Here is a 72,089-nt window from a genome sequence, read left to right as displayed (position 1 = left end):
GCTGTTTCTTTGATCCTTTCTTCTCAGTACTGCAATCCTTCTGAAACACATACAACAAATTGAGTACAAAAAGCAACATCAAATGACAAGTCCCATCTAGGCATTCACTACAGGAAGCCAGCATCCATGGATGCAGCGATGCCTCTCTTCTTTATCTGTAATTTAGATAACAAAGTTTTCAAGACTTAGCGTCTTGATCTTAGCGTATAAAACAAAGGACAAATGACTCACACTTAAGGGATTTCCCATGGCTAACCAGGTGTGCTGCAGAAATGCATTGGAACAGACATTGCAGGTTGCTTACCTGCAATGTTTTTTAGGCATTTAACGCACCCCCCTCCCACTTTGCAATAAATGGGTTCGACTAAAATACCGGAAAAAGTCTGATCAATAACTGGAATCATAAACGTGGTAGCCAATCAGGTGCTATATTAAACTGATAATCTTAGCGTCTTGATCATTAGGAGTAAAAGGTCAATCAACTTTGTCTCCGTATAATAAGACAAAGGACAAATGACTCACACTTGAAGGATTTCCCATGGCTGCTAACCAGGTGTGCTGCAGAAATGCATTGGATCAGACCTTGCAGGTCAATGTTTTTTAGGCATTTTAACACCCCCATGCTATATTAAACTGATAATCTTAGCGTCTTGATCATTAGGAGTAAAAGGTCAATCAACTTTGTCTCCGTATAATAAGACAAAGGACAAATGACTCACACTAAAGGATTTCCCATGGCTACTAACCAGGTGTGCTGCAGAAATGCATTGGATCAGACCTTGCAGGTCAATGTTTTTTAGGCATTTTAACACCCCCCCACCCCCACCCACCCACTTTGCAATAAAAGTCTGATCAAAATTCATGGGTGTGTTTTTTGATCAGCAAGAAAATTGGATTATATTAAACTGATAATCTGGTTATTACAAGGACATGGTGTATCCACTTATAAGGATTCACTCCAGTCCCATTTCAGAAAAAGAAATTACAATGGTGCCCAAAACATCTGTTGCCTAACCCCTTGCTTTGCTAGGGTGTCATCCATCCCATTTGCTGTCCTTCTGACCTACTTAAAGGTTATGTTCAGCTCTTGTGTGATGCTCTCTATTTCCCTAAACTCATGCCTGGTCATAAATTACATTAAAGCAAAACTTGTAAACGCATCTAAAAGGATAAGAAGATGTCACATTTCTAATTTTCTTATTAATCATCTCGATTTCACTTATTCTGATGCAACAATTTCTACAACTCCTAGAACTTCTTCTAAAATACGTCAACCACTTCAAATGTGTGTCTCTGTGTTTTTTTCATTCTCAAGCTTTGTGAGGAAAGACTTGAGGCAAAGATAGCATAAAATATCAGATCATAGTCATTTTGGATCAACAAATGTTTGTTCATTATTAGATCATCATATTCTGTAAGAAAACATCGTTAGATGCATGAAAACATGTGTGCATTTACTTGTAATAACATAGTAATGTATGAATCCACTATTTTTTGTTAAATCTAGGCCTTTTTTGTGCTTATGTTAAGTTTTCTAGGATTTCCCCAAACTTTTGCGTATCAAAATATCAATACTTTGAACCTTGGCTTTAGCACAATGCAGGAGAAATAGGCTTGGATCCCAGACAAATAGGTTCAGGATGCTGCTGCTCTGTCAACTTAGTAACAGTAGGATAAATCCTTTTTAGTAGATTGCGATATGAAGTTATGAACTGCAGTTCTTACTTTGATACATCTGCGTTTGGAATCAATGTAAAACGTAATGGTGGGCGGAAGAATGTAAAGTTTTACATCGATAAAATCGATGTAGCTTTTATATTGATTGTTGATGTAAAACTTTAGAGTTGATGAGGTTTTACATCGATTAGCGACACAAAACTACACTCCATCCAAACGCACGCAAAACTGAACCAGAGGGTAGTTTTATGTCGATAATAATTACACCCTCCAAATGCATACAAAACCAAACCGATGTAAAATCTTGATTTACATCGCATCCAAATGCAGCCTTAAGTATTTTGCCATGTACTCCTGAGAAGACAAGTATTTTAAGAAAGAGGTCTAAGATTGGTGACTGAATAGAAATGAATTAAGAGTCTGGTAAACCAACTTTAGTTCTGACCACAAAATATAAAAAGCAATTCTCAAATAGTAAGCATGATCGTGGTGCTTATCTATATTTCTTTATATTAGTCACCAATAATGAAAAAGTACAGTGCATTACAATAAAGCTGAGGTTGCAACAAGAAAAAGAAAAAAGAACATAAAGTCAGGTATTTATCCATATCTGTAATCCTAACTCAACCCAAAAAAAAGAGATGATCTTACTGGGCATAGCACATGGAGGGAGAAGAGCCCCCAAAGTAATCATCTTCTGACATTTGATGTACGCATTGATGCATGAATTGTTGGCTATACAGATTCAACAACACTAGCTAACCCAATAACAGCACTAGCTAAGAATTGGTGCTTGGGGGTGAATTTTTCATCTAGACATCAAGGAAATTGCCGCCTGTTATATGTATCCTCGTGCACAAAGACTGGTTCTTGGGTTGTCTGAGTTGGGAACTGAGGATGTCCCATAGCAATGCCTCCTTGATTAGGATGGGGAGAGCCCGCCCATGCCTCAGTCCTGTTCTTTTCAGATATTATGGTGAGGTAATAAAGGATTCCAAGTGTAACACTTGCCAGTGACAAGATAGCTCCTCCTGCGAAGACCCCAGGCTTTACCACATAGCAGTAGCTGCCAAAGTACATTCCCTCTTCACCATGTTGATCATTCAATGCAGCCCCCGTTAGCAGTAATAGAAATGCTATGACGAATGTGAACCTGAACGATGATAACAAACTAAATGCATCAATTCATCTGAAAATGATCTATTTAAAATTGAGATCCATTAGTAATCTCCATCTCTGGAAACTGTAGGAAACAAAGCTCATTTCCACGATTTATTCTAATTAACAAATTCCATATTCTGTCATATATAAGTAATGAGATAGCCTGCAAGGCCTAAGACCTAAAGTCTTTTCTATACCAAAGCCAGAAAACACAAACAATTTTGTTGACTCTAACCTAGTAAGTGGATTTTAAAATAGATGATTGATATGAAACGGAGCTGCCATAAATTAATTCCTAAGTAGAAGCTTGAATTATCTAAATCCCAAAGAGAAGAAAGAGAATAGAAACACAACTAAGACTGGTTAAGGATGCATTTTAGTCAAAATAGTCAACATCGTATGGATGGTGGGTGTGCAAACAATCTAGGAATGATATTTGTTCAACCCCAAATTCAATTTGTAGGGATGATCTTTAGACATTAATTTCCTCTTAAAGACCTATGTACTTTTCAAATGTGCATTAATCTTTCCTTGCATAAATTATTAAGCTAAGGCTTGAGCTATTCCAGCAAAATACAATCCGACTCCACAAATTTGGAAAATATTCTTATCATTGTCAAACAAGGCAAAAAAAAAAGTTCCAAAGTTAATCTCTGGGCTACCTACAGGAAAATATACTGGATGAATCTTAAAGAAGAGAAGAAATATCCTTGGTGCAGGGGGAAACTAGTTGAATTTGGAAGTGGCAGTTCCAATGACCTTCAAGATGAGAACTTTCCATAAATTCACAATTGGAGTTTAACATGGCTTGCTGCAAGCCTTTCATGCCGTAAGTTAATTTGGATGTCATAATGACATACAGAACATATATGATGAAGAGTAAGACGGCTTTTTTCAAGGAACAACATCAAACGCAACCAAATTGGTAGTCAAAATAATTTACCAGGAAACAACAAAGCAGACTAAAGCCACAGTCCAATTGGATGTTGAAGCATGAGAAGTTCTGCAACAAATGCACCCAGCTACAACATTGATAATAAACTGTGCAGTCATAAGGGATACACATGCAATAAGTCCAAGGGCCATGGCTGGGCTCCTTGGATACACACACATATCAGGAGCAGTAACTTGAACTTGAGAACCCTGCAAGATTTAGAAGTAAAAGCTATCTCAGACCAGAATTTGAATTAGTATATAAAGATATATGACCCAGTTCACAACATGCACATCCATACACTGATTTGTGATAAACATGAAACCCGACATGCAATTAGATTTTGCATCTGATATGCCTACTTGGTTGTAGCCCCCAGGCTTTTCCTTGTGGATGTTTATTAGTGTTCTGTTACTTAGACTGACCTGACCTATGCCAGCCAGAGGACATTATGTTTGTCTATGGACTACAAAAACAGATGCAACAGGCCAACACTACAAGAGCTTTGTCTGAAGGGGTTTTTCTCTGTTTTTGGTATTTTTTCTCCATCCAACCACATTAATTTCTCAACTCATTTTTTGTATCTTTTGGGTTACACAAAGGTGAATGCAAGCAGGTAAACCCAAGGTGCATAACTTGAATTCACTGCCTCTAAAAGACATACTGGAAGAATAAAATCATAATGGTGGGACCCATAAAAAAACAACTCAAAATTGCCTTCTAGTGTGTCTTTTAGGCTGAAGTGAAGGATACACCAAATATAGGAGGAATGTTAGCAACCAATAATTAGGGTGCAATAAGTACTTTACTTTACTTCAGCCTAGGAGACACACAAGAAGGAAAATTTGAATTGCAATATATTTAAAATCATATAAGATTTTTTAAATAGCACCCAGGGGTTTCTGCTGCCAACCCTAATTATTTGGGGATAAAGCAGATAATGCCAAGGCTAGTTACTATTATTCCCTTGGATGTCCCTAGGCACCCCCATCATATGCTTTCTCTACTTTTTCTCCAAATCAATAAATACCAAGTCAAAGGTACAGTGCCATGGTTGATACCCATGTATACGTAAAATACCAGATTTTACTTGCTACATGCACAGCAATATATGTGGATAACAGAATCTGGTTCAGATATTTTTTTTATTGGTCTGGTGCAGAGAAACTTGTTATCATATCCAACTTTGAAGTTTGAACACACCAATAACACAAATAAATCACCATGTTATCCAGTGCAGCTTAGCAGAAATAACAATAGAGAGGTGGATTAAACTACCTCTAGAGGAACCAAGGTGGAAGACGAGGCATCAGGTGGCAGGGATAGTTTTGGTAGTTAAGTGCAAATAAAGGGTAATAGTGAAGAAGTTGGAGGTAAGAATTCTAAAGGTCAGTTAGCTGCGAGTAGCTTAGGGTTGAATAGAATAATTCCTAGAGAATACCAAGGGTCCTTGTGTGAAGAGGGGTAAAAGAAGACCAAAGTTTGAAGTTTATAGGTCTTGATGGGCTTTAGTGGGCCAACAATTCGGGGTATGTAGCTAGTGTGTTGATTGGATAGAGATACATGTAATATTATTATTATTTTTTTTGTAATGATAAAAAAAATTATCAAAGAAGAAAAGGTTACAAACAAGGTGACAAGCGATCACAAAACAAAAAAGAGAAAACTCAGCCCATAACAGCAGAACTCTCCAATAACCCCTTAGAATACGGTTTTTCATTCCCAATCCTTAAAATATTAAAACTTTTCTACCTAGACCCATAAACCTCAGAACCCAGAAAAAGCTCACCCCCTACACCTTTATATCATATTCAACACTAATAGCAACCTTCCACTACTCATATCTCCCCATTAGAACTTTCCTCGCTCAAAGGATACTTCTTTTCCAGCTCCTGAAACCTCTCTCTTCACCAATTCTGTGTCACTGCTGCTTATAATAAGGTTCTGTTTCAGTTTCTGTCCTTTACTCCGTTCCTCTTACATGTGCTCTTGTACTTACTACAAGGACCAACCCCATAAAGACCTTCCTTCAACTGATGGAATACTTTGGTAACATGGACTAAATGACCACTATTTGCACCCTTTGGTTTTTTCACAATTACCACATTACCATCATCTTTTTTAGATAATACAATAATAATTGTATCTCTTTTCATCCCTAGATCCATTCCCAAATTTCCATAAACACTTGGGAAAAAGAATCATGCTCCACCATCTCTGCCTCCCCACATGGACTCTCAAATTCCTTGGAGTTTTCAGCTCCTTTTTCCCCCTTCGTTTCATCCCCTACATTTTTCAGAACTAAAAAATTAGTCTCCAAGGCATGAGCATGAACAACGTCCTTCTGAATATGAGTAATTTCAGCTTTAACCTCCCTCTCCCTTGGAGCACCCATAGCATCTTCTTGCTTTTTCATCTCTGAAACAATTATCTTGACAGATGGAGACTCATCACAGGTACAGGCTGAAGAAGAATCCTTCTCCAGATCATCCTCATATGCTGTTTCTCTAAAGTTCAACCAAACCCAGTTGCAATTTCACACCACTACTAGATACACTGATATTGAGCATCAGCTTCTTTTGATACTACAATCAACAGTTGCAGCATCTTCCCTTACATTAGAAGACGCCAAACTTAATAATCCTCTGATGTCTGATCTTCTTCCACTCCCGAAGACCTATCTTGACCAGGATCTGCCACCTTTGATGCATTATCTGGAAACTTGAGCGGTTTCCCCTCTGAAGATAACTTTCCTTTCGATACAGGTAATATGGGCCTAAAGGTAATACAACTATCCTACCTATGCTTTGGGTCTGACAGGTCCTGACTCCTTAGGACTTTTATTGGTGCTTGTGCACTAGTAATGGTCTATCAACTTTTATACGAAACAACAAAAAGTAAAATGATACAGCTGATCTCTTACCCATAACCCTAAGAGCAATCAAGGGGCAGGACAAGCTAGGATATTACCTTAAGAGCAATATATGCCTACTTTTTTCCAATAGAAATCAGTTGGATTGAGAGGGAACTAAGCTCAATGGAAAATAGCCTTATAAAACAAAGTGTAGAAAAAGCTTTTCTGTATACTCAATACTCATATCCCTGCGCTTACATAATTTTGTTGTTCTTGAGGGATTGTGCTCTAGTGCATACTTTGTATATTTTGTAAATATCCTCTCATGTTCAGATTTCTTTTCATATATCAAATGAAAGTATAATCTTACCTTCTTAAAAGGAATTTAAAAAAGTTTAAAATCTATTCATGAACAAATTAAGCATCATCAACCATTATCTCGTTAATCTTGGAATAGTTTAGCAAAGCATCATTTTTTTGAATAAGTATTTGGCAAAGCATCAATTAAAAGATAATGTAAATTTAAATACTACACCATTTCATGACTGTACAAAATAAATCTATAAAACGACATGCAAGTACACACATAGGTATCGAATATCTGAAAAACACAAAGAATACTCTACTTTCTCTTATTTTCAACCTTTCCTTCGTATAAAAGCCATAAGAAACAAAACCCTGATTCACTGACTAATCGCCTCAGAAAATCTAAACCCTAAGTCAACTAGCTCCTAGGAGAGAAAACATTTATGATAGATCCATGCCAAGACCACATCTATTCCTACACCAACTAGGGAAAGAAATTTTCCAACCTATTTGACATTAGTGATGCCACCAAACTCAGAGCCAATGTTGTTTAGAATTCCTCTAAAAGTAAAAAGTGCAATATTCTAATTTATAGAAATTATATGTTGAAAATTTTTCAACGGTGAACGAGGTCAGCCAATCCAACTAACCCTAGGGAAGAATAAAATGGAACTTAAGGTCAGAGGCTTTAAGTCCTAAATGGAAGAAATGTCCTTGTTGGATGCACATCAGACGTCCACATTCCATGGATTCTTGAGGGGCATTTCTACATGACATTTTTCTTTCTCTCATTGTTTATTTGACATAAACAAATGGTTAATGTGATCAAGGTTCAAAGTATCAACACGTAGCGACCCGTATTGGCTGATACGTATCGTGCCGATGGCTTCCTGACACGCCCCTCCAGGGGTTGTATCAGGTCAGACCATGGTTCAGAGGGTAGCCGGGCCTTAAACCGACCCTTCTGAACCGGTTTTGAAAAAAATAAATAAAACTTAAAAAACAGTATCGATACAGGCCGATACACCCTACCGATACTGGCGTATTGGCCTGTGTTGATACTTTGAACCTTGAATGTAATATTGAATGTCATTTTTTTCCTACAAAATGTTATTAAGTGACCAAGACAACCTTTTAAAAGCATTTGTATAGGTTTATAATGTTAAGCTTCAATAAAATATGGACTATGGAGTACTTTTAATAGGTCATACTTGTTTATACACGAGTCCTTATTTTCTAGTTTTTCCGAGTCAGACTCCAGGAGATGCATCAGATTTTGGTTCTCGTCACTGTGTCGATACAACACACTTATGAAAAGCTTCAACAATAGTAACAGCACAGTATCATAAACTACTGGCATAAGATTCCAGCAAAAAGTACTACATAATTTCCACAAAACTCAGCCTAAGACCTGTTCATTTCAATTTTCATTTGGTAAGAATTTAACGGCATTCATCAATATATTTGATTTTTTAATGACACAAAAAACATAACGCTACTTGAACTTCGCGCATGGAATCAATAACCTTTTGCTGCCTAGAATGACCAAGCCAGAGTAGAACAAGAAGAGCAAAGAAACCATGAAACCAAATAGAAAAGAAAAAGCAAAAGAATAGAAGGCTCAGTTGCTCTAACTGAGTCTAGCAATCAATCAAACTGACCATAATAGATTGTTCCAAATATTAAATCAATCTCAGAAAACATTAGAAAGAAATGTTCGTCGAAGATGGCATCCAAGTAGAAAACCAACAGAAGCGCTTCTCCAAAATAAGATGTATATACCCTTCGGGAAGATCTGACAAATTAAACAGTTTGTATCATCAACAGGCTCAACTCAAATATTATTCATTTACCAGAATGACTAATACCCGAAAGAATTTCAAGGGAGAAACCAAACACGTAGAAAGCAAGCAATTTTGCTTCTTATTTCTTTAAATGCGAAAAAAGAAAAGTTCCAGCGGGATACAAGGGAGGAGAGAGAGATTCAGACACAGAACTATAATCACATAAGACATCTGCAAGCAAGTCATAAGAAATGGTAGAATCCAATGTTCATATTAACAAAATGGTACTGTAAAGGACATAAAAAATTCCCGTAATGAAACCCATTGAAGATGGGGTACTAACTTCACAGCAATCTACTAAAGCAGTTTATGGAAGGCTCATCTCTCCCTCATACCTTGATCCTCTTAGCCTCGGCAGCGAACCCCAAAGCAGCTGTTAAGAGCCCCAGAAAACCCACTGAAAGACAAACCAGTAAAACCTTCCTCTCCATCTCCTCTGCAACTGTCCCCTCTGTGCTCTCTCTATCTCTATCACCCTTCGCGGTGTCACTGTGTGCTTCTGGATTCAGGAGTTGCGTGGGGGAAGTCCAAAAGTAAAAAAAATGTAGCTGTTGAGACAGAGCTTCAAGTTCAAAGTTCGAACTCTGATAGAGTGATGGTAGGGCCAGGAGAAGGGCAAACCTGAAAATATGAAAAGAAAAAAGGCTAATACTCTTTTCTTTATTTAATTATTTCTTTTAAACTTATCAAGTTACCATATGTTCACGAAACCCATGTCAAAGACTTTTTGTTTTCCAAAAGTCACCGTCCGTTAGATTACCATTAATGATTATTGACAGAACTTATTCACATCATTATAAATACAATTTTAATGGCTACCTTATTAAACATATTTTTATGACAAAATGCCGTTAAGCGCTCAACTGCCTTATATATAAACATTTATATTCGAAAAACGTTTTCTTCTCATTGTGCTACTTAAAAATATTTCAAGAACTGATAATGGGTTTTGGGTCAAATAATAATAAAGATATTTTTGGAATATTAGAAAATGGGTCAAATAATAATTAAACAAACTAACATATGTTAATTTGTTTAATGTCAAGTTATTGAGATAGAGTCTCCTGAAAGTAGGGGTGTAAACGGACCAAGCAATATCCAAATTTGAATCCAATTAGAAAATTTGATATCTAAATTCGATTTGATATCCGATGAATATTAAAATTTAATATTTAAATTTGAATATGATTAAATATTCGAATATTCGATTTGATTCGAATTTGACTGAATAATTATTTTAGGTAATTAATAAATACATAAAATAAATATTTTATTTATATAAAGTATATAAATATATAAATTATTTATATAATTTAATTATTATATATATATATATATATATATATATTATATAAGACATTTAAATATTTTATATTTTATATATAAGAATTAATTAATCGGTCAAATTCGGATATTTATCAAATCGAATAAGGTCAAATCCAAATTTGAATCCGATTAACTATTCGGTATAAATAGGATATTCGAATTTGACCAATTGAATATTCAAATTATTTAAGTTCGATTCGATTATGTCGAATCTCGAATTCAAAATCGGATCAGAAAGTTTTGAAAAATTATGGTGAAATTAAGAGAAATGATGAAAAGCTTTTTTTTTTTGCTGAAAAGTCATGGTGACTTTTGGACAGTTTCCCCTTTTTTTAGAAGTATTTGAGCATAATACAATGAACACATCCATTTTTGTAAAATTTTCTAAAACCTCTCTTAATTACTGACAATGTGCAAAATTTCCTTTGACTTTTAAATATTTCAACAAGCCTTCCCATTTCACCTATTATTATTATTTTTTTTATTTCCAATTACTCTTGGACTATTTAATTTTGTGAAGTTAAATAATGAATTTCATTTGTTATTCAAAAACAAAATGGATTATCATAGTTAGGGTTGTCAATGGGTCGGGTTAGTGATGCAAATCCAACCCATTGACAGTTAGCATTGAAACATTTGTTCATGGAACTTTGGTTGAGTATAGGTGTATTATTTTGTAGGGCGAGTTTGAATTGGATTCAGTATTCCATTTCATTTAATCAGGTTATTTGAGTTGGGTTCGGGTTGAATCAAACCCATGATTAATGTTTAAACCTTTGCAACTACACAACTTAAATTTAATATTTATATTTCTTATTTTTAATTTTGTATAACAGATGGGTGTGACTTGAAAAAAATGATAAACAAAAAATATATCAAATAATACTAATTTTTTAGAAGGGCAGAAAATAAATTGAGGCCCTCCTTGCTTCATAGGAATAGGGCTCAAATCTCCTACCCACTACTTGTTCCAACATCTCAACCCACATCATATAATTGGGAATATCTCCTTTTTCATTCATAGGGAGATGTTCCCAACACACACACATGGCAGTGGTGTTCGGTGGGTGTAGATGAAGGAACAAGTAATGGGTAGCAGATCTGGAATGATAGGAACAAGAGTTTCATTCCAATTCCAACTGTTTGATTGGGTGGAGTCAGAATCCCATTCCCATTCTTAATGGAATACATTCTCTCGTTCCCCTCCCTTTTGATAGATTTAAATTCCTATTTCAACTGTAAATCAAATGGATCCTAATATATTGATGAGCAAATCTGGTTACCTACTAGTGGATAAATCTCCAATATGAACAGATCTTTAAACATTTAAAATACAAAATACTGCACAAAAACAATACACATGGGAGATCGGATTCAATCCTCACAAGACCATACTCACAGCCACTTACAACTGTGTCGTGAATACCTCCATGCTTGTATGTTTATATTATCTATGGTGAGATATTTTTAATAGATAATTGCAAGTGGATGTGAGGACGGTGTCAACATGGTCTTGTAAAAAGAATGAATCGAGCTCTATATTTAGACGCTTGAAGGAGAATTCTTATAATAATGGATCATAGTAGACAAATAAGTAGCGGGGAAATGTTGACACCATTAAAGGAGATCAGAAGTAATAAAAGCCAATTTTTGCAACCTGTCACTGGCCCACCTGCTTGTACCATTTAACTCGTCATTCCAGAACGATGGAAGAATCCTTTTCAGATCAAACCCAGTAAACTAAAAAGAAAACGGCGAACTGTATAAATGTGAGTTTTGCTTTTGCATGTAAAAGGTTTGTTTTGTAGGTTCAAGCTTGAAGGAGAATGACTGTTTTTGTTTTTAATATCTTTTGGAAGAGGAAAGAAAAAGCAGTTGAAAGAAAAGGGTACTCTTAAGAGCGGGTTCTTTTCTCTTATAAATCTTCACAGCCCAGGCTTTATCACTTACTAATAGAAATTGTTGAGGCCTAAGTTGTAGCGATTATTGGGCTTATTCTTGAGCCCGACCCCGACCCTAATATAAAACCTAAATACCGATGTATGTTATATAATATTTTAATTCCATATTCTAGTTTTATACTTTTTAATTTGTTCATGTTTAATCACACATTTTGCACATCAAAACCATTGTTGCTTAAAATTCGATTATACAACTAACTTTAACAACACACACACAAAATAGTAATACAAGTTATTACTTAATACCTATTACTTATATATATATTATTAGTTATCATATTATCAAGTTGGGCTTAAGCTTGAGCCAGGCTTGATGAAGGAGGATTTGGCTCAACCCCTCTATTACGTGACACGTGGCAGAAACAACAGCTTGGCAAAAGGGGCCAAGCCTAGGCGGGAATAAGGGGACACGAGCAGACTGAACTCCCTACCGGGGGCCCGAACTCACCCTTCGTAACAGCTCAGGATACACTTCGCCGAACTGACCCTTGTAACAGCTCGGGATACACTTCGTCGAACTGATACACCTTGTAACAGCTCGGGATACACTTCGCCGAACTGACCCACCTTGTAACAGCTCGGGATACACCTCGCCGAACTGACCTGCCCTATAGGTACCTCCGAGCTCAAGACCGCCTCGCTCAGCACTTCGCATCGCTTGGCACCAAAACCAAACAAGTCGTACCACGCCTGACACTAAGGAAGTTCGTGCCCAAGGACGCCGTGCCTGACTGACTTGGGATCTGACGTTTGGCGACAGCACCCTAAACGACCACCTGCCACCGCCACTGACACCCCCACCTCCAGTTAGATGACGGTTAGGCAGTGACGGTTCTGTCTCAGCAGAAAGGACGACGGCCAAATTGACAAGCACAAGGGTAATCATACCTGACCTGACAAGGGCCCCGGGACGAGTGCACAAAGAGATTATAAGAGCCCCTGCCCCCCGACAGCAGAGGTATGCAAACTTTGCGCTATCTGGTATTACCTTGCTTTTGAATGATTCTAACTTGAGCTTCGGAGCCTCTACACCGGGTTCCCCCCGGAGCTTCCCCATCTCCTCCGTTTCAGGTTCCCTGCTACCCCGTTCGGAAGCAAGGCAGCGGACAGCCAAGACCGGCCGGATCGCGCTCCATCAATTGGCGCCATCTGTGGGAAACGCTTCAAAAAGCCTCCCTCCAAACTTCGATAACCCCTTTTCTTCGAAAAAAAAGACCCAACACTCATGGCCTCCTCCAGCAACACCGGACGTGGCACGGAGACAAACGCCACCGGGGAGCAACTTCAAGTCCCCGTAGTGTGCGTTGGACAGTTCACCATCCCCCTTTCGGCAGATGGGATCCCCAGCTTGAATGCGCCACAAGCAGTGGCACCCGTAAACCCTCCTACCACAAGCATCCCCTTTCCTCTCCCCATTGAGACAACCTTCACTGAACCAACTGCCATCCCCCTGACAGCTAGCCAAAACCGGTTGGAGGACCTGATGCAGTGCATGCGGGCAATGCAAGCCCAAATGCTACAGTTCCAGCAACACCAGCTTCACCAGCACCAAGTGCTAACATCTCCCAGTATCACTATCAACAGCAGTTCCCCCAACTGCCACTGAACCAACCACTACTTCTGCCTCGTCACCCCGCTCCGAGGCCGATCAACGCCCCCCCGCAGGATGGGCGCCCCCACCAGGCGAAGGCCTCCCGGCCCCAGAACCACCCCAACAGCCAGGCCTCGTCCCAGGCCGAAGAGAGAAAAATGTCATCCCCGCCTCGCAACCCACGGGCGGGTCGGGAACCTCGCCCGCGAGGTCGGCACCACGGCGCTCTGAGCCCGAGCTCCCGCTCACCGAAAACCGATTCGGTGCCCTGGCGGCAGACTACCAGCATTCCGGGCCCATTGAGCTTGGTAACACGGAGGCCAGCAGCGCCAGTACAAGGCCCGCTCAACGGCGAAGGCGCCGGCGAAGTCGCCGAACCACCACCAGTGCCTTGTCGGAATTCAGAGGCAAAGACATGAGCTCGGACGAGGTAGGGGCTGCCCCGTCTCTCTTCGTTCCTTCCCCCCTCGCATCAGAACTCCTGGCGGTCCCCTTACCCAGAGACTTCAAGCTCCCACCTCTGGACAAGTACGACGGGTCCTTCGACCCCAACGACCACGTTGATGCCTTTCAGTCGCAAATGCACCTCGCCAGGGCCAGCGAATCATGCATGTGCATGGCCTTTACCACCACCCTCAGGGGGGTAGCCCGCACTTGTTACAGGAACCTGGCCCCCGGGTCGATAAAGTGCTGGGCCCAGTTCGTGCAAGTCTTCACCACACACTTCGTCACCAACCAACGGTGCCCCAGAACAAAGGAAAGCATCTTTGGAGTAGTCCAAAGAGAAGGAGAATCTATTCGGGGCTACATCAAGTGATTCAACGAAGCATGCTTACAGATACCGCGATTGGACCCTACAGTGCAGCTCGCGGCGGCCAAAAGAGGGGTGACGCACAAAGAATTCAAATGGCACATGGTGGCCAACCAGCCCGCAACCGTGGCCGAATTCCTCAAACTCGCAGATAAGTTCATGAGGACAGAGGAAGAAATCAACCAACGAACCGAAGGTGAGAACGAGAAAAGAAAGAGAGAAGGCGATTTCTCCAACCCGGTGAATAGAAAAAACCCGACCCGGGAGCCGAAGCCGAACCAGTCATTCCGGGCCCCCCTAGCAGTTCGGACGGACTACACGCCGTTAAACACGAGGCGGACAGAGATCTTAATGACGATCAAAGACGCCCCGTACGTTAAGTGGCCACATCGCCTAAAGGGAAATCCGAACGAGAGAAATAAGAATTTGTATTGTAGTTTCCATAGAGACCATGGTCATAGCACCGAACAGTGTAATAACCTCCGGGACGAAATAGAGGGGCTCATCCGTCGCGGATACTTGAGAAACTCTGTACAGCACAACAATAACAATAAAGCAGGTCAGCAAGGGGAGCACGAAAAGGATGCCCCCGAGTCTAGCAACAGACCTGCCGAACCGTTGCAGAAGCAACCTCCGGAAGAGAGGCCAGTTAGGGGAACCATCCATGTAATAGTGGGAGGTTCGGTGGTAGTGGGGTGTACCTCGGCAGTAGCCTGGACTTTAGTTCGCGAAGCGGCCCTTGAAGAACGAAACCCCCCAAAGAGACCAAAGACCGAAGAACCAATCTTTTTCACGGAGGACGACACGCGAGGAGTCCACTACCCCCATGATGACGCGCTTGTCATTAAACTAAGGATCAACGACTTCGAGGTCAGGCGCGTACTCGTAGATTCGGGCAGCTCAGCGGACATCCTCTTCAAATCAGCATTTGACCAGCTGCAGTTACAGAGGAGCGATCTGAAGTCCGCGAACACTCCCCTGGTGGGTTTCAACGGAGAGGAAGTCAGGCCCCTCGGAAAAGTAACTGTCCCTGTGGAAGTCGGCACATGGCCTTGTGCGGTCAGACTCAACCATGATTTCCTAGTAGTCGCGACCCCCTCCCCATACAATGCCATAATAGGGCGGCCGATCACGCATATCCTACGGGCGGCGGTCTCCACCTACTATTTGGCCATGAAGTTCCCTACGGACTTCGGTATAGGGGTAGTGCGGAGCGACCAGCTCGAGTCGCGCAAGTGCTATGTTGCCGCCTTGAAGGGAAAAACCAAGGCGGCCGACGACCTCGAACTAGAGCGGCCTGCGGAGCAAGGTGAGGAACGAGTTTCGCCCACGGAGGAAACTGTCGCAATCCCGACTTCAGCTACGGACCCAGCTCGCACACTAAGCATCGGAGCTTCCATCGAAGACCCCCTACGAGCTGAACTGGTGAGTTTTTTACTTCAAAATTTAGATATTTTTGCCTGGTCCACGGCCGACATGCCCGGCATTAGCCCCGGACTGATAACTCACAAACTTAATACTGACCCTGTAGTCAGACCCATTAGACAGAAGAAACGCAACTTAGCCCCAGAACGCTGGAGAGCGGTCAACGAGGAGGTCGAGAAGCTCCTCGCAGCAAACTTCATAAGGGAAGTCCATTACCCGAGCTGGGTGGCCAACCCGGTGTTGATAAAAAAGGCAAGCGACAAGTGGCGCATGTGCGTCGACTATAACGACCTGAACCGAGCTTGCCCGAAAGATTGCTTCCCCCTCCCCAGAATTGACTGCCTAGTGGGCGCGACCTCGGGAAACGAGTTGCTAAGCTTCCTGGACGCCTACTCGGGCTACAACCAAGTTAGGATGGACCCATCCGATGAGGAAAAAACCAGTTTCATAACCGAGTTTGGCCTGTATTGCTACAAAGTCATGCCCTTCGGACTAAAAAATGCCGGAGCGATTTTCCAAAGACTTGTAAATAGGCTATTTCGGCCCCTGATTGGTACGAAGATAGAGTGCTATGTAGACGACATGGTCGTCAAGACTCAGTTTTCACAAGAATTAATACAAGACTTAGATTCTGTTTTCCAAATCCTGCGTCGGTTTAGCATGAAGTTGAACCCCAACAAATGTGTCTTCGGTGTCACCTCGGGCAAGTTCCTAGGCTACATTGTCAATCGGCGCAGTATTGAGGCCACCCCGGACAAAATAAAAGCCATTCTAGATATGAAACCACATCGGAAAGTAAAAGAGGTTCAGAGGCTAAACGGCCGCATAGCCGCTCTAAGCCGCTTCTTGTCTAAGTCAGCAGACCGCTGCCTACCCTTCTTCAAGGCAATCAAAGGCAAAGGGTTCGAGTGGACCCAGGACTGCCAGTTCGCGTTCGACGAACTAAAAGGTTACCTCACTAGTGTGCCAACCTTAGCCCGGCCCGAGGTGGGCGAGGTCTTAGAACTGTACCTCTCGGCGAGCGACGAGGCGGTCAGTTCGGTACTGATAAAAGAAACAAACTGGGTCCAACGACCCATCTATTATGTTAGTAAAATTTTGCAGGGAGCAGAGGCAAGGTACCCGGAGATAGAAAAACTAGCATACGCCCTAGTAATAGCAGCTTGGAAACTCCGCCCATACTTCCAGGCTCACACCGTTATCGTCCTAACTGACAAACCTCTTAGACAAGTTTTACTCAAACCCAAGGTTTCCGGTCAACTGACGAAATGGGCCCTCGAACTCAGCGAGTACGACCTCCAGTACAAATCGAGAACCGCTATCAAGGCCCAAGCTTTGGTAGATTTTATCGCCGAGTGCACTTTCAGCCACGAAGCCCCACAGGTCGAGCCCGAGGTCCCCAGTTCGGGCGAACCCGGAGCTCCTGAGCCCATAGAGTCCGAACCCCGTGAAGTGGTAGCCAGTGTGGCATCTCTCCTGGTCAGGCGAAGCGCGAACTGGGATGAGGAGCCCTGGATCCTTCACGTGGACGGTTCCTCGACCCGGCAAGGCAGTGGAGCTGGAATAGTCTTGTGCGGCCCGGGCGGCATAAAATTAGAATACGCACTACGCTTTGAGTTTGCGGCATCCAACAATGAGGTAGAGTACGAAGCACTGATCGCCGGGCTAGACCTAGCGCGAAAGGTAAAGGCAAAACACTTGGTCATCTGCAGCGATTCTCAGCTCGTGGTGAACCAAGTTATCGACGAGTACGAAGCACGCGATCTCTCCATGATCGCATATTTGGCCAAAGTAAAAGAAGCCCTGCTCAACTTTTGGTCACACATCATCAGGCAAATCCCAAGGTCAGAAAACACTGAGGCCGACGCCCTGTCCCGGTTAGCCAGTACAAGTCACAACAATATGAGAACTGTGTACATAGAGGACTTACCTCGACCTAGTATTCTCGGGGGGACAGAGGAGGTCGCTCCCGTCTTAGAGGCAGAGCCGAGCTGGATCGATCCACTCGCGAGCTTCTTGATAGACGGAACCCTCCCTGCAGAACGCAATGCGACCAAGAGGGTGCAGCGCCAGGCGGCCAAATGCGTCATAATAGACGAACGGTTATACCGACGGTCGTACACGCTCCCCTATTTGCGTTGCCTGCGACCTGCCGAAGCTGAGTTCGTACTCCGCAACACTCATGAAAGCCTGTGCGGCGGACACTTGGGGGGCAGAGCACTCGCCCAAAAGGCACTTCGACAAGGATACTACTGGCCAACGATGAAGGCAGAAGTTGTCGAGCTCGTCAGAAAATGCGATAAGTGTCAGAAGCACGCTAATATCCACCATCAACCTACCTCTGACCTCAAATACCTCGCCAGCCCGTGCCCCTTTGCACAATGGGGCATCGACCTCCTAGGGCCATTCCCACCAGCAACAGGTGGAAGAAAATTCTTAGTTGTTGCAGTAGATTACTTTACGAAGTGGATAGAAGCCGAACCTCTGGCAACTGTTACAGCTCGAAACATACAGAACTTCTTTTGGAAGAACATAGTATGTCGGTTCGGGATACCTCGGGTACTAATCTCCGACAACGGCAAACAGTTCGAGGATATCAAGTTCCAAGAGTTGTGCCAGAACATGGGGATTCGACAAAATTTCACGTCAGTCGCGCACCCGCAGGCAAACGGTCAGACAGAAGTAATGAACAGAGCCACCTTGCGTGGACTGAAAGCACGTCTGGATCGAGCTAAGGGATTGTGGGCCGAAGAGCTACCAAGTGTCTTATGGGCTCACTGAACTACCGAAAAAGCAGCCACGGGAGAAACCCCCTTCAACCTCACCTACGACACTGAAGCAGTGATCCCGACGGAAATCGAAATACCAACATTGCGATTATTAACATACGACGATCGGACGAACGGAGACGAGTTACGTACCAACCTCGACCTACTGGACGAGGTAAGGGACCTCGCGCACATCCGAACAGCGGCATACCAGCAACAGGTAGCTCGCTACTACAACAGCAGAGTAAAGCAACGAAGCTTCCGAGTCGGCGACCTGGTCCTTCGTAAGATTATGGTGCCCGAACCTGGCATGGGCAAGCTTGGACCTAATTGGGAAGGGCCCTATAAAGTAAAAAGAGCGCTCGGGGCGCATACGAACTCAAAACCTTGGAAGGCAAACGAGTACCTCGAGCTTGGAACATCGTGAACTTAAGGCGATACTACCTATAAACCACCAAGCGAAGTGGACGAAATCAGTCCCTATGTGCCACGAGGCAAGCCAAGAGGAACTTCGACGTAGACAAACAAAGAAGAGCATATTATCAGCTCGGCAAAAAATCAGTTCGCGGCATAAAAGACCTGGAAATTTAATAACCCGGACAGTGGCAGACAAAGAAACAGTTCGAGGAAGATGAGCAAGGGGAAAAAGACACTCAATTGCAAGAAACAGTACATTGGCAAAAAAAAAATTTACATGCCCGGAGCCACTTCTTCACCATCGAAAGGCACTTCAACAACACCCGAAGGCCCTGCCTCTCCTTCAGAGTTCGGCTCGCCATCGGCAGCATTGGCCATCTCCTGAGTTATATGCGAAGTGGTTATGGCACTTACATCGAGGTCGGGGTACGTATTCCGGATCATCCCCCGGCTCAACTTGAACCCCCTCCGGTAAGAGTCCACCTTTAGATCGTCAAAACGCGGAGAGGCAATGTAGTCTTCAACTGCCTTCTTCTTGGCGTCTTCAATGCCTTGGGAAAAAATCTGTGTTCTCTCCCTGATGTCCTCCTGAAGATATTCGACTTGATGCTGCAAATCCAACTTCAAGTCTGCCATATGCTTGACAACTACTCCCGTGGCCTCGGCGTCACGTTGAGACCTCGCCTGCCTGGCCATTGCGACGCGAGCAGCCTCTTCAGCAGCGTAAGCTGCCGCCTCAGCCGCCCGGGTATTTGCCTCTGCAGCACGGAAAGCTTCTTCAGCAGCATGGGCGGCAGCCTTAGCAGCTCGCGCCTGTCGCGAGCTCCTCTCCACTTGGGCCGCCAAGGCATGAATTGAAGAATTCACCTACCAAAAGAAACAAGTGAGCAAATAACAGCAGAAGCAACAGAATAAAAAAGGAAGACAAAATCTAACTTACCACCATGGCATGTGTTACGGCGCGGCAAGCAACCTGATTCAAGGGAAGATCGGTCCACGCCGCGACCTCCTCAGGGAAAGTACCGTCCCTACTCTTCTGAAGAGTGTAGTTCGGCGACAACACGCTCCTAAACTCCCATTGAGCTCCCAAGCCCGAGGGCCCAGCCCGCGTATGAGCAGACCCAGAGTGATCAGGAGCACTTGAGTATGCAGGAGCGCCCGTATGAGTGGTCTCAACGTAAGGCGCCCCCACAGTTTCGTGCACCGGTGGAGTCACTTCGGGCTCCCTGGGCAGATCCTCCGACGTATGGTCTGGGGCTTGGGGCTCCTCATCCAGGGGCAGCTCGGTACGAGTTCGCTTGGCGACCCGCTTCCTCCTCTTCATACCTTGGAACAAACGCCCCCCACGAGTTCTCTCCGCGTCCATGACACCTGTAGAAGCGAATTCGACATCAGAAAAAACGAAAAGAACAGAGCAAGCAAGAACCGCATAGCTAGAAACCTACCCGAACTCAGGCCGACTGCAATAAGCTTGGCCTCCGTTAAGTAGTGGTGGCACTTTAAGCCTTGCCGCGCCCATTGCCGGAGGCCCTTAACCGTCTCTTTATCGAGAGTCACGCCTAAATCGGGAGCGGCCTCACCCCACCCGGTCTGAAAAGGCCATCATTGTGCACTTCGCACGCCGAAGTAGTCCCGCTTCCATGCCGGGACCTTGTTAGGAAGATCGTGCAGAAGCTTAAAACCCTAGCGAGGGGTAAGGTAATACGCCCGTCTCCACCCAGGAAGAGAACCCGCCTGTCTCTTGAGCATCAAGATAGAGGAGAATATCTCTAAGTCCAAGGGGAAGTTCTGCTCGCAAAAAAGGGAAACTGTCCCCACCAGGTTCCGAATAGAGTTCGGATGAAGCTGGCCAATGGTGACACCGAAGTGGTTTATGACTTCGACGAGAAGGGGATGGAAAGGAAGTCGCAACCCTGCAGCGAGATGCTCTCGAAAAATTACGATCTCGTCTGGACCGTGTTCCCAAGGAAAGCTACCCGAAGGAATAATATATGTGTACTCCCCAGGAAGATTGTAAGACAGAAGTATGGATTGAAGCCCCTCAGGCGTCATGGTCGAAGGACCAAACCTGTCTAGCATCCGACCTCGGCGGGAGGTAGACACCAAACTGCCCGAAGCAACTCGACCTACTGGTTCATAGTCCTCAAGCTCCACCTCAGGATCACTGAGGCAGTCTGGGGACATGACTCGGTTGGTGGAACCTACGTTGGCCCTACTCGAAGAATCATCTGAGCTATCAAAGCTAGATATTGGGGAAAAGATGGATTCAAGAAAGTACTCACCGGAAATTTTGAAGAACAAGCCAAAGAACCGTGAAGATTGTATAACCAGCCTTGACGCGAGCTGGAAAAGACTTGGACGCGAGCTGAAAGGTTGGACGCGAGCTCAGTAGACAAACCGCAGAAGTGACAAACCAACCGAGGTCCCCCACTATTTATAGCTACAGTAACCAAGAATCGACCGCGCAGACCGAAGACGATCCGACAACCCACATTCTTACTGACCGCACAAACCCTTAAGGTCGAGACGTGATTGGTGCACGTCTTTCTGTAAAAAGCAAAATGTCAGTGCACGTCTTTTTGAAACCGACGTCGCTTCGACACGCATCTTTCCGAAACTGACGCGCCGCACATCTCTCTGACAGTCGCCCGCGCACGTACAGCAGTGGCGCGCCTTTTTGAAATGACCCGCTGTCACGTCCCAGCGGCGCGAATCGGTTTGAAATTTAAAAGGCACGCTGTCACAATCACCGACGTTCTTGAGTAAGCACGTTTCCAGCCTTCTCGGAAACCAAAAGAACCCTGGCAAAATCATCTCGCGCAAAGAAGGTTTGAAGGATGGGACAAATCCACCTACTACCTCGCGAAAACTCCCCGCACCATGGCAAGACCCCTGGCGTAAGGAGTGGGGGGCAATTGATGAAGGAGGATTTGTCCCGACCCCTCTATTACGTGACACATCGCAGAAACAGCAGCTCGGCAAAAGGGGCCAAGCCTAGGCGGGAACAAGGGGACACGAGCGGACTGAACTCCCTACCGGGGGCCCGAACTCACCCTTCGTAACAGCTCAGGATACACTTTGCCGAACTGACCCTTGTAACAGCTCGGGATACACTTCGCCGAACTGATACACCTTGTAACAGCTCGGGATACACTTCGCCGAACTGACCCACCTTGTAACAGCTCGGGATACACCTCGCCGAACTGACCTGCCCTATAGGTACCTCCGAGCTCAAGACCGCCTTGCTCAGCACTTCGCATCGCTTGGCACCAAAACCAAACAAGTCGTACCAGGCCTGACACTAAGGAAGTTCGTGCCCAAGGACGCCGCGCCTGACTGACTTGGGATTTGACGTTTGGCGACAGCACCCTAAACGACCACCTGCCACCGCCACTGACATCCCCACCTCCAGTTAGATGACAGTTAGGCAGTGACGGTTCTGTCTCAGCAGAAAGGACGATGGCCAAATTGACAAGCACAAGGGTAATCATACCTGACCTGACAAGGGCCCCGGGATGAGTGCACAAAGAGATTATAAGAGCCCCCTGCCCCCCGACAGCAGAGGTATGCAAACTTTGCGCTATCTAGTATTACCTTGCTTTTGAAGGATTCTAACTTGAGCTTCGGAGCCTCTACACCGGGTTCCCCCGGAGCTTCCCCATCTCCTCCGTTTTAGGTTCCCTGCTACCCCGTTCGGAAGCAAGTTAGCAGACAGCTAAGACCGGCCGGATCGCGCTCCATCAAGGCTTATTCAAAAAGTCCAAGCCCAGCCTGAAAAGAACTGAACCTAATACCTACAACTCGAGCATGAGCCCACGGGCTTTAAAATAGGCCGATTTGAGCAAGCTTGCTAGGTTACTTGGCCCATGAATAGGTCTACTTGTAAGTGTTCTTCGGGTTGAAAGAGGAAGAGGGGAAAGGGAGCATAAGGGTTGTTTGGGGCTTCAAATCACAATGTATCATGTACTGTTTCTCCTTTTTCACAATGAAAAATAATTTCATCTCTCTCATGGGTGTATGCAGTAATGTTGAACCACATATTCTTTGTATTTTTTGTGGTACTTGTTTTCTTGTCTTTGTTTATATTTCATTTGGTGCAACAATATGGTTATGATTAAGGAGATGGACTGAGTTTGTTATGTTATGATAGAGTTTGAGTTTAAGTTTGAATAGGTTTAGTCTGTTTTAGTCTATAAATATGATGTAATTATTATATTCAAGCAATGCAATGTTTTATTGGTCTTCTCTGAGATCTAACATGGTATCAGAGCCAAAGGTCTAAACCTAGAGGCCTCTCACCATGCTTCCTATGTTTCTGACGTTGGGCCCGTTGCCTCTGTTTACATACTAGATTTCCCATTTAGTCACTTCGTTCTCTTCACCATTTTTGCCACTTGCCAGGTCTGCTCTCTCTGTTTACTTATTATGTTTCCTATTCAATCACTTTTTTTTTTAGTTTCCTTTGTTCCTATTTTCTAATATTGTTGCTATTTTTATTCTTCTAGTTCTATTTTTAGTTTTACTTTTAGTTTCTCCCATCTTTTCTATTTATTGACTTTTAGAGACAGGTTCACCTATCAAATTTCAAGCCCCTATACCAACATAACTTTGGTTTCTATTGTTTCGAACACCTTTTGCATCTGACGTTACCCTCATCGACTTCTTGCTACTGGGGTCTTCAATTATATCATCCTCAGAAATAGATTTACCCCTTCCTTGCCTTTTCTTACCCTCGTACTTCACTGATGATTCATCCTTGTGTATAGTCCTCTCATTTGCCCTCTTATTGGACTTCTTGCTACACAATTTACCTACTTTACCTCTCTCTTCTCTTTCTTCTACTTGTCTCCCTCTTTATTTCTATTCGTATATGGCCATTGTTGGCCCATTTCAGATAGGCTCCAAAAGCCAGCCCGTTAAGGCATCTTAGTTGACCCAATGAGGTCTATTGGTGGCTTGTTTTGGCCTAACTTCAATCTAGCCTGTGTTGGCCCAATTTCATTCCAGTACAAGCCCATAGAGGCGCTTTTCTTTTTGAAGAATCAACGGGTTCTTGTCATTATGATATGCGATTGTCATAGCCAGTCATCCATTACTTGCCACACCATCTTCATAATTGGACCGCTTGCTACATTGTTGTTACCACAACTTCAAGTTTTGGATATATGCACATTGTCACCTCCTTACCACATCATATCATAGTTGGGAGATGCAAACACATCACCATCACTGCAGTAAGGTTGAAGTAATGCTGTATTTTAAACATCCTTTGAATCACATCAGGACTTGAAGTGTTGGAAGCCATCATCATCAACTTACAATTGTTTTTGGTCAAACACATGATGGTCATTGATCCCCATGTGTTTGAGCGAGCATATTAAGGATATGGATTAAGTTTGTTATGTTATAATAGAGTTTGAGATGGATTTAGATAGACTACATAGAGTCCTAGATAGAGTCTAAGAATTTCACTATAGGTTGGTCTATTTTAGTCTATAAATATGATGTAATTACTATATTCAAGCAATGCAATGTTTTATTGGCCTTCTTTGAAATCTAACAGTTCTAATAAATGAAGAAAAATGTAGGAGATTGTATTATTTAGTTGGAAATACAATGATTATCAAGATATGAATAGATTATTGGAAACATGATGTGCAAAGTAGTGTGATCACATAGAGAATCTCTCCTACAATTGGGGTGGAGATAAATCCTATATGTTTCCAAGGTATAAATCATGGTGAAAGGAAAATTCCTGTTGAGAGGGAGGGAGGATTGGGGTCTTTCTCTAGAGTTAATTAGGATTGTTTACTCAAGTACAATACACAGGTGTATTGATTGCTTTCTTTGAACCAAGTGGTGTTAGGATTGGGTTGATTTGGGTTATATGTAGCTAGTATTGTTTTTCAAGGCTAATAGATGTTTTGTAATATTTGTAAACATGTGGAGGCACAAATGGAAAAACTTCAAGGTGGGTGAAAAATAAGCCAAGGTGGAGATTATTGGATTTGTCTTATTTTTTACTATTTGGGTTAGGTTGTAATCTAAATTTGGTGTGGTTACTCCTTTTAAGGTAAAGTGGGTTTGATGTCTAAAATATTACTTTTGTATGTAGATTTTATGAAAAATGGATTTTTTTTTTCTTTTTAGAGAGAATAGAAAAGAGGTTGTGAGGAAAAAGATGCTCTTAATATAAGAATAATTTTTCCTTCTTTGATAAATATTCTTCGAACTTAAAAAAAAAAGGGAGAAAGAGTGTACAATGGTTAAATATTGGTTTGACTTGCAAATGATAAAGGTACCGTAAATTGTTTTTCATTTTCTTTCATGGTGAAGCATGCTTTTCATTTCTCTCATGAATGTGAATAGTAAAATCGAATCATATAAATCCTTTATATTCTTAGTAGTGTTTTTTTTTGCTTGGATTTTATTTATTTTTTTGTTATTAAATTCTTTTAATTGGTATTTTATTTCAAATACTTTATGGTTGTGGTTTTATAATGTTAGTGATTATTATGAGCCCAAATAATATATAAATTTAAAAAATAATAAGAAGATAAGAAAATAAGAAAAATAAAATGAGATAAACTAATAACATAACAAGAAAAAGATTCAATCAACCGACATGGAAAGAGAAAGAGGAGAGAGAGAGGATTTGCTTACCTTCACCTCCTTTGCTTTTTTTTTTTTTTTTTTTTTTATTTGTGTGGTCACAAAACACAATTATCAAAATAACTATATACGATCCTTACTGTGTAGAAGCCAAGAGAAACTTCATGACAGGTGGCTCACGTGGATGGTGTTGGGGATAAAAGCAACAGCCAACAGGATCCACATACCGCCATCACGATCACGTGACTGTCTAGGTTGGAGGGGGAAGGCTCCTCCCTCCCTCCCCCTTGCATTATTGGAACTTGGGAGGAGATTAGGAGATCCCAAGTTCCCAACTCAATTATATATATAATCTATTCCTCAATAAACTGCCCCCCAAATTGACAGAAATTACTGACAAGGGGCCAAGGGCCCATCTTATGTGTAAAGGATCTTTGTATTGGTAAAGCGCATAACAGACAAAACATCTTCTTTATATGTCAGAACTCATGAGTCAGGAAGTCAGGACTGAGTCGACCTGCTTGGATTCTCTGAACAGTCCGGACTCTAGACTTTGGACTCCCTTAAGCAAATGGTGTCAAATGGATTCCAATCCTACGTCAAAAAGTGGCCACAGCAGAGTGCGAGAATGGTGCTAGAACTATAACGGCACCCGGCCTTCTCGGGTGTTTGATAAGGGTGGAAAAGGACCACATTTTTGGCTTTTTTGGGATGAGACAGTGGTCGTCACATTGCCAGCCTGTGATTTTACCATGTCAGCTCGTAGTGTACTCTAATACGAATGAGCATGGGTTGATTTGGTTCGGTTTCAGCACATCTCAACCCATGTATTAAAAACATTTCTTAATCACAAGTATGGAAGATATTCTTAATGCACGATGAGATTTGCATGTGAAGCATTTTTGGGGCACATTCTGTTGGGGCAGATGTGAACTCTAGTTTTGGGGTCGGTTTAAGGTCTATCATAGAATTTGTTCTTTGTTTACTCTCTCATTTCAAAAAAAAAAAAAGAAATATGTTCTTTTATTTTAAATTTTATAAATATTACATTTTACATTACTTATTATATACTTTCAAATATTACAATGAAAACAAATAGTCAAATCACTTACATAACTCAATGGTGAAGTGAGACTATGTTTTTTGTAATTATGAGTACTTGGGTTTAAATCTTCACATCCTCAAAAGTATTTTGGAATTTATTTCGAGGAAAGTTCAATTCGGAGACTACTAGTTCTACCAAGTTCAATCAAAGCCAATTCACCAGGTTGGTTTAGGTAGGGTAAATCCTTAGACCCTATAACCAGCTTGGGTGGGGATCAGTTTCAAGAATTTGCAATCAGACCCTACCTTATAACAAATTGAATACAGTTGATTCAAGGCCGATTTCATTTGATTCAGAAACTACCCATTTGCTTATCCCTAGTCCTACTAGAATCGGACAATTTGAGTGGGCTTGGATTGAGAAGTTGTCAAAATTTAAATGGGCCCAGCCCAAAAGCCTGGACTCAATACAATTTTATTGGGAGGATCTGGTACCTGCCCATAGATGGGTCCAATCTTTTAAAATTCGGATGATGGGTTGAACTGCTTTTCCCTCTGAGTCAATGGGTTAATCCGTGCTAACAACATATTATAAAATTTTCATAAAAAAGTAAAAATAATAAAACATCAACACCTTGTTAAATGGGCCAGACAGGTCAAGGTTTAACCATCTGGATTGGATTGATAGGTGATTAACCGAATCAACGATTTTTTATGGATTAGAGGTTGACCCGAACCGGGACTGTGACCGAGTCACCATCCAAATGTCCAATCAACCAGATCAACAATGGGTTGAAAACAGTGGATGGATCCAGGGCCCACATGATTTTCATGTTTAAAACATTTTGAGAACCACATAGAATGAGTCCCAGCCTCCATGATTTAAAAAATGGCCGGACTCAAAATAAATACAATTCGGAAATCACATCTACCCATTGATTATGACATTGTTTTTTTATAGAGTTGCTTGTACTTCAAATATATATATATATTTTTCCCAGTATCCAAACAATAAAAACAATACATGATACCAATCATCTCTGCCAGTTCAGATTTGCCAGTGATGGGCCCTTGAACATGATCCCTCGAATATGGACAGTTGGACACATTGCAAATTGGAAAACATGTTTGTCTATTGATCTTGTTTTTTCTTGACCTAAGATTTCACTATGGTTGCAGACAAAACAAAATATATAGATAAAGAATATATATTTTTTTAAATGAGTATTTAATGGGAAGATAGAATTATTTTCCAAATTACCTTCCTTTTTTTTGGTATTCTTCCAAATTACCTGATTGGGTGACTGGGTCTCGGGTTTGGTATGGGTTTGTCTTCACCCTAACCCGACCCCAGCTTTTCTGCTGAACCCGAACCAACTCGATAGTATGCAATTTCCGAACCCATTCCGACCCCATAGGGACCAGCCATACGGCCATACTAACCTGGCTTGACCCACACCCTTTCAATTATATTTTTTGTAACACATTCTCCAAACCCAAGAACCAGTAACTAAATGGAATTTGATTTATGTGTTATAAAGTGTCACTTCTTCCAAGGTGAAAGGAGAAAAATCAAAACAAATATGGAAAAAAAATATCCTAAACTTTAAGATTTTGGGGTTAAAGTCAAATAAAAATCTCTTTATGTATTCAGGGGTATCATGATCTGGCAAGTTGGGATAGTGAAACCCGAACCCAATTTAGGATGAGACATCAAAACCCTAACATGACCCTAATGACCCTACACCACAATAACCATGACCCTAACCCGACCCCATAGGGTCATATCAATTTGGGTTCATGGTTAGTTCAACCCATTGACATCCTTAGGTCCAGGCTGAGAATTTGTTAAATTTTGAATACACCTGGGCCGAGACATGGGCCTGGACTGGTCCTGAATTGTGGTGCTGTGTAAATTCTTTCAAGTTGGGTACTTGACTTGCACCTCTAGACTCTAACAAAGAAATAGAAGGTGATGACAACAATATATGGAGTACCTTGAATGCGCAAGTATGGTACCATATGAAAGACATGATATGGAAAAAAATTGTAACCAATCAACCGATATTATGAAAGAGGTGATCAATCAAGTGTTATTCATCAAATTCATGGGGTGATTTGACTGGTCAATTCTCTTATGATACCATGCCTTTCTGGTATTATAGATTTTCCCTTATATCTATACTGCCACTCTGCTAGAGAGACATGATACGGGAAAAGCTTTGACCAATCAAATCCTTTATGAATTTTGAAAGGGTGCAAGTCAGGGAGACTGGGCTGGGCTGGGCTTAAAATCAATTCAGGTCCAACCCTAAGAATTGAATAACTTGAAGCGCAAGCATGAGGTCAAACACAATCCGTCCAACTTCAGCTCAGTCCATAATGAAACTTGATATATTCAAGTTGGATTCGGGCTTTACTTGCAAAGTCTGAAGGCCAAAAAATCCAAATCCAGCCCCGGTGAAAATTTGAGTTGAGTCAAGTTGGGCCACTTGGGCCCCGTTTGGCATCATTCCTGGCCGTTTCTGTTCCAGAGGAAATTCCGTTCAGGAAGTCTAGTGTTTCTTTTTCCTAAATGAAACCAGGTGGCAACTTGTGCCACTTGAGTCTTGACCCAAGGTATCCAGAATGCAAACGATTAAGACACTTGAGGCATTGATGATGATTTCTTGAAAATCACTGCCATGTTGGATCCACATCAGTGTTTTAGGAATCAGCGTTGAAATTTCTATTTGGTTGACCAATTTTGGTGATTTTCAGGAACGGCCAAAAATCGATTCTTGAAATCAGACCTTTCAGAGATCACCTTTTTTGGTGGTTTCCTGATTTCTAACTGATTCCAATTTTTTTGAGGATGACATGACATCTAATATGTCACTGAATAATAATTCTAATACAAAAATAATTAGCCTTTCAGAATCAGTACCAAATAGACTCAAAACCGATTTCTCAAAAATTGATTTACATGGCAAAATTGATACCAAATAACAAAATTTATTGATTTTTGAAAAAACAATGATTTAAAAAATCACCAATTTTTATAAAATCGATAAAGTCGATGCCAAACATCACCTTAGATACGGTGTCCATGTGGATGAACCATCACATTCTCACTGAACAAACACTTATTTTCTCATACATATACAATAATGTTCAAAAGTTTGTGGACATTAGTGGAGAAGGAAATATGAACAAGAATATTCTTGAGCTCCCTCACCATAACTTGAACTGAAGACCAAAAGCAAACACTTGTTTTATCATCTCCTGAACAAACTAAAAAAGTGACAGTGTATTATATTCAGAGCAATAATCAGAATCTTTACTTAGTTTATAGAAAGCAAAATTTTGGAACCCATTTCTTGCAGATATAAAGGTGGATGTTTGGCATTACAGTTTTGTGTGATATGTCTTATTATTGACAATGGGACTACAGTTTTAGTTTAAATATTGATTATATTGGTTACAATAGACCAGGCCCAATCCAATCCAATGAATATTTTGGATTAGTCGAATTCAAAATCTGTTCAAATTTGTTTTAATCTAGATGAATTCTAACCTAAAGCAGGTTGATTGACACTTATATTCTATATTCTTATCTTCTATCAATGGGTCAGATATTGACTCAATCCAGCCCAATTCATCAATATAAATCCATTATAGATGGAACAGGTCCAATCCAATCCAATAAATACTTTCGACCATTAAATCTGAACTGGTCCAATTCAATATAACTTGTTGGTCCATCCATTCTAAAACTGGTGCATTGACACCCTATTAATAAGGATAGATACTGCAACTTATTCATATTGACTATCAAAGTAACAAATAGTCTCTCTTTCATGTCTTTGAAGAACCGGAAAATCTCTCCATGACCTACTAAACAGTAAAGGGGCACAAACTCTCCAAAACCCAACAATAAATCCGAGAACTGCACTTACATAAAACCAATGCTTTTCAGTCCTATTTCCATCTTTCTCATCTTCACGGCTACCATCCACAAGTGGGCTCTCAGTTGTTCCTTCTTCCGGGCACTTCTCTGTAAGAGGAGGCCCACAAAGTTTGGGATTCCCCATGTAAACAGATGCATTAAAACTCTGAAGTTGTGTGCTTAATGGGATTCTTCCTGACAAATCATTCTCTGAGAGGTCCAAGTGGTTCAAGAAAGATAAAGCCGATAAGCTCGTAGGAATGGAACCTGAAAGCCTGTTTCTTGAGAAGTCAAGAGATTGATTCCAACTTGCTCAAGTGACCAATATTTGTGGGGATGGCTCCCGTTAGGTGATTTCTCGATAGGTTTAGAGAAAGCAAATCCACAAGAGTGGTTGCTTCTGTAGGGATGTCCCCAGATAAGTTATTGCTTGAAAGATCGATGCTCTTCATTAGCCGAAGAGTCACTTGATAATCAAACTCTGCACCTTTCCACCACACCAATGCACCATCTTTGAAGCTACCACCAGCTGTAAAAAAGGAAAGATCAGTGAATTTCGACTTCTCATTATGAGCCATTGCCCAAAAATGGTCAATGCAACGAGGGATGGATCCTAATAATCTATTCTGTGCTAAGTCCAAGATTTGAAGAGATGTCAGCCAACATATTTGTGGTGGAATACTTCCGCTTAACTCATTTGCTCTTAAGAGTAGAATCGTCAAATTGCTCAGTTGTTCTATCCATGGTGGTATGCTACCAGATAACCTGTTTTGTCCAAGCTCAACTGTAGCAAGCTGCGTGCAATTTTTCAAGGCGGAAGGTAACTCCCCTGAAAAATTATTGCTGCGCAAATGCAATGATTTAAGCATTGTTAGTGAACCAACGGAGCCAGGTATTTCTCCAGATAAACTATTGTTGTTCAATATCAGAACTTCCAATTTTGGCCAGTACATCCAACAGTCAGGAAGTTTCCCAAATAAAAGATTTTCAGAGAGGTCAAGATATGACAAGGAATTTTCTGAACCGATCTCACATAAGATTGCCAAAGTTCCGGAAAATAAGTTCCCTGACATATCCAATATGATCAACTTCGCAGAAAATTTGGGTAATGGACCTTCAAACCGGTTACTACGCAAATCTATGTAAGCAAGACTAGCGAGTTGCAATGACAACTCCGGCAACTTCCCATGAAGCTGGTTGTTGGAGAGATTTAAATAAGAGACTCGGGAAATTTGGTTCCAAAACCATTGGGGTACGGTGTCTGAGATTCCAGAACTTGAGATATCAAGCTCGAAAAGACTCTTCTGGTTCTGTAGCCACATAGGAAATATAAATACTGCAAGCTATCTGCAGTGAAACCTGAAAGATTTTCAAAGATAGCAGATATCTCGACGCCAAGTTTGTTTGATGACAAGCCTAATTTTTTTAAGTTGCAAAGGCTTCCCAACGTTTTAGGTATTCCACCTTCAAGTTTATTGAAGTCAAGGTAAAGAGCAGTAAGTGAAGTCATGTTCCCAAATGCATCTGGAATTGAACCTTGAAACTGGTTCCCAGTCATATGGAGATCAGAGAGGCTACTAATGTTGGCCAACCAAAGAGGTATGAAAGAGTTGAAGTAATTAAACTCAAGCTTGAGGACTTCGAGAGAAGTAAAATTAACAAAGGGAAGAGACGGAGGAATCCAGAGAAGATCACATCGGTTTAATCCTAGGTATGACAAAGAAGGGAGCTTATTAGAGAGGCCTTGGATGAACTTGAGAAGCGCTCGTCTCTCTCTTTCTATGCACCTTATGCTCAGGCTTTCATTCCCAGAACTGCATTCGATGGTTATTACGTTTAGGAACCCAATCAGCAAAATGAGAAATCGACGTGATCCACCAGCACCAAGAAACATGATTAATTTAGATCGAGATAACCCAAGCACCAAGGGTTTTACACAAATGTGATCGATGCTTGTAGTCTTCCAGCAATAAGCCCGGCCGAGTCTCTCTTATAGATGATGGATCCCACTTTCTCAATGATTTTAAATCTCTAATGACGAACATCCCACTCTAGTTTTGATGACTCAGACAAATTCTTCTTTTATCTTCTTATGTATTTTATTCTATAACTAACTCTGCAAGAAACTTCACCTTCCCGTGCTGTCTTGACAAGGAAATTTGAGTTTTCCAATTGCATCATTCCTGTACCTGTTAATTTTTATATCTCTAATATTGACGATGGGATAAATAGTTAAATACATGATCAGAATTCCAACGTAGCAAACAACCTCGGTGGATTTGAGAAATTAGCATATAACATCAAGGCCATGTCGGAGATCAGTTTAATAATAAACCCCGATTCCAAGAAATTATCTACTGGATTTGAGAATCGCCTCTGAATACAAAAATAAGTATATGGCTGATTGGACCCGTATTATAAATTTTCCCATAAGATATATACTAATCAAATTAAGGGTCCGTTTGGTCCGCAGTCAGGACCGGAATCCGAATTGGAATCAAAATTCCCAGGAACCCGAATCGGAATCATCTATTCCTGATGTCTGTCGATCAGGAATCAGAATCGGATTCCGATTGTTGTTATTTGGTTCATTACAAATTGGAATCGGAATCAATTGAAAATTTTAATTTTGTATTAGGTTATTTATTATTTTATTATTACTTTACTAATATTTTATATTATATAATTATTGTTTTATTAGTATATTGTTATTATTATTATTTTAATAATATTTAATAATTAATATCTTAGTATTTATCATTAATTTATAAATATTTCATTAATATATTATTACATTACTAATATTTTTATTATTATAATTTATTATTATTTTCTTACTAGTTTATTAATTCTATTATTTTTGTTTATTATTTTAAAATTAATTTATTATTATTGTTGCTTTAATTATATTATATTAATATTTTATTTCTACTTCATTATTATTATTATTATTATTATTTAATAAATAATGCTTTTTATTTTTATTATTACTTTGTTATTATTATTTTATTAGTATTTATCATTAATTTATAAATATTTTATTAAAATATCATTATATTATTATTACTTTAATTGTATTTTTTTTACATTTTATTAATGATTTGTTATTTTATTAATATTCTTTTATTTTGTTATTATTTTAAAATTAAATTATTATTATTTGATAAATATTTTACTAATATTTTGTTATCATTTTAATTATTAATATACCCTTATTTTATTATTACTTTAATTATGTTGTATTAATATTTTATTTATACTTTATTATTATTATATTTACTAAATCTTTGTTTTTTATTATTTTAAATATTAGGGTTTGAGGGGCTAGAAAAAGTAGGAATCATTCCGATTCTGATTCCAAGTACCTATTCTTGGAAACCAAAGAGACCCTAAGAACATCTTCTTCTTATTCCCATGTTAGTAGGGGACTAGGGTGCATGTCGGGTGGGTTAGGATGTGTTTAAGGTTAGCAGGTTGAGCTAAGGGATGAGCCCAAGGTCAAATCAAATATTACCAACCCCAGCCCAGTTCACAATAAAATTTGATATACTTTGGTTGGATTCAAACTCAGATGGGGCTTCAAACTTAGGGGTGGCCACGAGTCGAGCTTCTCACGAGCTATTTGAGCTCGACTTGGTTTAAACCGAGCTTTGAGCTGAGCTTGAGCCTGATATATAGGATCGTTTGCTAATCGAGCCAAACTTGAGCCCATTGAAGGTCGGCTCGCGAGGTTCGTGAGCCTAATCGAGCCTATTATAATAAATAAATGTTTTTTATTATATACATACATACATACATACATACATATAAAAAAAAAAATATATATATATATATATATAATTTTTATTATATAATAATGTTTTATATATAATATTTTTATTTTTTATCTATAATAGTAAATAATTTTTATAATTCTTATTTTTTGTATGTAAAATAAAAAAAATTATATGTATAATAATAAATAATTTTTATAATTCTTAATTTCTTGTATGTAAAATAAAAAAAATATTTTATATGTATAATATTTACTTTTTAGAAAAAAAAACTTGGCTTGCAGTTGAGCTCGAGCTAAGTCGAGCTTGAACTTGCAAGCTTTGAGCTGAGCCAAGCTCGAGCCTAACACAATTTCAGTGAACCGAGCTTGAATAGCCAAGTATTCGACTATTGGGCCAGGAGCTGAGCTTTGACATACAATGTATGCATGTATGCATGGATTTTGATTGGGCTAGGGTTGGGCTAAGTTTGGTCAAATCCAAAAAATAAGAAAAACAAAAGTTTGGTCATCGAAAGGCCAAAAATCCAAATCCATAAAATTGTAAATTGGGTCGGGTCAAGTTGGGTCAAAAGTAGCAACCTTACATGTTAGGTTTATTAAGGAAATTGGTTATGAAAATCTGACTTAATGGTTTCCTTTAGGTTTGGAGAAATGAACCTCTTGCAAATTGTAATGATATGATTGAAGGTTGGGCCACTTGCAGTGGCGAAATAGGGTATCTAGTGGGGAGGATGGATACCCAAATTGTGGTTCAATTGAGCCAAGGTACAACCTCATCTCCACCCCCTAGTTTTGTAGTCGAGGAGTGTGATGCTCGGTAGCCATTAGGAGGATGAGCTCCTAGTGTGCTCAGTTACGGAGCTCAGTGGCTTCACGTAGCTAGGTCTTTGACCACATCAACATCCAAGTGGTTGTTCCATTGATCTAGGGTACAACCTTATCTCCAACCCCCCAATTCTATAGTCGAGGAGTGTGGTGCTTGGTAGCCATTAGACGTGCTCCTAGTGTGCTCAGTGGCTTCACCTGGCTTTGGTGGAACCATTTGACTCGTGATCAGGTCTGGTCCGAACCAATGATAATGGTCCTATGCGAGAAATTTAAATTTCAATATTTGATTTAAGGGCGATGGGTTGTGACGTTTCACCTTCTTGAGCTCATGAACATGCACAAAATGCATGACTTGATCTAGACCATTGATCGATCTTTGATAGATTATCGGCCACCTCTATATAAGGAGGGGATAAAGCCATTTTCCTTTGTCATTTGAACAAGAGTTCCTATCAGAATTCAACCGGTCTTCATCCTCATCCAGTGCTTTCTAGTCTAATGTAGAGCTCGTCTTAGGTAAGAACTCATGTCCTAAGTTTTATCTTTGTCTTCATCTTTAGGGTCTAGTGGATTGAGCTCAAGTAGCAAGCGGAGTTGTCCTAACAAGTAGAGGTGTCAATTGGACTGGATTTGGTCTAACCCAATCCAGTCCACTTACAAATTGACTGGACCCAATCTAGTCCAAATCCAATACAAACCAAATCCAATCCAATCCATTAAAATGTAAGTGGATTGGATCAGATCCAATCCAAACCGAATGAAATATCAAAAAATTATATAGAAGCACTTATAATAGCAAAGTCCAATCGTGATTTTTTTCGCAAGACCCATTATTATTACTAGGGGTGAGTGTGGGCCAGTTCAGTTCGATTCCATGGCAGAAACTGGAACCTACACTATAGGGGCCAGTTTCGGGTTTTTGGAACTAGAACCTACCCTGTGAAGGTTGGTTCCAAGGGTTGGTTCTAGCCTTGGTGGTTTCATGGTCTACCCGTGGAACATGTACTTTCTTTTAGGGGTGTTTGTTATACGGTTCAAATCACAAAACCAAATCGAGCCAAATCGAATTTACAATTTGGTTTGGTTTATACTTATAAACGGTTTGGTTCGATTTGAGAATTTTCTAAATTGTGGTTTGTAGTTTTGGTTCGGTTTATTGAATTTTATAAACCGAACCAAATCGTAAACCATAAAATTATAAATATATAATGAACTCTTTATTTTATAATGAAATAATAAATAAAAGTTTTAAGTATTAATTTTTAGGGGAGCTGTTTGGTTTTTCTAATTGGGTTAAGCCCAAAAGAATCATAGAATGGTCCGAAGTCCCCAAACCGTATTAGAAACCGTACTAAACCGTAATAAAACGATTTGGTTTGGTTAGGTTTCCATACCAAAATGTTTGGTTCGGTTTAAAAATTTATCAAACCGTAATCTACTAGGTTGGTATGAGATTTTCTCCAAACCGCACCAAATCGGACTATGAACATCCCTACTTTCTTTACTCTCTCCCTTCACAAAAAAATGCATGTTTTTAAAAACTTAATTTTTAATAAATATAATACATAGTTTAAAGCTTATATTATCTTTATTGATTAAATTGGATAACTTAATATGTGGATTATCACAATATGGTTAAAAACTTATAAATTAAATTTAAAATTTAGATTTAAATTTTGTAAATATTACCTTTTACACTACTTATTGTATACATTCAAATATTAAAACCAAAACAAATGATCAAATCACTTAATTAACTTAATGGTCAAGTTAGACCATGGCCTATGTGACCATAAATGCTTGGGTTCAAATCTTCACATCTCCAAAATATTATGGGGTTTACTTCAAGGCAAGTTTGGTTCCAAGGCAGGTTCCAACAAAGTCAATTCCACCAAGGCCAATTAAGGTCAGTTCATTGGGTTAATTCGGGTAGGGTAAACTTCTAGACCCTGAAACCAGCCTGGGTGGGAGTCAGTTCCAAGAATTTGGAACTAGACCCTACCCTATAACAAATTGGGTAGGGTCGGTTCAAGGCCGGTCGAGGTCAGTTCCATTTGGTTCCCAGTATAATTTACCCATTTGCTCACCCCTAATTATTACCCATAATGATTAGACCTGGCAATTGGGTTGGGTGGGTTAGGTTTGGGTTGACAAATGCTAGACCCTAACCCTGAATGTTTGGGTTAGGATTGACCCATGAGTCAATTCAGGTCATCCAAAATATAACTAAAATTAAAAAAATAAATAAATAAACAAGAAAATGCAAATATTAAAGGAATTAATCTTAAAATTCCAAAAATAAAATAAAAAAACTTGATCATTTAACAATTCAAAGAGTAAACAACAAAGAGTAGAAATTTCTAACAATACATAAATAATCTCAATTAGACCTAATAATTGAGTTAGCGGGTTGACCCACGACCCAACCCAACCCAATCCAATTTTTTCCAGATGAGTCAGGTCGGGTCATTCTCAAATACAAGTAGCTAAATATGTGACCCTAACCCTATTTTTTTTGGTTGGGTTGGGCCCGGTAAACTTTATGCCAGATTTAATAACAATTGATTATCTTGTCTGTTCCATTGGGAAATAATTACATATAATTGTTGTGTATTAGATTAGATACTACTTTATGCCACCATTACATTTACATGAGTTAATTTTGTCTCTTAAGACACTAACAATGTCGTCACATGAATAGTGTTGGTAGGTAGGGTTCAAAACATGGACATTGAGAGTATAGATATGGATATGTTTTATAGTAAAAAGATATGGATATGTCAAAATTGACGACGAAAAATTTACGTTTTATACATGTTTCTCGTCTTCTTCTTGGGATCAGTTGGTCATGTGTTGCCTCATTGGCTAAAACTATCGATTAGAGGTGTCAATTGGACTAGATTTGGCCCAACCCGATTTAGTTCAATGTGAGTCCACTTACAAAAGGATTGGACCCAATGTAGTCCAAATCCAATACAAATCCATTAAAATGTAAATAGATTGGATTGGATCCAATCCAAATTGAATGAAAAAAAAAAGAGTACTTTTGGCATTGAAAAAGCACTTTTATAAAAGTTCTTTTTTTAAAAGCACTTTTAGAAAAGTACTTCCATAGAAGTGCTTTTATAAAAGTACTTTTGTAGGTGTTTTTGTAAAATTTGTAAAAGTACTTTTATTCGTAGAAGTGTTTTTATAAAAGTGCTTTCATAAAATTACTTTTTTAGAAGTGCTTTTGTAAAAGTTCTTTCATAAAAGTGCTTTTATAAAAGCACTTATGTAAAAGTTCTTTCATAAAAGTATTTTTTATAAAAGTACTTCCGTAAAAGTGCTTTCGTGTAAAAATACTTTTATAAAAGTGCTTTCATAAAAGTGTTTTTGTAAAAGTGCTTTTGTAGAAGTGCTTTGATTAAAGTGCTTTTGTAAAACTACTTCTGTAAAAATGCTTTCATAAAACTTTTGTAAAAATATTTTCGTATAAGTACTTTTATAAGTGTTTTTGTAAAAATACTTTTCATAAAATTATTTTTATAAAAGTACTTTCGTAAAAGTGATGTTATGCTGGCTTTAGTTTTGATTGATTTCAATGGACAAGGGTTTGGCCTCATGATCGGATTATTGGAAATTTGGTTTAGGTCCAATTCAAATCAATAAGAATATGTACCAATTTATTTTGGATTGGCCCAACCCAATAATTATAATGGACCATTCGTTTCCAATTTGATAAGGTTTGGATCGGGTTGGATTCAAACTAAAACCGGTCGATTGACACCCCTACATGCAAGAGGCGACCAAGGTGGTGGTCCCCGAGACCAACGCCAACAAGGCTGAGGAGGTGCTCCCTGGGATCGATGCCAACGAGGCTAAAGTCGAGGAGGATGCATGCAGTTGAGGTGGAGTCTGAGATTTGAGAGGGGTTGGAGGAAGAATTCATTCCAACTATGGTTGAAGGACTAACTCTGGAGGATGAGGTCAATGTTGGTCAAGGAGGTCAATGTCTCAACCAGGGCCTCGGAGTCTAAAAGATAGGTGGCCTTTAGAGCTCGAACTGCCAATCCTGAGGACCAAGGTGAAGATGCCTAAACCGTAGATCTTGTTTGAGGAGGACAACGAGGCATTGGCACGGATAATCAAGATCGAGGTGGATATAAAGGAGTACACTGCCTCGACCATGTTATTTCTTGAAGTTTTCTCAATGGGATTAGATCCCAATTAAGCCTCCACTACAATCAACCAATTGAGCAACCATCAATTGGCTATTATTTTTCTATTTTTGCAGATTTCATATTGTCATCTTGCCACATCAGCTAGATCACCAAATCACCCTAAGGGAAATCACATTTTGTAAGTTGTTTGCACAAAAAAATAATACTAAACTAATCAATTAGGCACTCTTGTTTAAATTTTTGCACATAGCTCATATACGACTCTCAAGAACCTGGATTAGATGAATTTGATGGTTATGTAAGGGGCTGTGTAGCCAATAATAAAACTCACAGTGTCTAGTCACACATTGGGAGCATCTCCCTATGAATTTAACATTCATGCATGGGAGATATTCCTAATGTGTGACTGGCTAACATGTCCGCAGAGTTTTTGCTTGCAAGAAGTCTGAGTTCACATGAACCATCCACATGAACTGAGGGACTAAGTGATTGTGGGGCATATATACATTTTGTGGCTGATGTGGGGCATTATTATCAGTTAGATAGCTTCTAACACAGCCATAAGTGCAGTTAATCCCGAGTCAGAGTTAAAATCATTCTTTAATTTCGGTATCTTTCCCTAAATTTTGTGTGTATATATATTAGATTAAGGTTGTGTTTGGTATCATTGCCACTTCTACTTGCAACATTTTAGGTTGGTTAATATAAATTTTATGAGAATACATTTTTTTCTACCACATATGCTTTTAAGTTATCAGTACAACATTGGTTTAGAAAATGTCAAATTTGTTGTTTCCACCGTAAATGCAATACCTAATCCAATGACTATATTATTTAGTGGAAGTGGTTATATAATATAATGTGACAAGATAGTTTTTCAAAAATTTGTATTAACCCACACAAAATATTTGCAAAGTTGAAGTGGCAAAGATGCCAAACACATCCTAAATCTTTGATGTTAGGCTATACATTATATTAAAAAACATTTTACATGATTCTATACAATGTTCCGGCGACCTCATTCCATTTCATCATGGCCTTTTAAAAAAATTCCATTTTATCATCAGTCACATCGTCCAATAGCATTTTGTTCATCAAGCTTAGTTGGACTGCAATTTTCCATTCCTAGAGCATTGTTATCTATTATCTTTGAAGGAATTGAAAGGTTTGGACTGCTTTCAGACTCACTGATTGATGAAGACGTTTCAATATTTGTTTCTTCCAGACCTTGTTCGTGGGGTCCCATATCGATGTTATTTACAACTGGAGTATTGAAGCACTTCCTTTGAAGTACAGAGAATATAAAAGCACAAAGTCTGATGAATCCAGTGACAAGAAAGAGCACCCAGAAAACCTCAAGTGTGAGGGGGTTTGAAGAAGTAGTAGTTGTTGTATCTGTACAAGGGCTCCCAAGCCATGCCTTCTCGATTGCTGCCATTTTTTCTCCTTTCATGGATAGAATTTCCCTTGAAACATCAGCTACCAGAGGTGACCCTCTTGGGAATACCTGTATCATTCAAAAGCAATATATAAGAAGCAACTGCAAGTCTCCCACACAGTCATACTTACACAGACACATTCATGGTTGGACCCATGGGGGTGGAATCTTCTACACCCATGGTTTTAGCCTTGGGGGTAAAAACCGTAAAATCTTGCCTTTCGATGTACATACAATACTATATCATTCATGATTTTAGCCCAAGGCTAGGCCCATGGGTGTAGCATTTTTTTCTTTGTTGGTTGGATGGGTACACTTATTAGGATAGAAAAATTATGGAGAATTCTGAATTCCACTGCAACCCTAAAATATATATCATTCAAAAACAAGCACCCTCACCCTAAAATACCAAAAACCACTCGTGTATTGGCATTAATTCCGAGCTGACACCTACCCCAACTGTACCAAAAATTCTTAAGGTGTGCTGAACAGCTATTCTCCCTGGAAATTAAGAGTAGAAGAACATAAATTTTAGGGAAAGTTCTTAACAATTTCTACAAAAATCCTTAAGAAGTAAGAAATTCCCCTCAACTTTCTATTCTTCCCCAATTTTCTGTCAAACCAAACACAGCCTTAAGAATCTAATTATATATTATATATGGTGGCAAAGGTGGGATGCTTACATAAACAAATGAATCCATCCCGTATATTTCAGCGCCCATTCTGTACTTCCCACAATACTTGTTGAGGAAGAGCTTAATATAGGGAATTTGATCAAAGATGACAGCAACACCTCCATTCTTACTTCCTCTCATCAAGGCATCATTGTACTCCTCTGGAGAGTTGTAGACCTTAAGCTTAGCTTCCCCAAAGCCCAACTGCTTCAACAATCCTTCCACAGAGGAGCCATTTCGGTAACCCACAAAGTCCCCATTCGCTATGAGATCGTTTACACTAACACTTACTGGTTGATATTGTTGTTGTGCTGATAGCATTGATGATAAAGTTGATACGTATGTCTGGCTTATTAAACATAGCTCAAAAAACCATGCCAATAGAATGAGCATCGAAGATAACCTTAAATTCCCTTCTCCTGTAATCATCAAAGAAGACTTAATTTGGTTATTGATTAACTATTATCTACCAATTAATTAATGATGCTTCTTTCTCTCTCTCTCTCTGGCTTTCAATTCAAATTAGTTGAGCAAAGAACTAATTAAAGAGGATTTTAAATTTTGAATCTAAAAAACATAAAAGTCTCAATCTATTATAGGGTCATTTACTTAGACATCCATGCACTATAGTTTCACATATTTACTAAAACCTGTCCTATATTTTCCATATTATTAAAACACCCCATATTATTTGTTACATGTTTTACTTAATTGACCCTCTATTAGGAAGAACTGTTTGTATATATTTTGTTTGTGAGAATGGTCAGGTAAACTCTTAATATGAGTAAAAATACCCATAAGAGCTCTCATATGACGAACCTTAGAAACAAATTAAACCTGTGGACAAAATAAATAATTTTTTTTAATTTAATTTTCTGACATTAGGGCCAGAAACATCATTTTCTACTCTTATCTAATAAAATGAATGATAGGTAAAGTGGCTGCAAACTATGTATGAGGTGTCTATGTCAATGACCCTAGAGAAAGAAAATAAGAGAAATAGAGAATCTTAAAGAGAAAGTGCTTAAGCAATTTCACAAAATTTGTTAACAACTTTCATTTCCTCATCTTTTTATTTCTCTTATTAATTTTCTATCAGAGTCAACACGGCCTAAATTATATTAATAGTAGTTTAATACTAATATTGTAGACTGTCTCATATGAAAATTAGGAAGTAGAGAAATCACCTTCTTGGAAGAGAAGCCAGGACAAAGTAGCAACAATATTTTGTTGAGCGAAGTTCCCACTAAAATGTTGGTCCCCTCCTCCACCCAAAGCAAAAATTAAAAGTCCAGTGAAGACGAATGAAGTAGACCATGTGAACCAGAGACCCCACGTCATAGGCTTGAAAAGGGTCAGTATATTATTCTTCTCGTATACGATTGGAACTATGGTAGAAACACCTCCATTAGTAAAAGGTTGAGAAAAGTCAACATTTGATGACCAATTTGCTGTAGCAGGTATGTCCCCCAAAGCCGCGTCATACTTCTATTTTCTCAATGTCATGAAAGAAAACACTAATAAGGTTTATGTAGAAAACCTAGCTATGTGCAAATACATGTATATAGAGACTGCATTTGATTTTCTGAGATGTTTTCTTTCAATCATAATATAATTATAAATCATTTTTCGTAAGGGTCTGTTTGGTTTATAATCGGAGCCGGAATCGAAGTCCTCTGAAATTGTCCATTCCAATAGTCTATTTGGTTCAAACAGGAATGAGAATGGAAATTGAAATCAGAAGAAATGAGATTTTATTCCCAAGGGAAGGGTAAGGAATGACCATTCTCTCAAATGGGAGAATGCCATTCCAGCAGGAATGGGAATGAAATTCCGATTCCATCCAACCAAACAGTTGGAATCGAAATAACCCATTCCAACTCTGATTCCAAACCCCTATTCCCACAAACCAAATGGGGCCTAAGTTAATTTTATTTGACATCAAAATACAGAAACATGTTATTGGTTGTGTATATATAAGATACCACAAGATTTTGGAAAATGTTTGGCCTTCATGTCCATTTTGCATGCAAGCAAACACTACTAAATAAATAAATAGCATTTTGCATGGAAACCATTATTGCTTTTCTCCTTTTTGCTTTTACGTGTAACCAAAAATAGCTAGAAATGAAAAAAAAAAGGTAGTCATCAGATATATAATAGAAAGAAAGATTGAAAAAGAAAAGTAAATTATATATGGGTATTGACTGTGTATAACCTGATCAGAGACTTGGTTTACTAGGTCATCGTAACTTCCAGCACTCTCACCATTTTCATTCTCAAATGGAACAAACTCGTAAGGAACATTGTAAGGTAATGCCTCCATTACTGAATTGAACACCTCAATGCAATACCCAGAGACCTTTGTCTCCTTGGTCTTAGGGTCCCTCTCCACCTTCACAAATTCATTAAAACCAACCTTCACCGGAACTCCAATCCTCAACTTACCTCCCCTCTTTGGCACCACCCAACCCTTAGGAATCGTCCTAGAATCGCCAGGCCAAATGACTGTACCAAGATCATCCTTAGACGTAGAGTAGTCCTTCTTATTCCCTTCTCTGCTGCTGCTGTTCAGCTCCCTTGAAATGCCATACATCGGTATCCAAAACCCAATATCTCTCTCCCCTTTACCAATCACATTTAGTATTTGGAAGACAAACTGCTGTGGTTGTCCATGCAGAAGACGTATGTCTCCACTGAGACCCTTAAAACTGGTCCCCAAGATTGCTTTGCGAACTCTTGAGCCAAATTTGGAGGCTCTGTTGAAATGATCTGAGAAACAAGAGCTGTTTCTTCTCAAATCCGTGGCTTTGTTCATGCGATGATGCATTGAACCAACACTTTCTACTGCGGTTGCTAGCATCCAGACGGCATCATAGGCTAACAGCCCATACACGCTTAGCTCGACGTCCTCAGTACTAGGATTATCTCGGCGGAATTTCCTTCTCCATTGAGCTCTCAGGTTGTCAAGCTCCTCTGATGGTGGGACGTAGAGCTTTATCCCCAAGACTCCTTGCATTGAGTCGATCACGGATTGGTTCAATGAATCCAGCAGATTTGACAGCCCATCTGTAATAATCCAGACATAACCTTCACTCATCATTCCTGCATCTTTCACCAGTTGAAAGAAATGGGGACCGAGCGAAATTGACATATGGACTACAAAGACGCTTTTCTGCATCTCCATCAGTTTATAGAGTTCTGTGTTGATTTCGTCCTTGGTGGCCGAAACAGGAATACTGCTTCTGTGGGTGATCTGAGCGTCGATGTCCAGGAAGGAATCAATGAGATAGGGAAGGATCCCATTCCCATAGTCTGTGTCTTCATGGATGGTAACAACTTCATTCCATCCAAAAGCTTGAACGATGGCAGCAATTGCTTTTACCTGGTAAGAGTCATTTGGAATCATTCCAATGAAGTAGGGGCTGCGGGAGTAGAGGGAAGGATTCGTTGCAGAGAAAGAAATAATGGGCACATGAGCTTTTGCTCCGAGATCTGCAATAAACTCCGCCTGAATTGACTCTTGGGGTCCAAGGATTGCTTGCACTTGAGCATCTTTCATCAAATTCAATGCTACACCCAAAGAAAACAAAATTAGTTAATTATATATACATCCGTTCCAAATCATCTTCATATAGCTTGTATATATAGTCCTCTATTTTTTTATTTTTATAATTATTTTACCAAGCATTATTAATTAATGCAGTTTATTTCAATTATTTCCCTTTTTGTTTTTCCTTTTTTTTGGGTCCTTCTAAATGCATAAACTTCAAGAATACGGAGTCATAAGAAGTTTTCATCACACACACACACACAAAAAAGTCACAAGAAGAAGAAGAATATCAAGCTTCAAAATATATATATATATATATATATATATATATATATATATATATATATTATTTTTCTCTTATTAGATGCTAGAAATAATAGAAATTACTATGAATATGGCTGTTTTCATCCATCCTGCTGAAGTAAGGTGTGCCCAAAACCTCACTCTTAAAAAAGTCTATTCCAACCTCTTCTTCTTCTTCTTCTTAAAAAAAAATCTAACCTATATATAGTTTAATGCTTTAATGTCTTGAATATCAAGGAATCTTTGAAAGATATGGGGCTTAAGTCTTGCTTGCCTTTATTTTTAATTTGAATACTCATAGTATTGCATCCCATATTAATTTACGAGGAAAAAAAAAGGGAAATCGAGGATGATGATGACGTGTATCAAATGGGATCATGGGTCCAAAAAGTCGTCTCTAATCTTTCTTTTATATATTATTAATGTTTTTTCCTTTTCATTATGTCAGCGCATCTGCCCCATTTGTTATATTATTGGGTGAGTCCTACTCACGAAGTCATTTAGATCGACTATATACATATATATATATATATATATATATATATATTAAGGAACCATTCAACTAAAAGATTAACTTACTAGGTGAGGTACCTGAAAAGATTTTTATTCTTTGACATACTCCCCTTCCTAGTTCCTATTCCACATATATATGTCATATCCCACCACTTTTGTTGAGCTTTTGCCAATATTCCATTCAAAATGTTCCAAAAAAAGGGCTTAGAATATTGAACACATTACAATTATTTTTTTCTAAAATTTTTCGGCCCTTAATAGATGATGATGATGATAATGATAATAACAACGACATAAAAACCAGACCCTAGATTGCTGAAAACAAAAGATCCCTAGGTCTTTTAAATTTAGGGGCCCTTTGAAAACAGTTAATGTGGCTGAATTGAAAAGTTTATTTTGAGACCTTAGTGGTAGAAGCTGAAATTGGGTTGATCACCGGACTAGCGTACCTGTTCCCATGTCTCGAAAAAATTATGAAAAACGGAAAGGGGGAAAGCAAAAGATAAGATGCTGATCATAAGTTAAATTGAACTTACAGTGTTTATTATGATTATCGGTTGGCCTAAATCGATCTACAGGCTTCAAGCCCAGCTCGTTGGCATGTCTAATCGACTTACAGTCTTATATTTCTTAGTCTTGAAAGAAATTTGAAAGATGACGCATCTTGGGTCATCAAATTCTCTCTGTTCCAAAAAAAAAAAAAAGAAGAGCAAATAAGAAAAAAAAAATTGATTCAATATACCTTCAAAGGCAGCGGTTACAACATCCTTCTTCGAATCTTTTGGGTGGAGAACCAGCCTCGTTCTATAGTGACTGTGAACTGTATAAAAGTCTGAAATCGCCATTGAGATGCAGTTGTAAGCCATCTTTCCCATGGGCGTTTCTAAATCGAGAATGACACCAACAGGAAACAAAATTGTAGTACTGTTAACATTGCTTCTTTGAGAGCTAGCGACCACCATGAATTGGGAGCTCAGAAAGCAAGGGGATAACACGAAAAGAAAAAGGGGTAACTGGTTTCCCATATTTTAGAACAAAAAAGGAATGATACCTGAAGGAGAAGGGAAAAAGAAGAAATACATGAGTGGATCTTATATAGAACTAGAAGATGGTGAAGAATATCAGTGCAACAAATAAGGTTACATGGTATCTTCCATTAAATTCAGAAGAAAAAGAGCTAGCGTAAAGCATTTGGCTTCTCTTACTATTATTATTATTTTTTTTTAGATTAATTTTTTTTCCTCTGTTGATTTGTAAACATTAGCATTTGGCTTCTGGCTTCTATCGATCTTTGGATCTGTAAGCATTAACATCATCAAACAAATCCCCCCTTTTTAGCGTTTTCAATACTTTAATTTGAATAGTCGATGTAAGGGTTTGATATTCCAAGTCTAGCATTCATACTTTAGTTGCAGATCAAACACGCAGAATCTTCACTCTAGTTGAGGATAAAATTTCTTGCAATTAGCTGATAGTTCATCATGGTCCAATTAAACGGTTCAACCGTTTTGTATTTCACTTAAAAACCAAAACGGTGAAATCGCTTGTCTCCCTTGGGGTTGTGGGTCTATAAAAACTAGAAAACATTTTTCCCCGGATGAAATTAATTATTCTAGAAATGAGTTGTTGAGAAACAGAATACTTGTAGATGCTTTAGTCTGTATTCAAATTAAAAAAAAAAAAAAAAAAACGTTTTAGAGATAAGAGAAAATTTTGTGATAGGGTGTTCTACACAAGAAATCGTCACAACAGCAAAACCGCAAAATCAGGTTGGTTTTTTTAAAGATGTTTTTGGAACCTTAAAAATAATGGTTTTTGAAACAAAAAACGCATTTTATAGTGTAAAAACTATATGATTATGGAGCATGATATTATTACTTTTCACCTATAATATAATTTTAAAAATTATGTATTTAGTCCATCTATAATATAAGGGTTGAAAATGTAAATTCAATTATTACTTTCCACCTCATTCAATACCCTCTCATTTAGTCTTATACTTAAGATATTAAATCTCATTTTCTCTTATTAAATCCTATATTTAAGTTATTTTCATTAATAAATTCTATTAATTAGATCTATATCAATATTTTTAATAATATAAACCCATATGTTTTAAAATTGACTCAAAAACAAAACCATTTTTATCCAAGTGGTGGTTAAGCAATTGAACGATGTGAATCAAATTTATCAACCTATGAAGTCATAGTTAGGTAATAAAATTATTAAAATAAAAATAAATATAAAAAAATACAAAAAAAATTGAAAACATTAGACACATTTATGATATTTTTATTAATCAAATTAAAAAAATAATTATAATAAACTAATTATTTTTATTGATAATTAAAATAAAATACATAATTTAGAATTGACCAAAAATGAAATATAAAAATTAATAATAAATAGTTCACATGTGCTAACATTTAATGCCATAAATAAATAGTAAAAATTAATAAAATATAAAATACAAAAATAAAAGGATACACAATTTTACTTATCATGTTAAACAAAAGGTAAATGTCATATATCAGAAGTATTTTTACACAAATAATACAAAAATATATAGAAAAAATTGAACACATCTATAATTCTATATTTACACTACTATTAAAAATATGAATAAGATTATAAAGTTTTCTTTTGACTAAAATATTTATTTTTTAAATTTAATCCCTATTTAATTGTATGGCTTATATTATAAATTGAATTACTAGTTTTCACCTCATTCAATTTCCTCTATTTAAATCTTACATTTTTTTTTATAAATGAATAAAATAAAAAAAAAACACTAGAAATATAAAATACTAGAAAAAGAAGAGTCTAGCCAAGTAGATAGGCCTGTCAATGTCAATGATAATTAAAATTTCACAACTCAATCTAATCATCACATATATGTATGTGGTGTTTAAGTAATCAGATTTGAATTTTGCAATCTGCATCCAATTAATAATAAAAAACAAAAAATAAAAAATATATAAAGTATATAGAAAATTTTGAATATATTATTACTACCATTATCATTATCTAATATTACCATACATGCACACTTACCATTAAATATAAAAGATCTAGAACAATGGGCTACGTCTGGTTTGATAGAAAATAAGAGAGACTGAAAATTCAGATAAATTTCTTAACAAAATTTGGCTGCAACTTCTTAAGATGGACGAAACTTAGCTCTCAAAGTAACTTCATTGGAACTCCCTGTGAAGTGAGTTATGAATCAGAGAGCAATAAAGAATGAAGAAGATTTGTATCCTTAAGTAGTCATCATCACCAAATATTTTCGAGGAAACGAGCTTAAAGAATTCCATATATAATCCAACAAACCAAGATATGTAACACTTCCTTGCAACTTATGTAACGTAGCTTGAATAATCTAATACGACACATTCCTTGACCTTCGTGAAGTATTCTTAGCATTTTCTAGGTAAGGTGGTCAGCAATAATTGGTTTTAATGGAGGCCAATCTGCTTTTTCAGAGAGAAGAGTCAAATGATCGATCCCTGTAGATATATATTGTAGGCTATTATCATCATCAGGTAAGTTACAAGGTAATGGTGTTTGATAAGGAGATAAGGAAAGGCAGTAGATCTTTGTTTTTTTTTAATTTATAGATCTCTTGGAGCTCAGATCTCCTACCCACGGGACAGTACAGCTATACAATAGGAACATCTTTCATATTTACATATTATCATTAATGGGGAGATGTTCCCAATGTACAGCCCTAGTGTGAGATCTGGATTCTCTTAATTGTGAGACTAGCTAATGCTGAACACTCATATTGTGCAAGGAAAGAATGACCGGATTTGGGGGTATGTAATGTTATAAAAACCGATTTGGAATCACAATCTTTTTTGCCACCAATTTCTTTGTCAGTGCTCAATCTCCGGTTCGAATGGACGGCTTATTTCAATTTAAAAAATTTAAAAACAGCCAAAACTGTTGTCTAGGTCAAAAGGGCCAATGGTTCAAACGCCCAAGCCAGTATACTACTGAAAAAGTCAATAGTTTTTCACCAAGAGTCGGGTTAAGGGTGAAACGAAACTGGTCACTTGAACAGTTTCTGGGCCAAACAGTTCGACCATTCCGATCATCAATGGCAATTTGAAAACACCAGGGGTATGTGATGACACTTATACGCCTCAAGTTTCACTTGTAACCAAGGTTTTTAAAACCGACTCAGAGAACGGACCGATCAGGGGTCCAGTTCCTGGGTTGGCCCATTCTAACAAAAATTAAAAAATTAAAAATAAATAAAAAATGGTCAAAACCGTTCGAATGGTTTGGACGATTAACCGCCCGAGTCAACCGTTTGCTAACCAAAATCAACGATTTTGGGGGAAAAATGGCTGACCAATTCCCGATTTTTCTCGTCCAATTTCCGGTCCGGTCTGGTTTTAAAAACCATACTTGTAACAATGAGGTACCTTATAATTTCAAAAATCACTACCCAAGTCAAACTCCATTAACCATAAATTTATCAGTTTGAGTAGCTGAGAGAAAAAAATTGTAAAGTAATAGAAATGGTCATGATTAATGTGAAGATCGTCGTGTTGCTTTAACACTATTTGTGATTTTGTTCAACTATGAGGAAGAAAATGAAAAAGAAAGGGTTAAGAAATAAGGCTGTGTTTGGTTTGAAGGAAAAGGTGGGAAAACTCTCTGTTTGTGTAGGTTTCTCTACCTTTTTCCTTCAGACCAAACACCTTAAGGTTTTAGAGATTCAATAAGAGAAAGGGCAAAACAGTCTCATAAAATATGTAAAAGGTAGTTTTGAAATTTTTGAAATGCCAATGGCTAGACTTGGGTGCTGGATTTTTTAAAGTAGAGGGTGACTCATTGGACTCTGGATCTCCTGCCCACAAGAGCTCTATATAGTATAAAATAATTTATAATATATAATATATTAAGAAAAATTAATTAAGTAGAATCTAGGAGGAAGGAGCCCTATGGCCAATGACATTCCTAATTGGTTAATTTGAAAGTTTGGGGCATTTGGTTAGAGGTTCAAGTTGAATCCAAGCAATACTTTTATGTGAGTTGCTTGTTTATGAAATTTAAATTTTTATTGGCATAGTTATTATTAAATTTAAATGGATTTTAAATTAATATAATTAAGATGTAAGATTGCAAAATACAAATGGTATCTATTTGTATGAATTCAAATTAAGAATCAATTGATTTTTGCAAGTTTAAGTCTAATCCAAACAACATTTCTAGATGAAATATTTGTCTATGAAATTTAAATTTTGTCAATTAACTTTAAAAATTTATTGATGTAATTATTTTTAAATTCAAACGGACTTTAAAATAATTTTATTAGTATTCGGGATTGCAAATGCTGTCTATTTGTCTGAATTTAGATTGAGAACCAACTGGTTTCAATAAATTCAAGTCTAAGCCAAGCATTATTTTTGGGTGGCATACTCATACTTGTTAATGATTCTTGAATATTTATAGCCAGCCATTTTTTAAATTTTATTTCTGTAATTAAGATTGCAAATGGTATCTTTTTGTCAAAATTCAAATTCAAACTCCATTTGATATAACAATTCTCTTCAATTGAGGATGATGTTCTAGTGTAGGATTAAAAGGCAGCAAGAGTTCTTGAAATAACAATTCTTTTATGTCACTTAGTTTTATTTATATCTGACTTATACTATTTTTATTATTTTTGTTCTTTTATATGAAAGCATTATGTGTAATGTTGGTTCTGGTTGAATGTTGTTGGTTGAAAATGGACTTAAAAGAACTTTTTGTATAAACTTGAAGAAAAGTTTAACTCAATCATAGAATAATCGGGTGAGATGGGCCAGGACAAGTTTAACCGGTTTAGGATTGGATGGATTTGAAAAATTGAGAGAAAAAGTTAAATGGATTTGAAACAAGGGTACTTAGACGGGTTTAGGAACGGATTCGGTAATTTGCACGAATACCCTACTCATTGTGGCAAGTGACAATTGAAGCACTTAAACGTCACTACCCCCAGGTGAGAGCTGATTGGCTGAAGCCCTTAAACGTCACTACTCACAAAATTAGGAGGTACCTTCCTCTAGTTTTCACAGAATGAAAAGCAAACTACAAACTATCCATTAATGTGACCAAAGTTACCCAGAAATACATTTTCCATGTTGATTAAGACCTGCGACCTGCGAGAGACAGAGAAACCAGAAAAAACATTGGAAAGTGTTGTGAGCGAGACATGAGAAAATCCTATTATAAGGTTTCTTCTCTTTCACATAACCCCTTCCTCAACGACGATGTTGCCAAACAAATACAGAGCTGCTTCGCTTATCACCGTCAGCTTTGAAGCCCCACCACTACTTCCCAGCTTTTTCCAAGTATTTGCTGTTGAAAGTTTCTATCTTCTCGTTTATAAAAAAGAAAGAATGAGTTTTGGATTGAATTTTGCCCCGTAATCAAGGTTGACTATGAGGAATAAATGGGACCCTTGTTGGCTTATGATGACTAGACCTTATGAACATTGATCACAATTGGACGTTTCTTTCGAGCCTACGCTATTTTATATATATATATATATATATATATATATATATATATATATATATATATGAAGAGAGGAGAAAGGAACAAAGGAACTGTCGTTCTTTATCTCTGTATCTTCGGCCATAGCTGATTATACACATGAAAATTGTAGCCGAAGCTCTCCCCCTTTTCTTATTCGTTTACTCTCTGATGGGGCGATTCTGTCCCCAGTTGGCTGAGGCTCAAGGTAGCAGAGGAGACGGAGACACCCTGGTGCAGTTTCATGTAGGAGTTGTGCTTGATATGGGGACCTTGGTTGGGAAGATAAGCAATAGCTCTATATCCATGGCGGTCACTGATTTCTATGACTCTCACAGCGACTACAAAACCAGGTTGGTTCTCCATACTAGAGACTCAAATCAAGACGTTGTGGCTGCAGCAATCGCAGGTAAGTCATGCCTTCTGGTCCGGAAGAAATTTTTTCCCTCTTTAATTAATCACAGCTACTGTGTCTATTTACTTCCAATTTAATCAATTTTACGATGAACAAGTAAAAATCAAGACTTTCGATCCTCTATGCCATGTCTGGCAGCCCGCCAGAAGGTCTGCACGAATACTCTGTTTCTTTTTTTGTGGTAATCCAGACGACTATCATTTAAAGATTAAGAGCCTAACAGATTTGCATCCCAAACATCAAAATAAGAAACACCATTTGGACGCATCCACCTCTGCTCTACAAACATCAAAACAAGAAACGCCATCCAGGCCACCACATCATACATTTGACCAAGGGTCAAAATCTCATCCAACATGATTGCAACCTGTTAATTATTAGACAGTTTGGATATAAATATGGATACGGATATGCTTTGAAAATGCATGGATAAAGAGGAAATATAAAGAAACACATGGATATACTAGTAAAATATATGCAGATTTCATAAATACATCAATTCTTCTAAATTTAAGGTCAAAATAGACACAAATAAGATATAAATACATAAAAATATATATATATATATATATATATATATTCCAATGATATGTATGAAGAAATATATTATAACTAATATAAAGGGATGCATAGATATTATAGAATTTTGTTGATAATCCATCAATCAAGATTCCAAGACAAAAATATATACAATTATTATATTTAATTACTATTTTACTATTTTTACTTTTCGACATTAACCAAAAATGTAAACTAAATATTAAATTTTGAAATGTTTGATAACCAATATATTTATTATTGTAAACAATAAATATGTCATTATAAATTGTAAATTAAAATATCAATTGATAATTTATAAAAATATATAATCTTAACTTAAATGTATCAAATCTACTAAAATTTCTAAGATACGTATCATATGCAGATTTACAATTTTTAATTAATAAAATAATGGAACAACTATTAACATTTTTATTTATATAAATTTTCTGAAATAAGAAATCATTATTGATATAAGTTTAAATTGGTGGATTTGATATATTCAATTTAATATTATGCTCTTGAATATTTTGTAAAAAAAGTATTTTTGTAAAATAATAAATATGTTGTATTTTAGTGTAAATTAAAATATCAATAAATAATTTATAAAAATATATTAAAATTTTAAGAAACATATCGTATACTAATTTATCAATTTTAAGTACTAAAATAATTATTTTTTATTAATATTTTTACTTGTATAAATTTTTTGAGATTAAAAATCAATATTTTTTTTTATTTAAATGTAATTTTGATATATTATTTATTTCATTAATACTTATAAAATACTCATGTTTAATATTGTTCTTTTTAATTTTAACTTAAAACTATTGAACATAAACATATGGTATTTGGCTAGATTGCATGTTAATAATAAAGTTAATAAAAATGTATTTTATTTCATTTATTAGCATGAGCTAAGAGACGGCCTAGTGGTTCAACAATTTAGACAAAAGGTGGATTAGGTGATGAGACTGAGCTTCGAGTCACCAATATTCATGTGTAATGTGTGACTAAACCTGTGTCATGCCAGTCGTAGCATATGCTATATTTGTTCCTTGTGATATCGATACGATACATTGATACATGGCATATGTATCGATATTTTAAACCTTGCTTAAGCCTTTGTCAAAATAAGGCATAAGCCTCAAGTATCAATGATTATTTAGTTATTTAATGCAAAAATATATATTTTTATACATTTTTATAATTCAAAATAATCAAAGAAACACTTCAATAATAATGGGTCAAATAAATAAAAAGAGTAAAAATGAAAAACCAATATATTTTTATACATTTTTATAATTCAAAATAATCAAAGAAACACTTCAATAATAATGGGTCAAATAAATAAAAAGAGTAAAAATGAAAAATCAATAGGTGAAATCAAGTTCTATTAGTTTCTCTTAGTGTTTTACGAGAGTTCAATGCAATAAGGGCCAACCGTGTTCTTAGTTTCTCTTGGATATATCAAATGAGTTTTTTTTATTATTCTAAATCTAACGCCTCAAGTTTGTTATTTTTCTCATTTATTTTCCTAATAAATTTATTTTCTTTTTCTTTTTATTGGTTTTTTTTTTTTTTGCATAGATCAAAAGTTGTTTTCTTTCTTCTAAACAATGACCATGAATCTAGTATCCAATTATATGAACAATTCTTCATATGTTTCTTTCTTCTAAATTGGTCATTTGAATTATTTGAAAACTTTGCATTTTAAACATGAAATGTAAAATGTTTATGATTGTTACTTAATTAGTTATTATTTTATTTAATGCTTAAACACTAAAGCTTATTGCTTATAACTTTTATTTTATGGACATTTATACCTTCTATTATTCTAACTTGGTATATTATATGTTATTTTTATCAATTTATAAACTTTAATTAATTTTGTTCTTAACTTTTGAGGCTTATGCTTCACCATTTTGGACCATTATGCCTCAACTATGCCTTTAAGCCTTTTAAACCTTCTTAAAGATTAATCTAAGCAAAAATTAGAAGTCTTTTCCCAAAAAAAAAAGAAAAGAAAAGAAAGGTATATTAGAAAGGCCCCCTATACTATGTGGTCAGTTACAATTACCCCATGACGTCATTTATGACAGGGACCTCCCTCTACTATAGGGCAAGTGGCTATTATCCCCCTGAACTTTCATTTGCAACAAAGACCACTTGAACTTTCACCTTGTGGCAAATACCTCCCTTTAAACACCTCAACTTTCCTTATTTTCTTTTCCTTGTCATTTTTTGACATAGAACAACAAATTTCTTTAAATTCTTGTTCCATTTCACTAACATGAATGTTTCTCTTTATATAAAAATTATCCACTCCTTTCCCTAATAAACTAAGAAAAACCAAACAAAACATCAAATTTATATCTATCAAAAAGGACTTCAATATTATATTTAGAAAATTAATCAAATCATAAATCATTCAAACAAATAAGAAATGGGTAATTTGGAAATTTAAAAAGTTTTAAGTAGTTGAATGAGAACTTTTTCAAGGTTAATTGACACAACTTTAACAGAGGGGGTATTTGTCGCAAAGTGAAAGTTAGAGGGTATTTGTCATAAATAAAAGTTCAGTGGGTAATTTTCATTGACCCCATAGTGTAGGGGGTCTTTGTGATTTACCCCAAAAGAATCTCTGAAGAGTGGTGTGTTTGATTAAAGCGCTGTTCACTTCACGAATACCTTGTTTCCTTGATCATGTCACTTCAGAATTGGGATCTCCTCCTCACACTGGATGCCTCGTATCAACCTCACAAACACATCTCACCATGCATTGGGAACATCTCCCGTGAAAAATGACATATAAGTACAGGAGATGTTCCTAATGCATGGTGGGATGTGCCTGTGAGGCTGGTGTGAGGCACCCTGTGTGTGGAGCAGATCCGGTCTCCACTTCATTGTTGTAATAGACGTCAAAAGTGCATTATTCACATCAAAGAGTCTTTCACCAATATGTACGATTTTACTTTTGAAAAACAACCATACGATTTAGGTGATGTGGCAGTTATTTTTTTAGAAAATAACTGGGTAAATTAACAAAGACCCCATTATGGGGTCAGTGACAAATACCCACCTTGTACTTTCATTTATGACAAAGACCCTTCTGAACTTTTAGTTGCAACAAAGACCCTCTCAATCAGCATTCCATCATTTATCTTCAAAAAATGATTCTCAATTGGTTGTTTAAAGCTTTTTAAATCTCAAAGATTGTCTTTTTTTTTTTTTTTTATTTGTTCAGATGATTTTACCCTTTCACTTACACTTTGATAACTCAGCAATTCCTAAAAACATTGGTTCTCATATTATTAAAATAGCTGGCGTGGCATACGTGTACATAGGTTCTTCTTCATCAATGAGATAGTGGCAAGAACATCCAATGAAGAGCGATGTAGAGTTCTCATCAAATGGTTATTTGATGATATATTCATATAGATTAGGGTTTAGGAGAAAAAAAAAAGATGATGAATAGACAAAAGGGGAAATGGCTTTACCTATTTTCATCATTTTGGAAATTTCATTTCATGCCCCTTGAATTACAAAGAGGGCATTTTGGTAATTTAGCACCTTCCATCAACTGACTCATCGGTCAAAGGGTCTTTGTTACAACGTAAAAGTTCAAATGAAAATATAGGGAGTATTTGTCACTCAACCCATTGTATTGGGGTCTCTACAATTTAGAGTCCTACATAAAGTGAACAGGGCTTCAAAACCCAAGTTGAGATCACATCTGCCATTACTTTTCTTATGACCCCTGTTGTTTCACCCAGTTATCACATGAGTTATTCCTGGGACATTTCATCAAAGAAAAGAAATGGATGGAATATTACCCATATGCCTAGTTAAATATTTCTTAAAAGGCTATTCCCCAACTATGTTAGTCCCAGCAATCTAGGGTCTTGGGAGGGATTGATGGGTCCTAACCTTAAACCTTTGGCATATTTACACAAGGTAGGCGCTCTCTGATTTAAAACTGTGGTCTCAACATTTTACCCTTACACCAAGATGGCTTTTGTATAGTGGTGTTGCATTGCCATTGTGTTTTGGGTTGATCAATACAAATTTATGAGCAACATGTGTTACTGCATTGCATCATATGAAAGCCATATCAACTTGAAAATGCATCACAACAAATTTGACTTTTCAAGTAGAAATAGCAATTTGTATTGATCAATTCAAAACATTTTTAGCATTTCAAGTAATAAAAAAAACTCACAAATTTGTATTGATCAACCCAAAATGCAACACCATTGTATCGAACACTTCCAACTAATGGCCCACGCCCGAGATTTTACCATTGCTAGAGTACTTTTGACATCTATTGTAATATTTTCACCTTTGTCTATAGGACGATTTCAGCCTTCACAATAATATTGTTAAAAAAATATCATTAATCATGCCATCTTCTAACCAAGGATATCTAGACCATTACAATGGAGCCTAAAAACTTGCCTTTACTTAAGGGCCTCAAACCCTAAAATTATAAATAGGTATCCTATACATTGGGGGTTGTGATATTCAAGGGCTTGAACAGCCAACCCAGTTACCCTGAACTTTTAAATACACATTCAAATCCAGTTGTTACCCTCGAAAGAATAAAGATACTCCCAGAGTTCCCTTTTCTTTGATACTATGCGCTTTACATAGACCCTAGTTACCAAGCAGCCAACCCAAAAAACTGAAAAATTAAACTGAACTGACCCGTATATATATATATATATATATATATATTGTGTATATTATATATATTTTATATATATATTTATTTATAATGTATTATAAATATTAAAAATTTGAAAAACCAAAGAACTAAGTTGATCAAAAACCAAACCAATAAGCCAATTAACCGATTAGTTTTGTTCCAACTTCGATTTATGATTTTCTAAATTTGGTGATTCCGGATCAGTTTGGAAATTAGGCCATGGTTAATCAAACCGTGAGCACCCCTATATACCAATACGTAAGCAAAGATTGAGCGGATGTTACAACCACAAACACAACAAGCAAATCTTTCCAAGAAGCCAAATTTTGTTATCATCATCACACGAGCATCCATGAAAGCCAATTTTATTTTTAACCTCCTTAATTCTTTTATTCAGTGTATAGATAACCGAACCGGCCCAGCTAGTTGGATGTATTAAACTGTGAGCAGGCCCTTAGCTGGTTTAGTTATACCCCCAAAACTATATAGTCTATATTGGTTAAAAAATGGCCCAAAACTACTGACTCAAATGGTCAAACAAAAAATTGGTGACCCAGTCCCAGTTTTAAAAAACCAAATTGGCCCGATTGAATCGTGAGCAGGCCCCTGGCTAGTTCAGTCATACCCCTAAAACTGCATTGGTTCAAAAATCGACCAAAACTGCTAATCCAAATGGTTAAACCAAAAAACTGTTGGCCCAGTCCAAGTTTTAGAAAATTGGACAGTTTTTTGAAAAATTTTTAGCACATAAATGCAAACTTCTAAAGACCATAACTTTGTGCTTGGATGTCCAATTAGAGTGATTTTTCTTTATTATTTTGGGTAACTTTTTTGGATTTACGTGTTACCAAGGTGTCAAAGCCCCACCACTTATGCAAAAAAAAATGCCTTCCTTTTGGCCTCAAATCTTAATTTTTAATATAAAAATTGAAACTAAAATAAAAAAGCATTTGTTATTGAAAAAAAATCATATATTTTGAATAATATGCATATAGTTAATATTATTATGTATATAATTATATATCATATAATTGTGCATACTTATAGTATAAATAGTCTTATATATTATATAAATTATATTGCATTACATTATAATATAAAATAAAATAAAAATATATTATAACAGAATATAATTATATATTATGAATATATTATTATACAATTTATATATCATCATCATAGTTCGACCTCAGGTTTAAACCTGACCTGCAAACCTCTCTCTTTTAGTCTTTTCCTGGTCGATGCCCCGTCCGGTTTTTTGAACACTGATTTTATTATCAATATATAATAGCTACATAACGAACATCATGCAAAGGTACCAGTTTTTCAAGCCTATGACGCATGTCCTCATTGCCAATATCATGCACATTCCAAATCAACTTCTTCATGGTGATGAATAATAAGGATGGAAACCTTTTATGGATCTAGGATCAAAACAATCTTCTATAGCAATTTATAACCTCTCTCTTCTACAAATCACTACTCATAGAAACTTAGAAAGCCATTCATCCACCTAGAGGTTGGCTTTAGAACGGTAGAAACTATCTCTTCCATGCTCCCTAGCTCAAAACTACCTCCATAGAAAAGTGGGCAAATTTCTTAAACTACTCCCTACTGTTTAGCTAATTGGCAAACTGTACCCTTATTGTTTAACTATTGTCTTAAATTACCCTTATTGTTTCTGACAATTAACATCATCCTTAAGTGCTAACTATTGTCTCAAATTTTCCCTCCATTATTCTTCAAAATTTCAAAATAAAACCCAAGTTTCAAGAAGCAGATCGCTGCTCTGTCTCCATTTCCATCTCTAGCTAACGGGAAACAGTTTCCTGGCAACCCCATATGGAGAGAGAACCCTTCCTTCCATGTGTAAGCCCCAGCAAGAAACTATTCCCACTCTCTTCAATGCCTCTCTCGCTGGGATTTTCAACATTTAGACTAAGAGACCAACCTGAAAGGACCTCTAGCTAAGCCCAACTCCTGAGAGCCCAATCTGTGGACTAACTGAATTGTTTGTAATTATAAGTAATTTACAATCCAAATATATATTGGATATATCAACAAAAGGATCGGTCACTGCAATTTTTATAACAGTGCCAGGGAAGAGCGTTAATCCTTCCATGTATTTGATCTTAAAAAGATTCACACTTTCTGAAGCTTCACTAGTACTGACAATCCTTAACATATCTGGAGCCCTATTTCTTAAAGAGAGCAACATCGATTGCTTTTGAGGAATCACATGGCACACGGTTCTCAAGAAACATTGAAATCAAGCCTGCAAGTCCATTGTACACAGCTTTCCCATACACATCTGCTTCAATAGGAACAAAACAATGTATCAATCCTATCCATTGAAGAACCCTGCAAGCTGCAAACAAAGAGAACCGAGAATTTTTCCTTCTATAGTGGATGAGAAATCTATCTCCATGACAACTTCAGTCCTTTTAGGATCAATCGCCCATTTGGCATGGGGCCTAATTCCCACCTGTAGCAGACCAACTTGACCATTCTTAATCTCCAACAATTCCTTAACATTCAGAAAAGAATTCAACTTATCAGAAGCCCCAGAACTGTCCAGTTTATAAGAACCTCTGCAGAGTTTCAATCTGGGTTCGTTCAAATAGTCTGACTCGTTGGAATCAAGCCATTCAAGCACCTGAACCAGAACACCAAATTTGGGTTTTGGGCTTGGGTGGGTTGTCAGAACCGCCGATGATGTTGCTGCCTTTTTAAACAGGGTTCAGTGCCTTGAAGCACACTAGCACGCTTTGCCGCCAGGTTTTCTGAATGATTCTGTCTCCTTCGATGTTCACTGTTGATGAACACGAAACCACCAATGTCACCCAGGGTTGTTATTTTAAGGTTTCTTCTTCTCTTCTTCCAGTTTTCCGATCTAAGGGAAGATGCAATGGTTTCTTCTTTGAATCAACAAGCTCCATTCCGAGACTGTCTGCTTAGTGGTTTAGGAAAGTGAACAGGGGAGGTCTATTGTAGTGGATAGAAGGGGAGAGAAAAGAAGAAAAAAGGAGGGGAGACAGAGTGAGAGAGGGAACCTTATTGGAGAGGGAAAAAAAAAAAAAGTATCGGGGTTTTGACCGATTCAAGGGGTGGAGGAACCTTAAACCAGCCCCATGAACCGGATGTGAAAAAAAAAAGTAAAAAATAAAAATAAAAGTAAAAAAACAATACTGATACTGCCAAATACACCCCTACCGGCATATCGGGCATATTGATATTTAGAACCTTATTGGAGAGGGAAAAGATAGAAGCACCCCTCCACCAGAAGTTACAACAGTGGAGATATTTTGATTCAGACGAAAAACATAGAAGCACCCCCAGCCTGATCAGTCTCCTTGCCTCCACTTGCTCACTAGCTCCAGCCTCGGTTCGATGTCAAACCCCAGTTGCGATTGTGGGACCTGTAACCGGCACTGAAGTTCAACCTGAAAATAATCGATTTGGGGGTCGAAGTCGTAGTCTCTGAAACACTGAAGCTTTGGCATCGGAAATATCAGAGACTTATAGAAGTAGGATGATGGGTAATATTAGGATTTAAAAAAAAATTATATGTCACATGGTGTCACATGTATACGGATTTTGACAGAATATTAATAGACACTAACGGCAGGGGTAGAGCTAGTCAATTGTCCAAGACAATAGGGGTAATTTAAGACAATAGTTAAACAGTAAGGGTGCAATTTGTCAATTATTTGCCCTAGAAAAATCCCCACGTTCTCTACTTCATGAGTAGCCTTGTCACGGCAGATGAGACCAGAATCTCCACCACCATTAATTGGTTCCACCTGATCAGCATGTCTGGTCAATTCTGGAGTTGAGTTTTTTTTTTTTTTTGATAGAAACAACAAAAATATATTAAAGCAATCCAAAAGGAGTACAAACCAAGCATTAAGGTCTAATTAAGTCCTGGTTGGCCAAACTTTGGATCCACCCAGGTGGTCCATTGACAAATAACCCAGACTCTTTTAGACCTCATTTAGCCATCAAGTGGGCTACTTTGTTACAAACTCTGTTTACATATACAAAATGAATAGAAAGCCTTTCAGTACACATAATTATTATCCATGCACAAAATATTTGTGTCCAATGCCAAGTCAAAGTTCTTAGAGGTCAGCGCTTGCACTAGAGCCAGACAGTCTGATTCCACTGTAATGGTTTCTTTCTCAAAATGATTCAGAATTTCCAAACTGTTGAGAATTGCCATTGCTTCTGCTTGGATGGGGGAGGAAGTTGTAGTTTTACCAAAAGATGAAGCTACTACAATTCCTCCAGAGTCTCTCAATACAGCACCAAAACCTAAGCATCTCGGGTTCAAAAAACTACCATCACTATTTAGTTTCAACTGTCCTGGTTCTGGAGCTTCCCAAAAAAGATTTGGCACTAGACTAGGATTTCGAGGCAGATAAGAAGAATTTTGCAATTCTACTTGGGAAATCTTCAATCTCTCTTTCCACATCCTGTAAATCACAATGAGGAGTTCTTGGATCTGGATCAGTATTTTCGAAAACCTTTAAATTTCTAGATTTCCAAATATTCCACAATATTAGAAAAGAAAATGCAATCATCATTCGTCGTATCAATTTCTTTCATGCACAGATCTGGCCAATTGGATATCCATTGCTTGAAAGAACTAAAGCCACTTCCTCTCATTATCTTGAAGCTGTAATGACAACCAAACCACACTGCTCGAGCATGTTCACACTCAAATAAGCAATGCATTAGAGTCTCAGTCTGTTGATGACAAATTGGGCAAGTATCATCTGAAGCAAGATTTCCTTTAAAAAGATTTTCTTTTTTCCAAATGAAATTTTTTATCTTTGGGTCAACTTTTGCTTTCCTTATCTCAGATCACTGACTTTTTCTCAAGCCTCCGTTAGTAGTATTAATCTCCCTGTTGTTGCAGTTCTCACTACTAATGGTATTCATTGCAAAGTATCCTGACTTTACGGTGTATTACCCACTTGGATGAAGAACCCATCTAAGCTTGTCTTCCCAGGAGTCCATTGTCAGATTTATACTTTGGATATTTCTTGCTATGGGTTCCCCAAAATTCTCTCCAATCAGTCAAACATTCCATCTTCTCTCATCTTCATCCATGAGATCTCTCACCCAGTTTAGGTCTGGATTATTTGGTCTGGGGCCTATTATCCTATAAGATTCGATCTGTTGGAGCCAAGGGTCATCCCAGATCTTGACTTTTGTTCTTGAATTTACAGCCTAACAAGCACCTTTTTGGAGGACTTCTCTTGCAGCTATAAGGCTTTGCCAACCCCAAGAACCCTGTTTTGGGAGTCTGGAAGTTAGAAATTTTTTACCTTTAAGGTATCTGGCCTTAATGAGTTTAACCCACAGGCTACAGATCCTCCAAGCTTGTTTTGGTAATAAAGCTAGATTAAATTTATATAGGTCCCTGAAGCCCAAACCCCCCACCAGCTTTTTTTTACCAAGGGCCTCCTAACATACCCAATGAGTTTTCCTTGACTCTTTTGATCCTCCCCACCGGAATCTAGTTTGAATTCTTCTCAATTCATTACAAACATCCTTGGGGAGCAAGAAGCAAGACATGGTATAATTTGGGATAGCACTTGCTACTGCCTTTAACAAGATTTCCTTTCTTGCTTGAGAGAGTAAAGATTCATGCCACTTTGACTATAATTTTTCTACTCTTTCAATTAGGAAATTAAATAAAGCTTTTTTTATTTACCTCAACCATCATTTAATCATTGCTAGTAGCTAGAATTCACGAGCACAGCCTGGTTGTTGATCATAGTTGCACTCCCCTGCTTATGGTGCAAGTTTCTCCTTGTTACTCTTTAGGATGCAGGCTCAACGGATATCCCCTTCCCCTTGCTGCCTTCTTCCATTACTTCCCACAATGATCAAGCCTATTTTCATAGATGACCTTTTGCCTTTAGTAGAATCCATCATGACTTATCCTCATCTAAACCTTCAAGAAATCCTCGCTCGTCGCTGCTCCAATAAATGAAAGAGAAGGTGTTTCTGATCCATGTAGCTAAAATCACGAAATCTTTGGATAGTTTAAACTTTGGCGTGATATCAGCTAGCAATCAAAGCCCATTTAAAAGGCTATGAGGCCTTCTAAATCTCTTTGATGGAGAAGAAAGTTGCAGGTTCCCCCAAGGAAACACCGTGTGCCCTTTGCCACCACAGACATGTACGACCAGTGGCGTTGATTGCTGGTAGAAGTCTAGCCAAGAGGAGCACCCAGCATTGGATCAATCTTTCATAGGAGATGCAGGAAAGAGAAGGTTACAGTACGATTCTACAATCTCAAAGCTTTCTCACCTTCTTCATATATATCATAGCTACTCATTAGCAGTACTGTCCAATATATTGAGATTGTTATATATGCTCATATTTTACTCAAATAGCTCTAGTACTCCTTAATTTCTTGATATTGTTATACAGCTTTTACATTGTTTTAAAGTCCCCTTTACTTATCCCACCACAACCATTTACCAACACTTCTGATTGCATTGTCAATTTTACAGAACTAATGTCATAAGCAGTACTAGTCTCAGTTAAATATCCAATAGTTTCCTATATGGAAGAAATAAATGGATCACTAACCAATTTATTAATCAAGAAAGCACCTATGCTGATTGAAGCCAAATTTATATCTAACTCTCATCTCTTATGCAATTAAACAATATCCAAGCTATAAATTTCTTAATTGTTTTCAATTATTTGATATGTCCTCTTCTTGAATACAGCAATTGACTTACTACAGAAAACCGAAGTACAAGCAATAGTAGGGCCTCAAACATCTCAACAAGCTGAATTTATTGTGGATCTTGGTAACAGAGTTAAAGTACCCATCATCTCATTTTGTGCAACAAGCCCTTCTTTATGCTCTCGAACCCCATATTTTATAAGAACAATTCCAGATGATCATACTCAAGTACAAGGTATTGCCTCGCTTGCACAAGCCTTTAGATGGAGAAAAGTCATCCCAATTCTTGAAGATGCTGACTATGGAAATCAACTAACAAGTGATTTGATACATGCCTTACAAGAGGTAAACACTCGTGTTCCCTATAGAAGTGTCATTTCCCCATCAGCCACTGATGAACAAATTCTTGAAGAGCTCATGAAGTTGATGAAGATGCAGACTAGTGTATTTGTTGTTCATATGTCACTTTCTCTTGGATCTCGTCTCTTCTTGAAGGCCAAAGAGATTGGAATGATGAGTGAAGGGTATGCTTGGATTATCACAAACGAGTTGACAAATGTTTTGGGAAATATGGATTCTTCTGTTATTAATTCTATGCAAGGTGTTTTGGGCATAACTCCTTATATTCCCCAATCAGATGAGCTCACTAGCTTCACCAAAAGATGGAAAGGAAAATTCCTTGAAGAGAACCAAGATATTGAAAGTGCAAACATGAACACTTTTGCATTATGGGCATACGACACCATCTGGGCACTGGCAACGGCAGTGGAGAGAGTTCAAAACATGACACCCCACAATCTGAAACCAACATTTGATGAAACCTCTACGGACTTACTGAGCTTCAAAATCTCTATAATAGGCCCAAAGCTTTTGAAAGAGATTCAAAATATCAAACTTAAGGGTTTAACCAGCGATTTCCATCTTATTAATGGACAATTACAACCATCAGCTTTTCAAATACTGAATGTAGTTGGAAAAGGGAGCAAAGAGGTTGGATTTTGGACAGTAAAACATGGATTTTCAAAGGACTTAAATGAGGATGATAAGATTATTTGCTCACTTACAGATGATAGTCTTCAAGAAATCATTTGGCCAGGAGAATCAATAAATGCTCCTAAGGGTTGGATGATTCCGAAGAGTAAGAAAAAACTAAGAATTGGAGTTCCAGTAACAGCTGAGGGTTTTAGTGAATTCGTTAAGGTGGAACAAGATCCTAGCACTAAATTAACTAATGTTAGTGGATACTGTATAGATGTATTCAACTCTGTGATGGCTTCATTACCATATAACATCCCTTATGAGTTTGTTCCTTTCCAAAATGAGGATGGTAAGAGTGCTGGAAGTTACAATGATTTGATATACCAAGTCTACACTGAGGTTTGTTCCATCTCAAATCTTACTTCTTAATTCCATGATATTCTATGTTTCCTTATATACACTATATATATTTGACTCATAGATGGCACTACCTTTAGTGTCACTGGATCCTTGTTTGTGAAAGAGGACCTTTTAAACTACAAACACTTGCCAATGTGGTGAGAATATGGTGTTTACAAGGGATCCCTATCCCAAGCTTCTTTCAAATGTTTCATGTAATAATGAGAAGAATTGAGGGTCTGTTTGGTTTACAGTCAGAATTGGAATGGTTTATTCCCCTCACCTGTTTGGTTCAAATTGGAATCAGAATCGGAATCAGAATTGGCTGAAATGGATTCTCATTCTCAGGGGAGAGGGAGAGAATGGCCATTACCTCAAATGAGGGAATGCCATTCCACCAGAAATGGGAATGGGATTCCAATTCCACCCAACCAAACAGATGGAATCAGAATTGACCATTCCCATTCTGATTCCAGAACCCCTATTCCCACAAATCATAGGGACCCTAAGAGCTATCTTTTTTTCTCAAGTAGATGAGGTTCTCTTTCTCTATTGGACTTATTTGTTTTCTTCTATTTTTCCTATGCCGAGGTGATATATAGGAATATGATGCAGTTGTGGGTGATATAACAATCACAGCCAACCGGTCATTATACGTTGACTTTGCTCTACCTTATACAGATGGTGGTGTGTGGATGGTAGTTCCAAACAAATCTCAACAAAGAAAAGATAATAATGTATGGATAGAGCCTCTAAGCTGGGATTTCTTATCATCAAGAATTGCTTTCTTTATCTTCACTGGATTTGTGATATGGGTTTCTAAACACCAAGGACACAACAGTTTTAAAGGTCATATGATTCAACATGATAGAACATTCCTGCACAGTTTATCAGCACCCCTTACCCACAGTAATATCTCTTTGACCTCTCTAAAATTTTAAATAGAAATTTATCTCAACAATACTACTTTGTGGTGTTTGGTCTTTGGCCAAAATTAATTCTCTGCTTGAATTTAGTTTAAACCATTTAAATGTAAAGGACATTTAAAGTGCTCATAAGAGGTAAAGCATGCACAAATGCAAAACATTTCATCTCTATAGCATCCAAATTTCATTATAAACTTCTATCATTCCACATATACTATAGAGCATTTATGCTAAAAGCATAATTTTATTTTCCATTTCTCTTTTACTTCCTAAACATGAGAAAAATCATGGTTCCATTTGGTTACATGTAAAATGAAGGGAAATGAACAATTTCCTACAAATTGCTATTTGATTTGTAGTCTTTAATTATAGAGGTGCAAATCAAGTATCCGATTTGAAAATTTTACATATATAGCAACAGGCTCTGGCCTCTTCTTTTCAGACTGGACCCATTCAAGTTTTAGAAAATCCTTAAACTGAGGCCGCCCAAGCTGTACCTCTAAGTTGCATGTGGAATGGCCATAGAAAAAATATTTTCTAAAAATTAGTACTATATAAAATGGCATTCCTTCTAATTTTCCTGAAGTAATTATTTGAACAAAGGCTTGGTCCTCCTGATTCAAATGCTAAACACTCATATGTTCAAGTTTGTTTACTAAGTTAAACCTAATCCAAAGAAAATTAAGAAAATAATCTGTTTCCTATTAATTATTTTTTTCCAAGGAAATCCATCATATTAGAAAAAGGAAGAAAGTGTGCTTGTTTGACACAAAAGTTGCCGTTGATCTACATCCTTATAACCTAGATTGGATAATTTTTTATCCAAATTAGCGTTTTCTGGAGTCACCAGCCATTTAATTCAGCAAAAAAAGGGCTCTTAGTTTAATTTTTGTGAAAACTATTAGAAATGAAGCTTTGGAATTAAGTCTAAAAAATTTAACTACTTGAAAAGTATTTCAACTATAAAAAGAGAAAATTTTATGTTCAAAGCTTTAATTATATAAAAAGTTAGCCACTCCTTACCTATTGTTAAGTGACATTTCTCTTATCCATCATTGCCACTCCATCATAATTGCCTATTAGAAATGGGAAACTTTTGTTATCAGGTGTATGCTACTAGACACATGGTTTAAGTCCAACAAGATAGCCTTCACTTAAGAGTAGAAAAGGCAAAAATATAAAATCAAGAAAAATAATTTAATTATAAAAAAAGAGTTATAGTTAAAACAAAAAAAAAAAAGTTAAGTTCAGGGTTTAATTTATCCCGTTGTTTGTAAGGTGCATCTTTAGTATTTTTTTCCTTCTTCTACAACTTTTTATTGGGCTTAGTTTGTTTGTGATGTAAATTTCATTTGCATTGGTGTAAATGCATGGGAGTGCAAATGGTCTAGTGTAAATTCTTACTTTTGTTTCAGATTAAACTCTGCCTTATTTGTCTGTAAGAAATAAATGTGAAACAAAACAATGTGCCAGAGAATGGAGGTAAGAGGAAGGTTATTTGTTTTGGAGTTAGGTAGGAAGCAAGTTGTTGTGGTCCAAAGAAATGGTAAGAGGCAACTGGTGCAAATTTGGCATCAATTTTTGAGATGCAAAATTTGCACTGCTAAGGAGTGCAAATGAGACAAAAAAATATATAATTTTATAATATCAGATAGGAATGCAAGTTGTAGTTACAAACAAATGGATGCAGAATTGGACTGGGTGCAAAGTTTATTTGTATCTATTGGACTGGGTTCAAATTTGCACTGCAAATAAACATAGCCTTGGGTAATGTGTTAGTATCTAAAAAATTGGAATCATTTTGAGTGATGGAGGGGATAATATTTCTTTAATAGAAAATTATTAGATCATTTCTTATGATATAGGATATCTTAAGGATACCTAAGCATTTTTCTGTTAGCCATTTAAGCTACTTCAAAAACAACACAAAAAATTGTTTTTATTTCACCTAAACAAACTTACAATTTAGAATTAAAAGCAAATATTTTATCTATTTGTTACAAATAGGAAAATAATATCATATTTTTATTTAAATGAAATATAGTTTTTTATTGCTGCCATAAATGAAATCTAGTTCCAATGCTTATTTTTTACTGTGTTTCTTATATCATGGGATTCTTTTAATATGTTATAGGTTTTTTTTATTACTACTATCATGTTATAAATTAATAAGTCATCCATGCAATATAATCAAAATAGTTCTATTTATAAAAGTACTTTTTAATGAATTAACCTTTTTTTTTATCAGTAACAAGAAACTTTATTAATGATATGAAACTATGTGAAGCTTTAAGTACAAAGGAGGGAGGTAAAATGTCTTAACTCCCCACCAACAGAATACATTGGAAGAAAGTCAAAAGTTAACCCAAAAAATAGATTCCCTATTCACTTTTTAATGAATTAACCTCAAAAATCAAACCTAATGCATATAGCAAATACATATGAGATTTTCAATCAATAGTGTTATTGTATTATTAACTTAGAAAATAAAAAGATTTAGAACAATAAAAACAGAATAATTTTATAGGTTGTACAAATTTAATATGTTGAAGAAATTTCTAACCTCAATTGTCTAATTAATAAACTTTTTTATATCAACTGGATAAGATGAAAAATACATTTAGTAATTGTCTAATTCATTTTTGGGGTTAGTTTTGATGATATTGGTGCTATTATAAATCCCCAAGCTTACACCATGTCTTGATTGAATTTATGCTTCTTGTTATAAAATAAATACATTTTAAATCATTTCACTTTCTTAACAATTGCAGGAAAAAATATATTGGTTGGAATATTTTCTAAACTATTGGTGATGATGTGGTTATTTACAATTATCATTCTCACATCAAGTTACATAGCAAGCCTAACATCAATATTCATGGTAAAAAAGCTTCAACCTATCAGAATTGAGTTAGAGGACCTTATCAGAAATGGAGATTATGTAGGCTATCGCAAAGGCTCATTCATAGAGGATCTCTTAAAGAGATCAAAGTTTGCTGAATCCAAGCTAAAGGCCTATAGCACCCTAGAAGAATGTAATGAAGCATTATCCAAAGGATCTCAAAATGGTGGTGTATCTGCTTTTTTTGATGAATTACCTTATATTTATACATTTCGTGGAAAATATTGCTCTAAATATGAAATTATTGGACCTACACACAAGACTGATGGATTTGGATTTGTAAGTATTTGTTTTTTCCATTTTAGAAGTTGCGAATACGCTTAATTTCACTCTGGATATCCTACCCACAAACCGGTCTCACATTCATACCCACAAGACACTACCGCCTAGCACCATGTATTGGAAACATCCCCACAGGAATGATGAGACAGACATTCCCCAGTGCGCACCTGTAGTGGGTATGGATGTGGGAACAGTTTATGGGTAGGAGATCTGAACTTGCATAATTTATGTGTTGTTAATTTCTTATATTGTTTTCTTGTTATAGGCTTTTCCAAGAGGATCCCCTTTAGTGGCTGATATTTCAAAGGCATTATTATATATAACAGAGGGACAAAAAATGATGAAGATCGAACAGTCTTGGTTTGGTCGTCGAATCATTTGTGAAGACGCTAATCCAAAAATCATTCAAAATCCATTCATTGTTGTAATCAATGTTGTTTTAATGTTTTTTCTTATGATGTTCTTGATTATCTATTTCTCAGGTGCAAAAGAATTTGACTTATGTTGGATTACAAAATTCCTTTGGTGGGTTCTCCAGAAAAGAAAGGAAAAATGAAGGAAGAAGGGGGAAATTTTGGATAAAAATAAATCTGACTCCAAAAATCAATTGTTAACAGCCAATTTTTTTCTTAATTTCCTCTTATCACTCCTTAAAAAACACAAAGGCACTGTTCTTTTTTTGGGAAATGGAAGGGGGGAGTTGGTCAATGGAAGAGTAGTTCCCATGGAGCCATTTGACCAACAATCCCATGTTCGATTTTCGGTAAACTGTGAGTTCGATAGTGTTATCAGGCCTGTATTTAGTTAAATAAATAAAGAAGAAGGTTCTGGTAAGCCTGTATTGAGAAGTGATGGAGAAGAAGAGAAGAGGGAGACAAACAGAATAGGGCAGAAACAGTCTCTACCGAGAGAGACACAGCTGCCGCCCAATATGTTATATTCAAAAGAAATGAAAACTATAGTAACACCCCTGTAACTCTAATATATGAACAGAGACAAAACTGAACTTAAAAAGGAAATGAAAAAGACCAAATCACCCCATGAAGACACTGTATTTTAACACTCCCCCTCAAGTTGGAGCATATATATCATACAACTCTAACTTGATACAAATGTATTTCATCTGAGGACCACTATCTCCTTCTACAACAGCATGATTGGCCCAAGTAGATGGTGGGCCATGCAGATCATAATAGTAGTTCTAGTATGTCCTTCCCATCCACAATGACTGCATTCCTTGATCATTCCTCGTCCTCCAACACCAACACCGACACCACGGCCTCTAAAATTCCCATCTCTACCGCCATGTGACCTCCTCTCACACCACGGTTACCTCCTCTCGGATAGCTACTTCTACCACGTGAACCACCTCTACCACCTCTGGTTGTGGCTAGGGCAGATTTCTCTAATACTGGAGAACTATCTGTATGTGGACCCATAACCCTTCTTACTCTATAGAAAACTTCTGTCAGTGTAGGTATGTCACTGCTACCTAAAATCTGGGCATGCACTGGTTCGAATTCAGACCTCAACCCGGAAAGAAAATGTGCCACATCCGACTGATCTCTCTGTTGTTTTTGCACTTTGAGATCAGTCAAAAGGGGCTGATATGAATCCAACTCATTCCGCAGACTCCAAGCAAGCATAATACTCTTCCACATTCTTATCACCTTGTTGTAGTTGAAAATATTCCTGATACAGTTGATAGATTCTAGTTACATTGTCTTGTCCTAAGTTCAACTGCTTAGCATGTTCTCAAATTTCTTTCGCAGTATCAAAGAACATTAAGT

At 37.5% G+C, this 72,089-nt stretch overlaps 3 protein-coding genes across 5 annotated transcripts; 1 reads left to right on the top strand and 2 right to left on the bottom strand.

Moving 5' to 3' along the window:
* Positions 1-2,164: 2,164 nt before the first annotated feature.
* LOC148879498 (protein VASCULATURE COMPLEXITY AND CONNECTIVITY-like) lies at positions 2,165-9,371 on the bottom strand. The gene is made up of 3 exons (XM_088961038.1): positions 9,112-9,371; positions 3,782-3,981; positions 2,165-2,830 (listed from the first exon to the last, which is right to left on the bottom strand). The coding sequence occupies exons 1-3, from the start codon at positions 9,205-9,207 to the stop codon at positions 2,497-2,499; spliced, it is 630 nt and encodes a 209-aa protein (XP_088817164.1). The 5' UTR covers positions 9,208-9,371; the 3' UTR covers positions 2,165-2,496.
* Positions 9,372-40,420: 31,049 nt separating this feature from the next.
* Positions 40,421-45,109, bottom strand: LOC148879497 (glutamate receptor 2.2-like). Of its 2 annotated transcripts, none has more exons than XM_088966584.1 (4): positions 43,756-45,109; positions 42,725-43,025; positions 41,547-41,956; positions 40,421-40,932 (listed from the first exon to the last, which is right to left on the bottom strand). In XM_088966584.1, exons 1-4 carry the CDS (start codon positions 45,097-45,099, stop codon positions 40,489-40,491), a joined length of 2,499 nt encoding a protein of 832 aa, XP_088822710.1. In that variant the 5' UTR covers positions 45,100-45,109; the 3' UTR covers positions 40,421-40,488. The 2 variants fall into 2 exon arrangements, with proteins under 2 accessions (XP_088822710.1, XP_088822711.1); XM_088966585.1 differs by having other exon boundaries at positions 40,807-41,364.
* A 7,390-nt stretch (positions 45,110-52,499) lies between these two features.
* LOC148879496 (glutamate receptor 2.2-like) lies at positions 52,500-70,923 on the top strand. Of its 2 annotated transcripts, XM_088961035.1 has the most exons (5): positions 52,500-52,846; positions 64,853-66,189; positions 66,792-67,098; positions 69,887-70,296; positions 70,565-70,923. In XM_088961035.1, exons 1-5 carry the CDS (start codon positions 52,558-52,560, stop codon positions 70,853-70,855), a joined length of 2,634 nt encoding a protein of 877 aa, XP_088817161.1. In that variant the 5' UTR covers positions 52,500-52,557; the 3' UTR covers positions 70,856-70,923. The 2 variants fall into 2 exon arrangements, with proteins under 2 accessions (XP_088817161.1, XP_088817162.1); XM_088961036.1 differs by lacking the exon at positions 70,565-70,923 and having other exon boundaries at positions 52,513-52,846; positions 66,792-66,926; positions 69,887-70,068.
* Positions 70,924-72,089: the final 1,166 nt, after the last annotated feature.

The sequence above is a fragment of the Nelumbo lutea genome, chromosome 1 (genome assembly GCF_056320005.1).
Source record: "Nelumbo lutea isolate HS-2025 chromosome 1, American lotus-T2T, whole genome shotgun sequence".
Taxonomy (NCBI): Eukaryota; Viridiplantae; Streptophyta; class Magnoliopsida; order Proteales; family Nelumbonaceae; genus Nelumbo; species Nelumbo lutea.
This window is presented reverse-complemented; position numbering and strand designations above follow the sequence as displayed.

Excerpts from the sequence above, each read along its gene's own strand:
- LOC148879498 (XM_088961038.1), bottom strand. The coding sequence starts at position 9,207 with ATGGAGAGGAAGGTTTTACTGGTTTGTCTTTCAGTGGGTTTTCTGGGG. Across the intron at positions 3,982-9,111 it reads CCGAGGCTAAGAGGATCAAG|GGTTCTCAAGTTCAAGTTAC; the intron begins GTATGAGGGAGA and ends TAAATCTTGCAG. Across the intron at positions 2,831-3,781 it reads GTCTGCTTTGTTGTTTCCTG|GTTCACATTCGTCATAGCAT; the intron begins GTAAATTATTTT and ends ATCATCGTTCAG.
- LOC148879497 (XM_088966584.1), bottom strand. The coding sequence starts at position 45,099 with ATGAAAGATGCTCAAGTGCAAGCAATCCTTGGACCCCAAGAGTCAATT. Across the intron at positions 43,026-43,755 it reads TAAACCAAGTCTCTGATCAG|AAGTATGACGCGGCTTTGGG; the intron begins GTTATACACAGT and ends TTGAGAAAATAG. Across the intron at positions 41,957-42,724 it reads CTGGCTTCTCTTCCAAGAAG|GAGAAGGGAATTTAAGGTTA; the intron begins GTGATTTCTCTA and ends TGATGATTACAG.
- LOC148879496 (XM_088961035.1), top strand. The coding sequence starts at position 52,558 with ATGAAAATTGTAGCCGAAGCTCTCCCCCTTTTCTTATTCGTTTACTCT. Across the intron at positions 52,847-64,852 it reads TGTGGCTGCAGCAATCGCAG|CAATTGACTTACTACAGAAA; the intron begins GTAAGTCATGCC and ends TCTTGAATACAG. Across the intron at positions 70,297-70,564 it reads AGACTGATGGATTTGGATTT|GCTTTTCCAAGAGGATCCCC; the intron begins GTAAGTATTTGT and ends TTCTTGTTATAG.